Source organism: Theropithecus gelada, chromosome 1 (assembly GCF_003255815.1).
Source record: "Theropithecus gelada isolate Dixy chromosome 1, Tgel_1.0, whole genome shotgun sequence".
NCBI lineage: Eukaryota > Metazoa > Chordata > Mammalia > Primates > Cercopithecidae > Theropithecus > Theropithecus gelada.
Window position 1 is genome coordinate 160,088,943 of NC_037668.1, and position 70,426 is coordinate 160,159,368.

The 70,426-nt window shown below is 52.9% G+C and overlaps 1 protein-coding gene across 2 annotated transcripts; it reads right to left on the reverse strand.

Annotated features, from left to right (window-relative positions):
• Positions 1-3,832: 3,832 nt before the first annotated feature.
• CDK18 (cyclin dependent kinase 18) lies at positions 3,833-32,175 on the reverse strand. Of its 2 annotated transcripts, XM_025360682.1 has the most exons (16): positions 32,157-32,175; positions 13,222-13,372; positions 12,890-13,032; positions 12,158-12,283; positions 11,315-11,371; positions 10,357-10,471; positions 10,075-10,169; positions 9,709-9,771; positions 8,632-8,755; positions 8,381-8,501; positions 7,493-7,590; positions 7,159-7,264; positions 7,023-7,065; positions 6,241-6,331; positions 5,913-5,990; positions 3,833-5,277 (listed from the first exon to the last, which is right to left on the reverse strand). In XM_025360682.1, exons 2-16 carry the CDS (start codon positions 13,349-13,351, stop codon positions 5,243-5,245), a joined length of 1,425 nt encoding a protein of 474 aa, XP_025216467.1. In that variant the 5' UTR covers positions 13,352-13,372; positions 32,157-32,175; the 3' UTR covers positions 3,833-5,242. The 2 variants fall into 2 exon arrangements, with proteins under 2 accessions (XP_025216467.1, XP_025216458.1); XM_025360673.1 differs by lacking the exon at positions 32,157-32,175 and having other exon boundaries at positions 12,800-13,032; positions 13,222-13,956.
• Positions 32,176-70,426: the final 38,251 nt, after the last annotated feature.

Sequence of the window (70,426 nt, forward strand, 5' to 3'; positions counted from 1 at the left end):
CCTACTGGCTGCCTGTCAGACAATGCTTTTAGGTGACCAGAAGGCAAAGATTTCCCAGTCCCTGGAAACCAGATGCCCATCCTCCATGCAAACAACTGAGGTGGGATGTCCGTGCCAGCGCTGACACCTGCCCAGAGGCAGCTGCTCAGGTAGGTGAGCTGGGTTGGAACTGACAGTCCACCTTACTCCCTGTGTGGCCACACAGGTTACCTAACCGTAGAGCCTCTGTGGCCCTCCCTGGGACTAGGATGACAGTCCCTCTCACAGCAACACAGGAGAGCAGGTGCTTCCCTTCTCCCTTCCCACCACACCTGCTGCTGCTCTACTACCACACGGGAGACCCTTCCTCTCCCTGCTCCAGCATCGTCCTCATAGGGACTGACATCTCCTATTAGATCCTCTGAGCCTTTCAAAACACAGGCCAGTGGCTTCCTATCTCAGAATAAAATCCAGAACCCCCACCACAGCCCACAAGCCCCCGCAAGAGTGAGCGGTTCCCAACCCTGGCTACACGTTAGGGTCATCTGAATCAATCTGAGCTGGGGCCGGATGGCAGCGCATCTTAAACACTTCCCAGGTGGATCTAATGGGCAGAGCCACTGCCCCACGTGATCCAGCCCTCCTGCTATGCTGCCTGGCTCACTCTGCCCTGGCCTCACTGCCTCTCACTCATTCTCAAGCATGTTCACCTCAGGGCCTTTGTTGGAATACTCTGTCCCTGACAGTCCACCTGGCCCCCTTACACAACTTAGCTCCCTTTTTTTTTTTTTTGGTACAGGGTCTTACTCTATTGCCCAGGCTGGACGGTAGTGGCATGATCACTGCTCACTGCAGCTCGACCTGGGTTCAGGTGATCCTCCTACCTCAGCCTCCTGAGTAGCTGAGACTACAGGCATAAGCCATCATGCCCAGCTATTTTTTTTTTTTTTAATAGAGATAGGGTCTCGATATGTTGCCCAGGCTGATCTCAAACTCTTGGGCTCAAGCGATCTGCCTGCCTTGGCTTCCCAAAGTGCCAGAATTACAGGTGTGAGCCACCACGCCCAGCCCATAGCTCACTTCTGATGGAGAGGTCCCTCCCTGACCAGGCAGTTCCCCACCCTATGCCATCACATTCTTCCCCCTCAACCCTGCCCCTGCTTTATTTTGTCTTATCACACTTATGACCCCCTTGATATGCCTGTTGATTTGGATAACGTCTTATACCCTCCACTGGAACATAAGCTCTATGAGAACAGGGGTTGTCCATCTTGTTCACAGATGTATGTCAGTGCCTAGCACAGCACTGGATGCACAGCAGGTTCTTGATAAAACCTGTTGTAATCAAGGCCATCTCTGCCGGCAGGTCTGAGCTTCTGGAAGGTGGGGGTGGAATGTCATGTATCTTGATGTCCTGGCATCTAGCACAGGGCCAGGCATGGAGGCGGCTGTGGCCAATTCATGGTGCTGATGGTTTGCTTCTGGAGATAAAGGGGCTCAATGGGGGTGCTGTAGAGTGTCACGGCCAAAAGCAAGGGTCTGAGCAGAGATAGAGGTGGGGAGATGGCCCAAAGGAGGCTGGGATGCTTCAAGGAGGGAGGAAAGGAGCAGGCCTGCAACAGTGCCTGACACTTGGCTGGCCCAGGGGGCCTAGCAGGGTAGAGGAGTGGTAGCCTATTAGACATGAGCCCTGACCACTGGACCCAGACAGTAGGGGAACAGTGAGTGGGAGCCCACAGGAGGGTGAGGCAGGGGAGAGCCAGCTCCAGATCCCACTGGGGTATAGGATGATGCGGGCAGTGCCGAGCATGGGAGCTGATATCACCCCCACCCTGTAGAGTTCAGCAAATAGGACATTTTGTCTGAAGCTGCAGGGCTGCTGCATGCCTCAAATGCCCCTGCCAACTTGCCATGGTGGAGGGGAAGGCATCTGCACCCTGGATATTCCTGACCTGTCCCAGAAGCAGGCAGATGGCAAAAGTGAGGCCAGAGGGGGAAATGACTTGCAAAGGGCTGCTTTGGGCCAGGAATTCCTGCAGAATGGGGCAGGCTCCTGTTTTTGAGAGTCACCAGCATAAGGAAATGATTGCAGGGGTGCCCAGGAAACCGACACTCCAGGACATTGGGTTGTGTTGTAGCTCAGCCTGGTCCCTGGGAACCCAGTGGCAGCTCACGGCCAAAATCACTCAGCCCCTCTTCATGCCCGAACCCAGCTTCCTTCTCCGGAGCCATCACTTTTTGAGCACCAACCATACCCAAGGCCTGGTGTGGGCCTGTCCAGCTGAGTTCCACAACCCCAGGCTGGCCCGCACCCCCAGCCCTGGCAGCTTTCTAGGGCAGAAGCTCAGAGTGCCTGATGTCAGAAGTGTGTGTGCCTCCACCACAGGGCCACAGCTGCAGCAGCAAGAATGGCTGCCCCCAGCGACTCCTAAAGATGCAGCCTCGCCGGGCCACCTCTGCCTGCCACAAGGGTGGCCTTGCAAAGTGCTCCTTAAGGCAGCATCTGCCCATGTCCTTCCTTGTGTGTTTTCCTCCCTCCAGGGCCTCTGCACTGTCTCCACCTAACCCTCCTCACGCCTGCCACTCCTTGAAGACCACAGGGCTGGGGGGCAGACATCTGGGATTCTAATTTGGTATGTGACCCCAGGCTACCCCTGGGAGGCTCATGTCCTCATCTGCAAAGTGGGGAGAAAGGGGGGTTTCCATGAGGATTCAGTGAGATAATGCCTGGGCACAGGGCTGCCTGGCACCCAGCAGGGAGCTTAATAAATGTCTGGTTTCCAATTCCCACCACTGCATTTCCCAGCCCTTCTCCTCCCCTTAAGCACTAATTGTCTGAGTTACAATCCTACTTTGGTGTCTGGCTGCCTACAAGCAAAGTGAGGAGGTCTCGTTGGGTAGAACTGGTGCTGGGCTGAGAATGGAGCCTTGGCCCGCCCCTTATTTCCAGAGCCTTGGGAGACATCATCAGCCTCAGCATGAGCTTCCTCCTCTGGAAAGCAGCCACCCTCTCCAGTAACTGCAAACCATGCCGGCAAACTGCAAAGTGCTTAAGGCCAGGCATGAGGACAGGTCACGAGGCAGGGATTGGGGCCTGGTATTCTCAGAGTGGTCTCGGGAAGAACAAACCTGGACACTGAATTGGACAACAGCAGGATTCTGAGCACTTTGGGAGCTGTGTGTGATGTGGGCAGGGGTTGCGTCCAGATCAAAGATGGGGAGGTGGTCTAGGCAACAGCAGGAGGTGTATTCAAGGTCTGCAGTAATGCTTGCAGGGCCTGAATTACAGCAAGGCTCACACCCTCATCCTGCTGCCCTGGTCTTGGCCATCTCCCATGTCAACCCCATCTTGATCCTGCCTCCTCCCTCCCCAGAAGCCAGGAGGCCATTTGGTGCTGGGAACACAGGCATCAGCTGCACGGCCAGACCCCAGACCCCTGCCCAGGAGTCCCTCTTTGCTCTCCTGGCCAGCCCCACCCCACAGGCACCAACTTGGGCCAATGCCAGGTCACAGGTCAGACTCCCAGGCCTGGGGCTCCTCTGCCTACCCACAACCACCAGTGATGCTCCTCAGCAAAAGCCAACTTCTCGCTCCAAACGCAGCAGCACCCAGGATACAGCAGGGGGAATGCTAGGCACCTGTCCCACAGCCTGGGGTGAGGCGGAGGTCAGAGATACACACAAATCAAACTCTCTCCTCATTTTATATATATATATACAACACACACACACACACACACACATGCACACAAGCACGCCCCACCCACACTCATTAGGCCTGGAGAGGGGCCTTCGGTTCTCCATCTTTGGCATCAATCTATCAAAATCAGCTTTTCTGTATGAGACCGCTCGCTCCTTTCTGTACAACATGAATTAAATATATTATCCGTCTCTGCGCTGAGTCACAGGATGTTCACAGTACCGTGGGGAGGAGTGGAGGGTGGGGGCCTGAGGTGAGCAGGGCAGGGGCCCTGGGTAGAAAGGTGAGGCTAGCCTCCCCTTGGCCTGTGCCATTCAGGATCAGTCCAGTGTTGAGGACACCTGGGGGATACAGAGGGGAGCCTTCTTCAGGGGCCCTGGCCCCCCAGGCTCCCGGCCCCCCGAGGCAAGTGTCTCAGCATCACAGCCTGCTCCTGGTCCACATTCCTCTACCTCAGATGGTGGCATCTATACCTCTCCCTGTCGTGGCTGCCCTCTGGGGTGGCAGGGGCTCGGGAAAGCTGGTATTGGGATCAGATGGACACAAGCCACAAGGGCCGGGAAGGAGGGATGGGGAGGCTGTGCGACCCTCCGGGAGCTGAGGTCAGCCCCGTACCAGCGTCAGGGTGACTCTGCATATCTGGGTGCCGTCCCCAGGACCCTGACCAGGCCTGGCCAATCGGAGCCCCAGGATGATAAGATAAGCAGAAGCCACCTGGGGAAGGGGTGGACAGGCAGGAGCCGGTCACAGCTCCAAGGGCAGTGAGCACGCTACCACCTGCCAATTTAAGGCAACTCCATTCAGACTGGTGAGCTCGGTGGGGGTTGGCTGAGGTGGCAGGCGTGCAACTGGCGGACCCAGGCCACCTCTGGACATAGCTGGGCATCCAAGCATGCCGGCGCTGCTCAGCCACGGTTCAAGCCAGAGGGTGTCGGGGGAATGAGGGTGGGGTAGGGCTGATGGAAAGAAAGGGGACTACTACTCCTTTTGTTGCTGTGGGACACCTGCCAGGTAGGGCAGGCTTTGGCACACATGTGGGTACCTAGGATTCCAGGGTCCCAGAGAGCATGCCATGTCTCTTCTTGCTCTCAGAAGGGAAAAAGATGAAACATCTGTGGGCTCCAAGGGGCCAGAAAAGGAGACTACCAAACTGGCCCTAGGCAGGCCCCTGGGGGAGGAGGGTAAAGCCTGTATCCAGGGCACAGTGCCCATCCTGGCGCCTTAATTCTCTCGCCCATGTGCATCCCACGCAGGTGCCCAAACACTTCAGGGTGGGAGAGGGTACAAGGTCCCCCCTCCTTCTCATGTCTTCTCAGGGAAGCAGCTCATGCCAGCCCCGACGTGGGTAATGGAGGGGTTGGTATGCAGGTGAGGACTACTGGGGAGGCACGTGGGAAGCACAGAGAAGAAACAGCCGTGGCCAGCAGGGCTGCCAAACGGTCTTCTGGGCTGGCTGTCAGCCCTCGTTCTTCAGTCTTCCGAGGGCCACACAGGTTCCATCCTACCCGAATTTGTGGTCCATGTGCTCTCTTGTCCCTTGGGCCACGGCAGGGTGGGCGCGGCTCAGAAGATGCTCTGCCGCCTGTTCTTCCCTCGTCCTGGAGAATGGAGGAGGTGGGGCTGCAGCGAGGAGGCTGGGCCAAGGCATACCCCAGACCAGCAGGGACAGTCACTGTCCCCCAGAGCTGCTCTGACAGAGCAAGCAAGGGCATGCACGCAGGAGCGGGTCTGACCAGGTGTCAAATCCCATCTCTGCTACTTACTAGCTGCATGTCTTGTGATTTAACCTCCCAGAGCCTCAGTTTCATTGACTATGAAATGGGGAACAGTAGTAGTACCACCTTCAAGGGGTGTTTTAAGGATTAAAGGAGAGGATGCATGGGAAGCATTTGTCAATGTCCAAGGCCATTGACTGTTCTAAGAACAAAGGACTGTTCTCCCAGGATGGAATCTGATTAGAGAGCTCAGAGTTTGCAAAGAGAATGCACCAGAGACAGCATGCCTCTTTGCCAGGGCTACTGTCAAACACAATGTCCTGTCTGGGGTGAGGGTTGAAGAGGGAAGAGCTGGACGAGGAAGCCTAGGCAGGAGAAACCAACCCCTTCTCTGCTCCCTGAAGACTCCAAAAGGGAAGAAAGTGGCGGAGGGACCATGGGATTCCCCACTGGGGAGGGGTAGCCTGTCCTGGCTTCCACTAACAAGGGAAGGGCTCCAGGAGAGCACAAGCCCCTACCTGGCTGCTGGAAGGCCAAGCCTCGGTAGCCTGGGTCCTTCTGGAGCTGGATCTCTTTCAGGGAGAAGATGGAGGCAGCTGGGGGAGAGGACATGGTGGAGAGAAAGCTGGGTGGAGCGGGACCAACTGAGCCCTGGAGGCAGCGTCTCATTTCCACTGTTTGCCCCCTCAGTTTGCAGTGAGAACCCCAGCAGGGGAGGCCAGGTGCCCAGGGCTGCTCAGCTGGGCCTGGGGCTTCTGGCCTCTTTGTTCTGGTTCTTCTACCCACACTCACCACCCCCTTTCCTTGGTTCTGGGTGGCCCTGCTCCCTGCCCGGACAACACTCACTGTCTTCAAGCTGGTGCACACGCTCTCCCAAAGATCGGAAGTAGGGGTGACTCAGGGCAGCCTCTGCTGACATGCGACTCTTGGATTCATACTGAAAGGCACAGGGTGGGGCTATTGGGCCCTGGCTGGGGGGCTGCAGGGAACCCTCTGAGCAGCAGGACTCTTGTGCTGGTTAGAGCACCAAGGTGGGTGGGGCTTCAGACTAACAGGAGAAGCCCTAGGTCAGCCTCCAGCCCCTACCACAAATCCAACCTCAAGCCATCTCAAGACTCAGGGGAAGGCTCCTTGGTCTCCAGTCACCAGGAAAAACCAGAAATGAAACTTGAGGACAGTGGCCTTCTCTTGAGATAGAAATACAGATGCAAACCAACCATGATTAGAAGGAGAACATAGCGTTGTGCCGATAACGACCCTTCATCGTGTGCCTTAGAAGACAGGCACCACACTAAGTGTGTCCCCTCATCTCAATGTATCCTCACTGCCAGCTTATAAAATAGGAATTAATCCCACTTTGCAGTGGAGGAAACGGAGACATGGAGGAGCTCTGTAACTTGCCCAGAGCTACACAGCTAGTAACGGTTTGGGCTCGCAGTGCAGAGACTCCAGAGGATGTGTATGGAGGCCAGCGCTCCCCTGAGCCTTGGGGTGGAGAGTACAGGGAAGATGTTTCAAAGACGTGTGAGCACACGAGCCACAGAAGTTGGGGCGTAGGCCTAGCATGGGGCACGGGGACTTCGGCTCTTTGGCTGCCTCTCCCTGGGCCCCGCCGGGAGGTCACTCACCGGGAGCAAGCTGCTTAGGAGGTGGATGCCATCCGTATCCAACCTGCAAGGAGAAGGCGCGGACACAGGCTGTGCCTGAGCGGGGTTGGGAGAGCCAGGGCCACAGCAGGAGGGGCGGTGCGGGCGCCGGGGCTACCTGGGCGCGTGGTTGATGAGCGGCTGCGGGAGGTAGCGGGGGAAGCTGTAGGTGCGGAACTCGGAGAAGGCGGTCACGCCGGGCCACGTCTCTTCTGTGGGGGTCCCTGGGGAGACGAGAGAGGGTGGGGAGGGCCTGAGTGAGGCCCAGGGCCAAGGCCGACTTGAAAGGGATGCAACGTAGCAGGTGGGAGCAAAGATGGCCGAGGCCACAGGGGGTCCCCGCCCGGGAGAGAACTAGGCGAGCCGCTCCTCCCCGTCCCGCTCGACGCCTGGGCTGGACGGAGTTCCGGCGCCCCCTGGTGGTGAGAGGGGCGGAGCAGCGGGAGACTGACCGAGGAGGCGGAAGATGAGGTGCAGCTCCTCCTTGACTGTGGAGCCCGGGAAGAGGGGCCTCCCTGTGGCCATCTCGTAGTGGATGCAGCCCACGCCCCTGCGGGGAGCAAGGGGCAGGGGCGGCATCAGGCAGGGGCGGCCGCCCTTCCTAGGGCTGCTCCACCAGGGCACCAACGACGACCTGCCACAGCTGGCTGCAGGGGTCGTGGCTCTGGCGGCGGAGGGGTGGCCCAGGGCAGTGGAGGCTCCTAGAACTGCCCAGCCCCCACTACAGCCCCTCTCTGGGGGCTTCCCTGGGCTCGGGAAAGCTGCGACCTCTCCCCTTTCGCTCTGTGAGGTTTGGGTCTGTGCAGCCAGCGCCCATGTGGCAATTCTCTCAGCAGTGTTGTCTCACACTCTCTCCACTGTGTGCCCCACTGGAAGAGAGAAGTACATAAATCCGTTCTCCTGGGGAACCTCGGGGCGGAGTCACAGCAGCCATTCATCACCACTGGCGGTTCGGCTTGCAATTTGGGCTGATTTTTCATTTTACACCAAATCATACGCTTGTTCATTTTAACATAAAAATAGTACTTCTCTTTCAAAATTTTCACTGGGACTGATGCTTGGGGAAGATTCATCGTATTTACTATAGGGGCCCTCCTGGACTCTCTGGGTCTCTGGTAACCTCCCACAGGCCCCTGGGGGAGGGTCTATTTAAGCCAGGGAAATCCTAACCGATTATATTTCAGACTTAATTTTTTAACATCTAGTTCAGCAGGATGTCACATGGCTTTTAAGCAAAGGAAGTTAGGAAGTTCTTTCCCGAGGCCCTTGGGGCAGCAAGAGAGTCTGGAGGTGTGGCCAGGACTGTCCTCCCCTCCTCGGTCCCGACAGCGCTCACTCACCACATATCAATGGGGGTGGAGTACTCTGTGGATCCCAGCAGCACATCGGGGGGCCTGTACCACAGGGTCACCACCTCATTGGAGTAGGTCTTTGTGGGCACTGACTTGGCCCTGGCCAGTCCTGGGGGCAGACATGTCACTGGACCTCTGTCCACAGGTGCTGTGGGGTTGACTGCTATGCCCTCCCCCACTGCACCCACACCTCGAGGCACCCCAGTGGCATCAGACCCCCACCCTAGCCCCAGCCTCACCGAAGTCGGCCAGCTTCAGCTCGCCCTTCTCGTTGATGAGCAGGTTCTGGGGCTTCAGGTCCCGGTGCAGGATCTTGCGGTGGTGACAGTAGGCGAGGCCCCGGAGCAGCTGGAACATGAAAATCTGGGAGAGGGGGAAGAGAAATGTGAGGTGGAAGGTGGTCCTAAGCCTCTGCTCCAAGGCTGGGACCGGGATGGGGGCAGAGGTTTGGCAGTGAGGTCAGCACAAGCCCCTCATTCTCCTGCCCACCCTGCAGCCCCCATCCTGGGCCCAACCCACACCAGGGAGTCCCATCCAGAGGGGAGGACACCAGGGATGCAGAAGAGGCAGTGAGTGTGGGGGAGGCCAGAGAAGTCTCAGTCAGGAGCACGGGGGTCAGGATGCCTGCCTATGTGGAGACATATGTGCTTGATCTTTTTTTTTTTTTTTCTTTTTGAGACAGCGTTTTACTCTGTCACCCAGGCTGGAATGCAGTGGCGTGATCATGGCTCACTGTGGCCTCAACCTCCCGGGTTCAAGTGGTCCTCCTGCCTCAGCCTCTCAAGCAGCTGGGACTATGGGTGCACGCTACTGTGCCAGGCTAATTTTTCAATTTTTAGTAGAGATGAGGTCTTGCCATGTTGCCCAGGCTGGTCTCAAACTCCTGGGTTCAAGCCATCTTCCTGCCCTGGCCTCCCAGTGCTGGGATTGCAGGCATGGGCCAACACGCCCAGCCTTGATTCTTTAACAAACACCAGGAGAGGTCATTCATAACCCCCAGTTTCCCCAGAAGCCTCCCTGCATTCTGGCAGGTAGCTCACACTCCCATTTGACAGACGGGGAAACTGATGTTCAGAGTTGGGAGTGGATTTTATACCAACAGCTAGACAGTGGCAGAGAGTGTGTGTCTGTTCCTGGGGTAAAGTGCTCAACCCAGTTCCTAGACTCGTTGATGGCACTGCCCTCTCTCTCTTTCCCAGGTGAGAAGGTCTGAGCCACCCCAGCAGCCGGATCCCTGGCGGTGAGAGTGGGTCCCCGCACTGGGCTTCTGAACAGGTGGCTGCCAAGATGGGGGGACCCTGCCCCCGAGGCCTCACCTTGACGTTGTGCATGCTCATGAGGTTCCCACAGTGATCCAGATACTGCTTCAGGTCACTGTCCTGGAACACAGAGCGTGACTCAGTCCTGCCCCATGGCCAGAAGCCCAGACACAGGCTGAGGAGAGGAAGCCCCTCCCTGGGAAGGGCCCACGCCCACTAGTGGGACAGGTCCCTGGCTTGAGCCACCCCTAAGCCTGAGCTCTTGGCCGACTCCTGCACGGGAACATCTGAGAACCTGATTCCAGAACAAGGCCTGGTTCGCCCTCATCCCACCTCTCCCACTTCCTCAGCTTTCCACTCCCCTACCCACACCCTGTTTCTACCACAAGAGGGAGAGGCTGCCAGCCCCAGCCCGACTCTCACCAGGTACTCAAACACCAGGGTGAGGGACCGATCTGTATGGATGAGGTCATGCAGGGTCACAATATTGGCGTGCTTCAGGTTCTTCAGCAGAGACACTGCGGGGAGACGGGCCTGCCTGGGTCCCCAGGACGCCATGTGTCCCCATACCCTCTTTTCTTGGGGTCAGCTCCAGGAGTCCCACTCCAGCAATGACCCTCCACCCCCAGCTCCTACCAGGGCGCAGGCTGGTGAACCCCTCCTCCTGAAGCCCCAGGGGGAGTGTGGAAGCCTAGGACACTGTACCCTCTCGGATGGCAGTGCAGGGCGCTCCCTCCTCATGCTCCAGCCGGATCTCTTTCAGGGCCACGAGGTTCTCCGTCAGTTTGCTGCGCCCTTTGAAGACTGTGGCATAGGTTCCCTGGGATGGAGGGCCGCAGCGGTCCCAGGCACATTCAGGTGCTGCTGGCCTCTGCCCAGTGTCTCCCCATTTGTGCCTCTGCCTGGGCTATGACTGGGGCCTGAGTGCCCTTCCTCCCTTCACTGACATGCTGTTTCCTCCAAAGCCTACTTCCTCCAGGAAGCATCCCTAATGACACCCAGTTGGAGTGAATCCGTCCTTCCTCTAAGCCCCAGCACGCCATGTGCCCCTCTATGATAACACCAGGTTTTTTCTTCCCTATATGATGCTGATGTTTACACAGAGGTCACCTCTTTGGGCTCCTGGAGGGAAAGGGCTGTGTGTTGCCCTCTCTATAAACCTTCACCCACCCCAGGCCTCTGCACAGTGACAACAGAAATACTTAAGTGATATAGCACTTCCTATGTGCCAGGCATTGTCTGCGTGCTGTACATAACCTGCCCAATCCTCGCAATAACCCTATGTGATAGGACAGTTACTATCTCATTGGACAGAGGAAGAAACTAAGGCACACAGCGAGGTCATGTAACTCACCAAAGGTCACAGAGCTAGTAAATGGTGGAGGTAGGTTTTGAACCCAGGCAAGAAGGACTTGAAGAAAAAAAAAAAAAAGACTGGATTCTGCCCAGGGCCATGGCTACTCTATCCTCACGCCCTCCTTCAGGATCTGAGCCCACTTCAACCCCTGCCAAAGGCTGGGCCAGAGTGCACGGCCAGGACTGTGCACCTCTGTGGGGCAGGGGCCATGAGAGGGCCAACCAGAGAGGGCCGACCAGGGAGGTCTGCCCCTCCTCCAAGCCATCCTGCCTGGCTATTTGGAGAAGACCAAACCCAGCCTCTTACCTCTCCCAGTTTGTCCAGTTTCACGTATGTTTCCAGTTTCCCAAAGCCAATGTCTGACTGAGAGGGAGAGACACAGAATGCCATGAGCTTGAAGCCCTTAGCAGCTCCACAGACATGACACCTCCCCCAACTCCAGCCTCTGGGAGGGAAGGGATGAGACCCCATGGTGGAAGGGGCTCGTTTTCCCTTTATCCCTGTGATAAAGGACAGAGCTCATGGAAGTGTGAGTTTCTTCCTCCCAGGACAGCCAAGAGTGTGGAGCCCAGGGCTGTGGCACCTGGGATTGTTGCACATCTTGGCTACCTGTGTCTCCGACTGAGCCCACAAGCTCCTCCAGAGTGAACGCTGCCTTTTTTCCCATTTTACCTTGAGTGTCCAGTTCAGAACCCACCTACCTGACGGTGTGTCTCATCGGCACACTTCTAGCTCAGGTGTATCCAACCCTTAACAAGACGGATTCCCGGACCCCCTAGCCGGAGAGGCTGATTCTATAGGTGTCTGGAGGGGTCTTAGAGTCTGTGTTTTGTAAGATGTCCCAAACAGCTCTGATAGGCAGCTAGGACTGGAAGGCACATGCCAGCTGGCCTATTGATCTTAACCATGTGGAGATCGTGGGACCTGGTGTGGGCTTAGAGTCCCATTCTAGCCCAAGTGGGACCCATCTAGGAAATGGATGATGATGTAGGAGGACGATCTAGTTGAATGCACTCAAGCCAGCAGGTGGCGCCAGAGGCCCAGGAATCTTCCTAGAAACACCATATAGGCCTCAGCTGGGACTGATATGCCTGTGCTGGGGAGGGCATATCACCCCACGTTGTGTCCTCTGACCCTCTTGGGACTCACCAGGGAGGCCCGGCGGGACATGCGGCTGGGCGGCTTGGGCAGATCTGGGCTCTCCATCTGTAGCTTCTGTAGGAATTCCTGGGGCAGGCGGATATCCATGGGCAGAGAGAGCCTCTTGCTGACGTCCTGTGGTGACAGGGATGAGATGGGGACACCACTGTTGGCTTCAGGGTAGCTAGGGCTGTGGGGCCCCAGACGCTCACTCTGGACCTAGCGTTCCCTGCAGAACAACCATTCAGAGCCCAATCACAGGCTGTGACCCCAAGCTCACAGCTGCTCCCAGTGTGTGCTCAAGACATACACATGAACACCTGGGGCTGCTGTGTGACCTTAGCACAACCAGGTCACTCTCCGCCTCTCTGGGCCACAGTATCACCATCTGTGCAACATCAATCTCATGCCCTTACAGGCACTGATTCTGTAAGTATATTTTTTCATATATTTGGGCCTATGTGTGTGGATCAAATAGTCAAATTGTCTAGCCCTTGCTAAGTTCAGGAATGTTCTAAGCACTTGGCATAGATTAACCCATTTAATCCATGATGACCATTTTAAAGACAAGGAGACCATGGTGCACAGAGGTTGAGTAACTTGCTCAAAGTGACAGAGCTAATGAATGGCAGAGCTGGAATTTGAACTCACAAAGTCTGGCTGTAAGGCAGCTGCCCTCCTGTGCACACCCCTGTGTGTGCATCCTGCCACCTTCCGGGGCAGAGCTCCAGAGGCCCTCACCTCCATGGAGAAGCGGCGCTGGTTCTGCCGCCGCTGGAACTGCACGCCAGGGGACAGCTGCCCCGGCTCCTCCCCGCTGTCCGTTGGGGAGAAGGTGCTGCACTCCTGCGGGGGGTCTCTGCCAAGAGGACCGAGCTGCAAGTCTAAGAGGGACAGGCATCAGCTCCCCTCCCTGCCTCTCTGCCCTGAGGGAGAGGAGGGTAGCCCCCCCTCCCCCAGCCCTGTGCTCCTCTCCTAAGGCCAGTGGGGAAGGGGTGGGCAGGGAGGGGAAGGAGGTGCCTGGGGATTGTCTGGTAAGTGGGAGAGGTGCTGGGTGGACCCAGACCTCTCACCCTCGTTCCGCCGGTTGTGGAGCTGGTTGAATTGCTCTGTGAATTCAGCCAAGGATTCTTCGATGGTCTCAGTGCGGGGCACTGACAGGGAGAAACGGCGCTTAAAGTTCTTCATCTTGTTCATGATCATGAGGGACCGGGCAGCCAGGTCCTGAGATGGGAGGTGTGAGAAGAGCAGGTGAAATGAACAAGGCATCCAGTCTGGGTCTCCACCCACTGGGAATTCAGCTCTCTCTTTCCATCAAGTTCTGTCGACCTGTATGCCACCATCACTGGGAGCCAGGGTTGCGTCTTCTCCAAAGTTTGACCCCCCTGAGGGTGGGTGTTCACCCTCTTCTTCCCAGTTACCCTCTTCCTCCCAGCAACTCTCAGCACTGCCCCCATCTCCCGCCAACAACCCACCCGGCCACATCCCGTGCAGTTCTCTATGGACCACTTAGTCCAGCAAAGTACTGGTCATACTAGCAGGCATGATGTGCAAAGAGGATCCTGAAGGCCCCCCAGACCTGAGCCCTTTAGCTGCTAGAGGTCTAGAGAGTTCTGGGGGAAGGGCTGGGGTGGCAGGGAGGGTGCCAGAACTGGGCAGTCCTTGGGCCAGGAGAAATTTACCAACTTGTGTCCAAGGGCTTGAATGTGTCAACGGCCAGTAAATCTTACTGACCAAGGCCCATAAACTGAATGTCAGCTTGGCCAACACCCTTGGGACATGATTGGGTCCAAACCTCATTTCACCTCTGATACTGACACATGAAGGTCCCTGCTCTGGCACGCCCCAGGAGGCAAGAGGGGAAAAGGAGGAGGGAGGGGAAGAGTGCATCAGAGCTGGCCAGCTGCATCTCCTCTCCAGCTGAAATATGGGAGGTCAAGAACAGTGGAAGGTCTCAGGGCAAACACAGAAGCTTGCCAGAAATACAGTCGAGCCCTAGGGAAGATGAGGCCTGATCTCTGCTGGCCTCTTCCCAGGCCAGAGCCCTCCAGGCAGGCAGGTATCCCCTACTGAGAACACCATGCAGGAGCAGTGTGAGCTTTCTGCCCACCCCCACTGGCCCTGTCCCCAACCATGAAAGCTTTCTTCTTCAGGCTCTCCAGCTCCTCGTGCCCTCTGGTCTTAGGGGAGGAGCACAGGGCTGGGGGAGGGGGGCTACCCTCCTCTCCCTCAGGACAGAGAGGCAGGGAGGGGAGCTGATGCCTGTCCCTCTTAGACTTGCAGCTCGGTCCTCTTGGCAGAGACACCCCCATAGAGGATGCCCTGCTGGCCACCCAATGAGACCCATGCAACTGCTTCTTCCTGCAGACCCTCCTTTTTCCCTCCTGCCCTAAAAACCCAGAGCAGCACTGTCCCACCTCCCCTCCACTTCCCTTCATGGTTTCCTACATGCTCAGTGCAGCCCCCCTGTCATCCTGCTCTGCACACATTGCCCTTGAGGCCTCACAAGGGCTTCTGCCCATGCCAGCAAGAAGGCACCACGGGGTGAGCCCTATGATGGGCTGCGCTGCACCCGCTCCCAGCTGTTACCCATGCACTAGGCACAGCCCACTCCTGGAGGATGCTCTCAGCCCTGCCACTGGCCAGCACCTGGTTGCCAAGGCGACCAGGCCTTTCCCGAATCCTCCTGGTTTAAGGGATTATGGATCAGTAACATGTTGGCTTTGCTTAATGATCACATCCTTCTGTCCTCAGCCAGCCTGGAAAGGGTCTTCTGTCTGGCAGCACATGCTCCTGGCTGCCCCCAAACACAGCTCAGTGGTGGCCCTCCAGCCACCCTGATCCCAGCCAAGATTCATGGCTGGGTATGAACAGGCTCTCCTTCATTCCTTCAGCAGGCTGGCACCTCTCAGAGTAGAGGCCTCGGGTTTGCAGTGCTAGGAAGGTCCATCTCTGTCAGTGGGCCCTGAAGTCTCACTCAGTTCCACTCAACAAACAAACTGGCCGGGCATGGTGGCTCACGCCTATAATCCCAGCACTTTGGGAGGCTGAGGTAGGTGGATCACTTGAGGTCAGGAGTTCGAGACCAGCCTGGCCAAACATGGCGAAATCCTGTCTCTACTAAAAATACAAAAAAAATTACAAAAAAAATTAGTGGGGTGTGGTGGCACATGCCTGTGATCCCAGTTACTTGGGAGACTGAGGCAGGAGAATCGCTTGAACCCTGGAGGTGGAGGTTGCAGTGAGTGGAGATTGAGCCATTGCACTCCAGCCTGGGTGACAGAGCAAGACTCTGTCTCAAAAAACAAACAAACAAAAAAACTGAACACCTAATATGCGCCAGCATTGTGCCAGGCATGAGGGTTTCAGAGGCAAGTAAAGGGTGGTCCCTATTCTCAAGGAACTCAGGGGCTGGTGATGCCTCCTTTGATGAGAAGGTAGCTGAAAGTGCTTCCTCTTTGGCTTCCTTGGCAAAGCCCACCAGCCTTGGACTTTCCTGATTCCCCATCCCTAAACTCCTTCCTGTCAGTCATCTTCAGCTGCTCCTCCATGGCTCTGTGCAATGTCTCAGGTCTGCTGTCTGCAGGACTCTTGCAGACAGGAAGCTTCCAGAGGGCAGCCACCAAGCCTCACACTTGTGTATAGCATCCAGGCCACTGGAGGCTTCGTGATGGTGGCAGGAGGTATGGGTCCCAGTGACAAGAGGACCCAGACACTCCTACCTGGTGACTCCCATTTCCAAGTAAGATAGGAGAGTGGAGATGGCCCCCTTTACAGATCAATTATTTTCTTTTATTCTTTCTTTCTTTTTTTTTTTTTTTTTTTGAGATGGAGTCTCACTGTCACCCAGGCTGGAGTGCAGTGGCAAGCTCTCGGCTCACTGCAACCTCCGCCATCCAAGTTCAATGGGTTCTCCTGCCTCAGCCTCCAGAGTAGCTGGGATTATAGGTACCTGCCACTGCCCCTGGCTAACTTTTTGTATTTTTAGTAGAGGCAGGGTTTCACCATCTTGGTCAGGCTNGAGGACCCAGACACTCCTACCTGGTGACTCCCATTTCCAAGTAAGATAGGAGAGTGGAGATGGCCCCCTTTACAGATCAATTATTTTCTTTTATTCTTTCTTTCTTTCTTTCTTTTTTTTTTTTTTTTTTTTGAGATGGAGTCTCACTGTCACCCAAGCTGGAGTGCAGTGGTGTGATCTTGGCTCACTGCAACCTTCCGGGCTCAAGCAATTCTCATGCCTCAGCCTCCCGAGTAGCTGGGATTACAGGCCTGCACCACCACACCCAGCTAATTTTTGTGTTTTCAGTAGAGACAGGGTTTCACCATGTTGGCTAGGCTGGTCTCGAACTCCTGACCTCAAGTGATCTGCCTGCCTCGACCTCCCAAAATGCTGGGATTACAGGCATGAGCCACTGCACTCAGCCAACTATTTTCAAAGATAGCTGAGCATTAGAATCACTAGGGAGCATCGTAAAAAAATTCAGATTCCTAGGTCTTACCCTGAGATTCTGGAACTGAGGTTCTGAGAATGGTGTCTGGGAAAATGCATTTGAAAAAACATCTCCAATGATGTACACCTGGAGCCGTGACCAGGAAACATCTAAGGTCCAGGTCAGGGACAGTTATCTGCCCAGGCTTCCAGACTACCCTCCTGTGCTGAGGCAGGGGATCCTCAGAGCAGGGGAGGGAAGCAGGAGGCCCCCCACAGGAGAGGAAGTCACTGTCCTGGAAGCCTGCGCATCTGCACGGCACCAACCGATGTCCCCGGGCTTTGTCATGGTTGTTCTCTGGGGGTGGGGAGAGGCGGGCACTTGACTCCCTGGGGTCTGAGCTCTGCCAGGAGGGAGACCAGCCACACCCCTTTCTAAAAACAGGGCTTCCCCATAAAACCGTCCTGCAGTCTGGGATTTATGGGATGGCCTGTTGGATTTGCAGCTCAGGAATCTACAAGTAGCAGCCATAAATCTCACACCCTTGCTCTCGATTGTAGGCTGAGGGGAGGGGAGCTCATTAAAAGCCTCCGGGAAGGAGGCCCCCCATTTCTGCAAGACAAAGGAGATTCAGCCCTGAGTCACACCTGCTGTCCCCAAGGTTCAGTGAGGAGCAAGGAGCCACCAGCCTGTGCCTGGGGTGGGGTGAACGCAGGGAGACGGAGGGAGGGTGAGGCCAGAGGCAGCTGAGTGGAGCAAGAATGTGGGGCCAAGCAGTGCAGGCGATGGAGACCAGCTGTTCTCCACCCGCAGGAGAGGAGCCCGAGAGGAAGTGCCTGTCAGTAGCAGGAGGGATGGGGGTCAGATGTAGGATGGACTTCCTGATGGAGGGATGGAGGTCAGATGTAGGATGGACTTCCTGATGGTGACAGGGGAGCAGGCGGTGGGGGTGGTGACCACAGCAGAGTGGATGTCTCTCTCTGCTGGGGACAATCGGGGCATTGAACCCAGCAGGGTCTTGGGTGTGACAGGGCAGACTGGGCAGTGAATAGTCTGTTGTTCCCTAGGTCAAGACACAAGATGCCTCTGTCATTTTTCCCTTGGGAGAGTCAGCTCCTCAGATTTGGGGGTTGAGGGGGAAGGGAGACAGGAAAAAGGCCTGTCACCTTAGTGCTGTCTGCCCCTCACCCCCAAGTGGGGACAGAAGGACTCAGTATGACCAGCCTGAGGCCAGCCCAGGGCCAGGCACAGCACAGCCTTTGTCCTCAGGCCAAGGAGCCATCTGGGGCTGTCCCCGTGCAACTGGTGCCAGGGGAAGAGGGCAATGGGCATCCAGGGATGCTGGCCTGGCAGTGGGGGGTGGGGGAAGTTGAAGGAGCAGAGTCCCACTGAGGAGCTGCAGGGTGGGCAGGCAGACCCCAGCCAGCCTCCCCTCCCACCTCCCTGCCCAGGTAAGTCATAAAGCTCTCAGCCCGCTCCAGTTGCTTCCTTCCAGGGACACAGCAGCCGGCCCAGAACATCCTGCTGGTGCCAGAGCCATGAGTGGCACAGAAGGAGGAAGGAGGAGCCAGGCTGGGAGGAAAGCCAGCACTTGCCAGAGGCCACTGTGCACCCAGTGAGCAGGGCTGGCCTCCCAGAATGTTAGCAGGGGAAGATGCTCACACACCCTCCATCCCCATCCCTTGCCCAGTGAAGATGCTGAGGCTCCAAGAAGGGAAATGACTTGTTCGAGATCATGCAGCAGTTTCCTGGTTGTTGCGAAGTGCACAGACGTGACCATATTGCTCCTTTCTTCTCCTGCCTGGAGCCCTCCCTGCCCTTGCCCCTTCCCTGTGGCCTAGGCTTGACTGTTTTCTCCCACTCTGAATTGCATGTCAAACAAACCCAAACTCTGGTGCTACCACTAGTGGGCTGTGGAATCGCAATAACGTTATAAAACCCCTCTCACTCCTGGCTCCAATCATTCATTCAACAATCACTGAACACCTGCTGCATGCCAGGCACTGTTGCAGACCCTGAGAATCACAGATGAATGAAACAGATATTAATTCCTTTCCTAATACCTTTCATCAGGGGCAGGGAGGTGCAGACAATACACAGAATGAATACACAGTATGATGGATGGTGACAAGTGCAATGATGGGAATTCATGCAGGAAAGAGGGAAGGTGTGGGAAGTGCAGTTGCAAGTTTAAGCAGGGTGGTCAGGAAGGCCTCCCCGAGAAGCAGGTGACATCTCAGGAGAAATCCAGAGTAGGAGAAATACCAGAGTAGGTATAAGGTGAGGGGGTCAGTCTTGCTGGGAGAAGCAGGTCAGCCAGGGAACAGCAGGGGCAAAGGTCCTGAGGCAGAAGTGAGTCTGGTTCACTGCAGGATGATGATGTGGCTGGAGAGGATGCTGGATGGGAGCGCGGAGCAGCTGTGTTGGGCCTCGAGGGGTAAGGAGGGCTTGATCAGATGACTGACATGATCTCACTGAGGCTTTAACACGCTGCTGTGTTGAGAACAGACAAGGGGAGCAATGGGAGAGCAGGGAGCCCGGGCAGGAGGCTGCTGCTGAGGCCCAGGGGAGAGAGCTTGGTGGTGGCTGGGACCAGTGTGGAGCAGCGGAGGTGGTGAGAAGTGGCTGGATTCAGGCTATGTTTTGAAGGTGGAGCCAAAGAGCTTTGCAGATGGATTGCATGTTGTGGGTGAGAAAAGAGTCAAGCATGACTCTGCAGGGTTTTGGCCAAGCAGCCGGAGTGGAGGGATGGAACAGTCACTGGAGGGGACAAGGCATTCTGGGAGTAGTGGTTTCAGTGGGAAGACCAGGAGTTGGATGTTGAGCAGGTGACATTTTCAATGTCCAGTGGTATCTGAGTGGACATGCTGGGTGAGCCAACACAACACACCGCTGGCACAGGGAAGATGTCCAGCAAAGCTTGGCTCTCGTCTCTCAAGTTCCTGCCCAGACAAAAAGAGTCCTCATATAAACGTCATCAAACATCCACGCAGACTTCCTTCTTGAAAAATGCTTTCGGATTCCAGGATAGAAGAGGGCCAGGAGACAGGGAGCAGGATCATCTCTTGGCAGATGTGAGGGGGAGAAGGGCCAGAGAGGCAGGGTCCCCCCTCCTTAGACAACTGCAGGGCCACTCAGGGTGGGGCCCGTGCAAGGCAGGGAACCCTGGCTCCTGGCAGACAATCTCCATCTTCTATCTTAGGAGGAAAGAAAGCTCCACAGAGCAGGCCCGGCCAGCCCCAGGGCCCCAGTGTCCAGACAGGGCAGATTCCCAGCCCACTGACTGCTGGGACAACCTGTCCCAGGCCCCAGACCTAACACCTGCCCTGGGGCCGGACCCCTGAGAGACCTTGACCTAGAGACCATGGAGGTGGAGAAGGAGGTTGGTGGAGCATCCTGGGAATCTGGGATGCTGTACACTGGAGAGCGGGAAAGCCAGCTTCACTTCTTAAGCTCCTGGGGCCAGGACTGGAGTCTCCTCTCAGCAAACCCCTTCAAGATGCCTCTTTGCCCTCCTCTTGAACAAAGCCCCGATTCCCCAGCCTGCACCTAAAGGCCCTTCAAGATCTGGGGCCCCTTCCTCTCTGGCTTTGCCCCTCCTCGTTGTCCCCTACATGCTGTACAAGTCCCTGGGGCCTTCAGGAGCTTCCCGGAACTCACCCCACACCCCCAGGACCACCAGGTGCCCCTCCTTCAATGGGGCATGACTTTTCACCTGTCTCCCTCACCTGGAGCACATTGGTCTCTATGCCTGGTGCTGGTGGCATACAGCAGGCACATGTCTGCTTTACAGGCACATATGGAGCATCTGCTGTGTTCCAGGCACATGTTAGATGCATCCCCAAGTCCCTCTTTTTGTTTTGTTTGCTTTTCTTTTCAATCTTGGTCTCTGTGGGCCCAGGGGCAGGGGTTGGGGGATGTAACTTGCGGCTGCCCACTATCTGAAGCCCATAGGGTCTGCCCCTCAGTCACGAAGGCTGACCACCAGCCAGGATCCCTATGACACCCTGTCTCCCAGTCCCTGCCCCCGCCTTGGTCACTCAGCCACTTTGGGCTTTGGGTGAATTTCAAAGAACTAGAGGCCATGGCTGACCAAGTTTGCAGTCGTCATGAGCTAGGACCTCAGAGCCATTCCCTCCTCCCAGGGAGAACTGTGCCTGCTGGGAGCCTGCAGATACCATCTCTTCCTTCATCCTCCAGCTGACCCTGTTCTGCACAGCTGGAGGCCTTAGTCTCCAAGAGCCTGGGACAAACCTCAGGGGAAGCCAGTCACCGCTTAGGTGCCTGCAGCTGTGGTGGCATCAGCAGCAGAAGCCTTGGGGCCTCCTCACAACCTTGCCCTGCCCCAGCCTAGATGAGAGAGGCTGCAGGCCTGAAATCTTCAGGGTGGTCAGAAATGAGCATAGCCAGGCCTGCAGTCACCCTGCCAATGAACAGCTGCTCTGGACAGTCCCGGAGCTCCAGGAGGATTCCCACAGCCTCTGTTTGGAATGTAGGAAGTAGGCGGGGAAGGCCTTCCGGGAGCAATTTGGGCAAACCTGTTGGATGTCTGCTCAGGAGGCAAAGTGGGGATCAGGGTCACCTCTGCTCCAGACAAATGCACCGTTGTCTCCTAGAGTCTCACTCCAACCAGAAATGTCCTGCAGTGAGGAACACACGGTGTCTAGCCCTGCTCTCCAAAATTCTCTGCAGTTTGGGGTCATGGAAGAAACCCCACTTAGTAGCTGTGACCTGGGAAGACACCCTATGCCTCAGTTTCCTTGCTGCTAACTGAGAATAATACTTGGCCTCCAATCCAACCGCCATAAGCGTCCTAGACTTAACTTTTTCAACTGCTTTCTGATGGTGTCGTTTGCCCATTTAAAATCCTTCGCCGGGCGCGGTGGCTCAAGCCTGTAATCCCAGCACTTTGGGAGGTCGAGACGGGCGGATCCTGAGGTCAGGAGATCGAGACCATCCTGGCTAACACGGTGAAACCCCGTCTCTACTAAAAAATACAAAAAACTAGCCGGGCGACGTGGCAGGCACCTGTAGTCCCAGCTACTCAGGAAGCTGAGACAGGAGAATGGCATGAACCCGGGAGGCGGAGCTTGCAGTGAGCTGAGATCGTGCCACTGCACTCCAGCCTGGGCGACAGAGTGAGACTCCGTCTCAAAAAAAAAAAATCCTTCAAAGCACCTGGGGTGGTGGCTCATGCCTGTAATCCCAGCACTTTGGGAGGTCGAGGCGAGCAGATCACCTGAGGTAGGGAGTTCAAGACCAACCTGGCCAATATAGTGAAACCCTGTCTCTACTAAAAATACAAAAATCAGCTGGGCATGGAGGTGCACGCCTGTAATCCCAGCTACTTGGGAGGCTGAGGCAGGAGTATTGCTTGAACCCAGGAGGCGGAGTTTGCAGTGAGCTGAGATGGCACTACTGCACTCCAGCCTGGGTGTTGCAGCGAGACTCCATCTCAAAAAAAAAAAAAAAAAAAAATCCTTCAACGCTAACACTGCCTTCAGGAAAAAGTCCAAACTCCAGGGGCTGGCAGACCAGGCCTTTGTATTTGGATCCCTGTCTTCTTGAGTCTCAGCTGTCACCCCTCCCCAAAGGGTCTGGTTTTATCAGATGTACCTGGCATTCCCAGAGCAAACTCCACTCACACCCCACGGCTTTGCAATCATTTGGCCTGGGATGCCCTTCCTCAATTTTCCCCTCGGTAAAACCACTCCCAAACTCAACTCACGGGTCACTTCCCCTGGGAGGCTATGCGTGACCACACCTTCTTCCTCTAGGTAGAGTGAGATCCTTCCTCCTTGTCCCTTCCAGAGCAGCCAGCACACACTCATAACTACACTGTGAGATCCTTCAGGACAAGAACAGGGCCTTAACATTTTTGCTTCCCTGGTGCCTTACACAGAGTAAGGAGCCCACCAGGTACTCAGCATTTGTGGAACGCATGGACAAGTGACTGAATGAGGCCATCGAGCCACTGTTTCATGATGACTTGTTTAAGCCTCTTTCCTCTACAGAGATAGACACATGAGATCCCTCAAGGACAAAGACCGCATCTTAGTCACCTTTAAGATCCAGGACACACTGCCACATGCAATAAATGTTGGTGCCTTTCCTTCCACTTTCAGGCAGGCCAGGGACCTGTTTCTAGATGTATCTTCTCATCAGGCCAGCTCCTGTCCTAGTTGGGACTTGAGCATGAACGGGGTGGGCCTGGCCCTGTCCTCTTTCTGGCCACACTAGAGCAAGCCTAGACTGTCTAATCACCCAGCCCCAGACGCCCCAGGACATGCTTCCTCCTCAGTTCTCTTGGGTCTCAGAGGGAACAGGAATACAGGGATTGGTACCCAAGCAGATGGAGGGGGGACTAGGGACAGACCAACAACGTGCTACTCATCCTGCCACGGGGACCTCTGCATCTCCTCTAGCCTGAAACTCCACTGTCCCCAGCCAGGTGATGGTCCCTATTCCGTGTTCCCACAGCTTTCTGACGTCCCAAGACAGGGCACTTGGCTCCCTGTCCTATAACTGTTTACTTGTCATTTCCCTAGTTTGCCTGTGAGCTTTTTAAGGGCAAGCACTGTGGCGTGACTCCTCACTGCACCCCCAGAGCCTGACCCAAGGCCTAAGACAGAGTGAGCCCTCAAATGACTAGCAAATGATATATGAAAGCTGGACTCTAGGCCTCAGCTGAAACCTGACCCTCCTCCTCTAGCCAGCATGTGGCCTGACAGCAGTGGGAGATGGGCTGGGGCAGTGGGAGCAGTGTCCTGCCCAGCAATTACTCCCCCAGTGAGGTCTGTGGAGGTTTTGGGGCTGGAGGCGCCATCCTACATTGAGGAGTGGACTGGAATGAGAAAAACCCGAATGAGAAGTTCCTCCTGCAACATGCATTGAGCTAGGGCCTCCAGAGCTGTGGGGATGGGGTTTGGAGGGGCCTGTGGCCCTCTTCCTGGCTCTGTCACTCAGGGAAGATTCTCAGAGCCTTGCAGGGCAGGTGCACTACTCAGGCTCAGATGTTGGCCTTGACTCCTACAGATGACCCTTCCTGACCCCACACGACCTCGCATCTAGCCCCTCTGTGTGGCTCCACTTCAGTCCTACTGATGTCCACCCTGCTGCTCTCTGGCTTCCTGAGGCTCAAGGAATAGAGGTATATTGCATCTTCTGGTATTTTCCTTTTGACCCTTTTTGGGGGCCCAGCTAAAGCTGGTCTGCACTCTCTGAGGAGGCTCAGGATGTCCAAGTGATAAGATGGGACAAGGAGCCCTTCTGTCAGTTCTGGTCCTGAGCGTACAGAACATCCCAGATCAGAGACTAGAGAAGGGGCAAGGGGCCAGGATAGGCCTGGCCTCCATCTCCCACATCCTCCTGCCTCCAGAGAAAGCCCGCCTTACTCTCCCAGCCAGAGGAGCCCTCTCTGCTCCTTTTAGCAGCCCTCTTTAAAGACCCTTGAGGAAGGTCCTTCCCCAACTGTCTTGTGTTTTTGAGATCCCAGAGTCTGGAACCTTTCCTTAGGTCTTCCTTAAATCCCAGAGGAAACAGCTTCTGTTTCCTCTCCACTTGCTCTGGCACAGAAACTGACGCCTACCATCTTTTATACAATAAATCGGAGAAGAAATGAAGAGTGTCAAATCCACCCACCCAGTAGCCCTCTCTCAGCCAGACATCCCGCGTCCAGCTCTCCTGCTGGCCTGTCATGGGACCTTCAGTCATGTCTCTGGGTTTCTCTCCATGCCCAACTTTGGCAACAGAGCTGCAGGGGCCTTTGAGCCTGGCATCCCTGGGGACCTCTCCGTCTCATGAGGAGGGAGGGAAGGGGGAGGATTTCCCAGCATCTCTAAACCGTATTCCTATTTATACTCCACCCCCACCAGGCTGGCCCACGCCACCCAGTGCCCACATTCTGACAGGAACCCCTGGCTGGTCATCTCCAACCTTCCTCATTCCAATCTGAGAGACTGGCTTTAAAAAGCAGCTTCATGTCACCGCCAACAACTCCACTGGGCTCCTCTGACCAGCTCCCAGTTTCTGGTCACTTGGATTGCCCCACGTCTCCCTCCCACCAGGCCGGGCCCAGGAGGCCTCCTTGGCCTGCATGGCCTCCCCCGGGCCTCTGAACATCTCATAGTTGTTCAGTTGTTCTCTAAATGTCCTTTATCCGTGTCACTCACTCACCAGGGTTCAGCCCCCTCAAAGTCACTCACTCATTTCACAAGCACCTGCTCAGCGCCAGGCACTGTCCTGGGCCCTGGGCCTTGGATTCCACTCCCTTGGCAGCCTGGGTCTCCTCCTGCTTCTTCCTTCCTCCTGGGTCTGGTGGACTCACTTCCTCTACCTGTCTCTTGAATGTCAACACTCCCACAATTCCCTCTTTGGCCCTTTGCTCTTCCCCTCTGGGCATGCTTCCTGGGTGACCTCATCCCCTCCCGAAGTGGAAACCACCACCCGCGTGCTGATGACTCCAGATCTGTAGCCGTGGCCCCACCAAGCCCCTCAGCTCCAGATGCTTGGGTCCAGCTGCCTGCTGGGCACCCTGCCTGGGTGTCCCCCAAGGGTTCAGTTTGAGGGGTGTGTGTGTGTGTGTGTGTGTGTGTGTGTGTGTGTGTGTGTGTGTTTTCTTTTGGAGATGGAATCACCCAGGCTGGAGTGCAGTGGCGCGATCTTGGCTCACTGTAACCTCTGCCTCCTGGGTTCAAGCAATTCTCCTGCCTCAGCTTCCCGAGTAGCTGGGACTACAGGCAGATGACACCACATTCAGCTAATTTTTTGTATTTTAGTAGAGACGGGGTTTCACCATATTACCCAGGCTGGTCTCGAACTCCTGAGCTCAGGTAATCTGCCCGTCTCGGCATCCCAAAGTGCTAGGATTATAGGTGTGAGCCACCACACCTGGCCGAGATGTGTTTTTAAGTGAAGAGGACAGATGTGTACAGTTTGTAAAAGCTGTATGTATGCAGGTTATACACGTGTCACAGGCATGCACATATAAACACAGCACACTGATAACCCAGAAAGCGGTAAGTCAAAACACCAGCAGTAGTTATTCCTGGGTGGTAGAATTATGGGTGATTTTAATGTCTTCTTTTTGCTTATCTGCATCTTCTAATATTTCCATAATGAACATTTATTGCTTACATAAGAAGAAAAGAGCAACACTTATTTTTAAATGAAAAGAAAGTACTTTTAGATTGAGATCCTGGAGCAGTTTAGTGCAAAGTCTGGAGAGAGCTATGATTATCTTGAGCAGGGGTCAGCAAACCTTTTCTGTAAGAGGCCAGACAGCCACTATTTTAGGCTTTGCGGGCCATAGTCTCTGTTGCAACTCTGCAACTCTGCTTTTGTAGCACAAAAGCACCCATGGGCAAGATGTAAATGAATGAATTTGGCCTCGCACCAGTAAAACTTTACTATGAACACTAACATTTGAATTTTATAAAATTTTTAAGGGTCACAAAACTTTATTTTCTTCTTTTGACTTTTTGTCGACCACTTAAAAATGTAAAAATCATTCTTAGCTCATGGGCCATACACAAACAGGCAGGACTTGGCCAAGAGCTATGGTTTGCCAACCCTTGGCCTTGAGCATCCCATGCCTATGTAGTGTTTGAATCCAGCATCCATTTCTCTGCGAGGTACTTCTTCTCCTCCTAGTTGACAGGGCTGAGGCATTCCAGGATTTCCTTGCCCATCTGAGCACGGCAGGGACCAGGTACCCAGATATCAGCTGGGGGAAGCCCCTGGCTCTACAGTTTGGAGGAACAGGAGGCTGAGCCCCTCTTGGGGCCCCAGCACACAGCTCACCTCATTAGCAGCACTGGCAAAAGTCGGAGACTCAGACCAGCAGCCTCCGAAGGGGCTTTGGAAATCCCCTGGTCTGCGCCCTGTTTCAGGCAAAGAAGGCAAGGCTCAGAAAGGTGAGCGATCTGCCCGAGGCCACTGAGGGTGATGGGGCAGAGCTGGAACCACACCGTGGGCTTCTGACTTTGTACAGGGTTGGAAGGGACTGCATGGGTCTGCGTAGAGATGGCACTCTCTTTACTGGGTACCACAGCCAAGAAAGTCACAGCCTCCCCAAGGGCCACCTTCCTTGGGGAAGGAGCCATGCCAGGTTTGGCATCCACACAGAACACGGCGCCCAGCCCAGCCACAGCAGAGGATGCTGCCAGCCGGGCTCCATGGCAAGATCAGGGAGGGGCTCTGTGACCCCTTTCCTGGGCTCATCCCATGCTGCAGGCAGAGTTGGGAGCCAGCGCTGCTTCTGTCAAGAGTGATGCCCTCTAGCATAACACCTATCGCCCACCTGCTTCTAGGCAGTGGGTCCTGCCAGGATGTGGGAAGGACAGCCCTGTCCCCTCCTGGGCTGGTCACCCCACATCCTGGGGTGCTGGATGGCTGGGGCCAGAGAAGAGAAGAAGGTCTGGTTCCTGAGAAGACTCCCCAGGCAGAAAAGGGCAGGCTTCTTTAGGGAAGCAAGTTGTGAGGGCAGTAATCATTCCAGAGCTCTGTCTGAATTTCCCTCAATAATGATAAGATGGGGAACAGTGCTCAGAGTGAGGGAGGGTAGACTTTTTTTTTTTTGAGACAAAGTCTCGCTCTGTCACCCAGACTGGAACGCAGTGGTGTAATCTTGGCTCACTGCAACCTCTGCCTCCCTTGGTTCAAGCGATTCTCGTGCCTCAGCCTCTGGAGTAGCTGGGATTACAGGTGCCTGCCACCACGCCTGGCTAATTTTTGTATTTTTAGTAGAGATGGGGTTTCACCATGTTGGCCAGGCTGGTCTTGAACTCCTGACCTCAGGTGATCCACCCACTTGGGCCTCCCAAATTTCTGGGATTACAGGCGTGAGCCTCCATACCTGGCCAGAAACATTTTAAGAATAGAGTTCTCTTCCCAATTTGGGGGCCGAGTCCTGATGTTTGCAGGGACCCTGACTTCAGAAAAAATATCAAGTGGGCCAAAGGCACTGAGAACTACCAAATGTAGCCCACTAACTCTGCCACCACTCCTCGATAATGACATCAGGCAAAGCAAAGAGCTACTGGGTGGACATTATCTCACTGGAGTCCTCGTAAGCACATGAGATAATAGTATTATCCTCCCATTTTATAAAAGAGGAAACTGAAACCTGGATGAGCAAATTACTTAACCTAAGGCAACCAGTTACTGAGTGGAGGAGGTAGAATTTGAACTGACCCCAAAGTCCATAAACTGCCTCCACCCATCGTGGACAGGAGACATACACTCAACATATAAATAATCATGAGTGCATCAGCCAGCCATTATTGGGTCATCTTGTCTACCCCGACCCCACCATTTCTAAGGAAGACTTTTATTTAATGGTGGGGGTAGGGAGGCTCAGAGGGTGGGATCATTATCAAGAGTTTCAGGGAAGAGGATCTCATCATAGTCCTTTCAAAAGTTCTGGCCCATGTCTCCCAGAGCAAGCTGTCCAGTCTCTCCAGGTTACTCATGCTGTCAGGGAGCTTTGCTTCAAGACCCGTTTTTTTTTGTTTTTTGTTTTTTTGTTTTTCTGGTTTTTTGGCCCAGGCTGGAGTGCAGTGGTGCAATCTTGGCTCACTGCAACCTCCACCTCCTGGGTTCAAGCAATCCTCCTACTTCAGTCTCCTGAGTAGCTGGGATTACAGGCACATGTCACCATGCCCAGTTAATTGTTGTATTTTTAGGAGAAACAGGGTTTCACCATGTTGGCCAGGCTGGTCTCGAACTCCTGGCCTCAAGTGATCTGCCTGCCTTGACCTCCCAAAGTGCTGGGATTACAGGTGTGAGCCACCACACCCAGCCTAAGACCCTTTTCAAATTTTTTTTTTGTGACAAGTTCTCATTCTGTTGCCCAGGCTGGAATGCAGTGATGCAGTCATGGATCACTGCAGCCTCAATCTCCTAGGCTCAAGCGATTCTCCCCTCTCAGCCTCCCGAGTAGCTGGGACTACAGGCATGTGCCACCACACCTGGCTAATTTTTGTATTTTTTTGTAGGGATGGGGTTTTGCCATGTTGCCCAGTCTGGTTTCGAACTCCTGGGCTCAAGCAATCCACCCACCTCCCTTTTCAGTTTAAAACCAAACCTCACACTTGCCTCACTACCCCTCCTCCTCTGCAGATGTAGCTGTGGAGATTCTAGGAGCAGATGGGCTCTCTTTCAGACAGGAGGTCTGGCGGAGATGCGCCCACGGCTTTTCCTCTTCCGGACTTGCTGCTGATCCACTGGCCAGCTCCAGCCAGGCCCAGCTACCAGCTCTGTAGTGTTCCTGGGTCCCAGACCCTCGGCCTGAGCTATTGTGAGCCCAGCCTGTGTGTGCATGTGCATGCACGTGTGTGTGTATAAGCAGCTGTGGGAGCCAGGACAAGATTAACCTTGGTCTGCTCCCACCCTCTGGATATGGGGAAGTGCCCACTCAGCAGGGAATGCCTGGAGGGCAAAGGTGAAAAGTCCAGGGAAGGGGACGGAAGGGGTTATGGTGGGACACAGGGCTGAGGAAGAGAAATGTGACTTTTTCCCAAAGGTGCCCTAATCAGGTGGACCTGGAACCAGGCTAGCCACTCACTTTGAACAACAGAGCAGAACAGGGACTGCAATTAATTAAGTACCAGGGGAGGGTCCTCCTATCTCAGGGGAAGAAGGCGCTGCCAGAGGCCCCTCAGAGCAGGAGGCTGCTGCCTCTCCAGCTCCCAGTGCCTGTCTCATTCATACCTGCTAGAAGGTAGGGCCCCCACAGCACAGATTCCTGGCCACTCCTGGAAGATTTCCATCCAACCCATTGCCCTACCACCACCACCATTCTTACACAGAGCCCCCCTCCCTAACCTAGAAGAGCAGTAAAGATTCTGTCTAACCAAGGGCTTGGCCTGATGGGGCTGGGAAAATCTACCTTGGTCTCTAGACCAGCCCTGGTACAATCACTAGGAAATTCCCTTGCCAAACAAGCACCACCAACCACTATAGCTACCGGTTGGTTATTTAGTCTCTGCTACATGCCAGGCACTGTGCCTTATTTCATTTAAATCTTATAACAGCCCTCTCTGTTATGATCCTCATTTTACAGATGAGGGAACAGATGCTGGGAGAAGTTCATGAGTGTGCTAGTGAAGGGAAGGTCACATAGCTACTATATGCTGGAGCTGGATTCCACCAAGGCCAGAGGTTTGCCCTCCCCTTTAGGTCTCCAGCTCAGTTAGAGAAGAACAGAAGGAATCAGAGGACAAGTAGATGGAGATGCCGGACAAAAGTCCCAACAGGGTGATCCCAGAAAGTAGAGGCTTGGTTAGGGTAGGAACTGGGAAGAGTCAAGCTGGGCTCTGCCCTACAGTGTGGGACGCATTCCCCTGAGTGCAGGACGGCCCAAGTAGGCAGAGGACAGAGTCCGGGTCTGTAGAGGAAGCAAATGCACCCTGAAAGGCAACTCCATGGCCTCTAGACCCGAGTGGGGGTTTGCAGGGCTGGCAGCCTGATCCCACGAGATCTCAGAACAAGAACCTACTTGCTCCTCAGATCTGGTGCCTTCTCTCCTGTGCCCCATGAAGAAGGCTGGCTCTGCCTAGTGCAGGACAGACAGATGGGAGCCTCAATACTTGGAGCACCACCCCCATTCTTCCTTCTCCCGAGGACTGATGCAGACCAGAGAACCCCAGAGTGGGCCGCAACCTCCCCATAATGGGACAGGGGTTGACAGCAGAGGCTTGGGGTCAGAAGGAAGTGGGCTGGATCCCACCTCTGTGTGACCTTGGAAAAGCTGGTCTCAGAGACTCAGTTTCTTCACCTGTAAAATGGGGATGATAACAATACCTACTTCATAAAGTTGTGACACACTGCTTGGCACACAGTAGATATTCAACAAATGGTGGCCACTAAGGCTTGTCTACTCTGCCTCTGGCACACGATAAGTCTGGGAAGAACTTCTTCTGGCACGCTTGGAGAGCTTCTTCCATTCTCCTGGCAGGGTATGGGGAGAGTCCTGGAGACCCAGTGGGGAGAGTCCTGGGAACCTAATGGTCAGGTATACCCCAGATTAAGGGTGGGGGAGGTCAGCCCCACAGGCTCCTCAGCTGCGCAGGAGGTGGCTGGGACAGGGTAACCCGAGATAGTAGCTTTGCTGTGGCAAGGTGACCCTCTCTCTGGAACGCCTTCAGGATGCAAACTCAGACCTGGAGCCAGTGTCGCCCTGTACTCCACCGACCCTCAGCACCCTCAGCACCATTTTCTCAGGCCCCTCCCAAGGCCAGGCTAAAGGCAGAGGATCTCTGAGGACATGCCAGTCCACCAGGCGCTCCAGGCATCCTCTCAGGACAGTGTCCAGGAATGTGCCACGTGCCCATGCCCGGGTGGGGAATGCCACGCGAACATGCCAAAGCTCACCGGGTGCTGACACAGGAGGGGCAAGCCGGTGGTGTCAGTGAGTCACAGGGCCCAGGCCACAGTTGGGTAACTGCTGAGGGCTGGGCTGGGGTGGAGAGGAAGGGGAGACAGTAGCAGACAGCGCAGAAGAGGTTCCAGGGCCTCCCACTCCCACAGTGTCAATCCTCCCACCCCGACTGCCAGGAGGTGCCCAGAGAGAAGGAAGAGAGGCGGCGCTGGTGCCTAAAAGGGGGCTGACCCTGCAGCACAGAAAACCCCTTACTGTCTCTGTAGCCCAACTCCCACCCAGCACAAGGTCTGCAGACACCTTCAGGGAATCCCCGCCCCCAGCAGGGCGAAAACAGAGGCTTCCAGTCCAGACCCGATTTTGGATTTCAGATTCCTGATGGTCTCCCCCAACTACAGCAGAATGCTCAAGGCACATCTCCTTAGCCCAACAGGTCACCGCCCACTACTCCCCCCCTCTCCCCTGCCCCCGCCTCTTTTCCCACTGGTGCATTAACCCTCTGGCGCCTGCCGATGAGGGGTGGAGGGGGCACTGCCCCTTTGGTCTTCCGGGGTGGAATGAGAGAAGAGGCAGCATTCCCCAGACCCCTGCCTGCCCCAGAACTGGGACCTGCAGGGCTTCACGTGTCCTTCCACGTTCTTCCCAGGGCTCCGGCCTCCCACCCGCTGCCTGCCGCTCTGGAAAGTTCACCAGAGCCCAGGAAGCCCTTCAAGGCGGCGATGTGGCCCCACACTCTCGGGTCCTCTGGTCTCTGGAGACTCCTGCCCCTTGCCCTTCCCAGAATGAAGGGAGCTTAGAAAGCGCCTGGTTCGGGACTGGGTGGAAAACTTTGCTTTGTAGGCTTCAGACAGGAGCCCAGGGGCCAAAGTGATCCCAGATGGAGACTCCCTGAGGGGGCGCAGGGTCTTAGACTGCAAAATAGCCCTCCCTCTCCAGCACCTGGAACTTAGGAGTGGTCTTTCCAGGGTACCCCCCACCCCTCAACACACAACACAGTATCACACAGATCACGCCTCGTGATCCTCTGCTGTCCTCTCGCCGCTCCGGTATTTCCCTCCAACCTCCCGCCCCAGGGCAAAAGCAAAACTGCGCCTTTAAGAGCCGTTCCGCTTACCTTTGCTCCGTACACCCGGCACCGCGGTGCCCCCTCCTCCGACCTCCCCTTCCTCCCCGGCGCACCGCCCGCGGGACTCACCGCGCGTGTCCTGGGGGCTGCGGTGCGCCCGCTCCCTCCCGCGACGGCCGGGGTGCCGCGGGGTTAGGTGCCGTGCCTTGCGCCCTGCTGGGGTCTCCGCCCGGGCACGGGGCAGCTTCCCCTGCTCTGGAAAGGTGAGCAGTTCCCCAGAGAAGCTGCAACCTGAGCTGGCCGAGGAGGAGGTAGAAGGGGAGGGGAAGGGAGGGAGTGGAGGAAGGTGGGGAAGAGGAGGGAGGAGGAGGAGGAGGAGGAGGAAGGAAAATGCCCGGCCCCCGCCAGAGTTTTTCACATGTACAAGTTGACTCCGCCCCCGGCCCTCCCGCCCTGCCCACAGCCGCTACCAATCCCCAGGGCTCCCTCTGCCCGGGTGCCCACCCCTTTCTCCCACTCTGGGAACCAGGGTCCAAGTGCCTCTTCCTGTTTCGTTTCTAAAGCCGGCCCTGAGAGCCTTGGCTAGGGGATGAGGCCTTCTGGACTGGATCACCCCAGGACACCAAGGCACCAGGGGTACACTGACAGTGCCTGCCTATCTCTAAAGCAGTGTTCCTACCTCTTCTAGGTACCTCCCAGTACCTAGTGCCCTAGGAACGAATGTGCATGAACAAATTTTGGTGGTCATTTTCTTGACAATAGTAGCCCTCGGGCTCCCCTTCTACTCTATCCAGTGGGACTTGTCACTTACCTTTCCAGACAAAGTTCCCACCTCTCCAGGACCTGAATGAAGCCCTTGCTACCAGCCATCATTCCCATTTTCCTCCCCGAAGGATAATTCAACGTGTCCTTTTGGAATTAAATTCCACAGGATATTTGAGAATCACCCAAGAAAAGTTACAGAATGGCTGGTTCAGCTAGTGGCACTCTCATTTTACAGAAGGGGAAACAGGCCCAGCAAAGCAATTGAACTGGCCCAAAGTGCCACCAGAATTAATGGCGAGCCATGATTAGAACTCAGACCAATGGCCATTGCACCCACATCATCTGACTTCAAGGATCACAAAAACAAAACAAAAATCTGGGGATGGAGGTGCAGGGCACAGTCCCCACTGCCAGGCCCCTCTCATCTCTGCTTCCTCCTGAGGGCTGTGAGGAGAGGAGATGTGTCTTGGCTCTAGGGCACCTCATCAAGGAGGTCTGTGTCCCCTGCCCTCCCAGCGGGCTTGGCTACTGCAGTCTGGGGTCTCCAACAGGGAAGGTCTCCTTAGGAGGGGGTGCTCCACAGTGTACATGTGCTTCTACCCGAACCCTTTCCCTGGGGACCGTGAGTTGTTGAGAATAGAACAGTTTCCTTCGTTTCCTTCTGGAAGACATGGGCCTGAGGTCCCACTCTCAGCAGGAGACAGGAGAATGAAGGAAGACACTGGGCCCATGCATGAAAGTGACCTGTGGGTAATTGACATCTCACAGGGGGCCTCCCAACTCTTTTTTTTACCTCTGCTTTCTCTGCTAGGGCATGCAGATTTCCTGGGTACAAGCACTTCCTAAAAATGAAACCGCCAAGTGTTATTGGGGTGCATGGATCCAGAGCCTTTAGGTGTGCAGCAACCTGCCTGGCTCCATAGTCCAGTGGGTGGTGGGAAGACTGGGGAGCAGGAGGCCATGAAGAGGTTTGGAAGGGGCAGGGAGGGAAAGGGAGAAGGACTACAGCGAAGGAACTGTTTACTAGCTTTACTAGCAGATTAGAGAGAGTGGGGCCAAAGGGTAGAGTTTCAGGGAACTAGGGGGGTGAAGTCAAGAGGTCTCCACAAACACTTTCTCAACATCTCTTATATGCCAAATGATAGCCAGGACTCTGGGCACATAAGATGAATATAACCCAGTCCCTGCCCACAAGAAGCTCATGGTGTAATGGGGCAGGGAAGCAAACAGTTAGGATGCTATAGGAGGGAACTTAGTGTTATGGATGCCTGGGAGGAGCTGTTCTGCTTGAGGTGAGGGTTACAGGATGAGGGCACAAGAGAGGGGAGGAAGGGTTTTACCTGTTTTTCCAGGAGGGATAATCCCTTGTGCAGAGTGCAGGGGTGAAAGAATATGGACCCACAGTTCTATGAGGTCAGAGCTTAAAGTCTGGGGTGGAGGTGACACTGTAGAGGCAGGCAGGTGCTGGGTCCTGAAGACCCCCAGTTTGGAGGCTGATCCTAGTGGAAAATGAGAATGAGCTTAGACCACACAGCGGCATCAGGGAGGAGAGGAGAGAACTGATTTGAGAGATAGGTAGAGATAGGTCATAGAGCCTTGTGACTATTGGATTCTAGAAGATAAGGGAGCCAAGAGTGTCAAGATTGGAAGCACTGATGTGATAGGCTGAGTGGAACCTTGGAGCTTCTTAAGTGAGCCTTGATTCCCAGCACCTCCTTAGGTTGCTCTCTGAACTTGGGCAAGCGAACTAACCTTTCTGAGGCCATCTGTAGAACAAAGTTGCTAAAATCAATCTTGTATGGTTGTTGTGAATATTAGGGTAATGTATGCTAAGGGCCTAGCATAGGACTTGGCTCATAATGCAGAACTCAATAGATAATAAATATAATTACCATCATTCATCCATTCAACAAACATTTATTGAGCACCTGCTCTGTGACAAGGACTATACTGAATCCTTGCATTGGATAGATGATTTTAAGTCTGAGCTCCTATTCTCACGCAGCTCACTATTCAGGGGGAGAAAGATGTTCAGAGCAACAGTCAACTACCAAAGCAATATGGGCTGAGCAGAGGAAGAAGCCCTTAACTCTGCCCAAGAGAATTTGAGACAGCTCCAGAGAGGAGAGATGGCACTGAAATGATGTAGGGCCAGCCACCTGCTCGGAGCCTGTCACGTCACCCCCTGCCCCCCCCACACACACACCACATGGGATTGCTTCAGAATCTCTGAAAGCTTCAGTTTTGAAGCATCGTCTTGCTTCTCAGGGTTGAAGGAAGAGGATGAACTGCAGGTGGGCATCTATATGAAGCCTGGAGAATGGCACGTCAAGCTTTGGCCACCTCAGGAAAGGGGAAGTGCAGATGGGCAGGTGGGAGGGGGGAACTAGGTAAGAGTGACCCTGGGCAGGGCTTCCTCGCTGGATAGGGAGCCCATGATATGCGGTCATACACATCAGTGGCCTGTGTATGTGTGCTCTTTGGGTCATCCTAATTTTTCTGCTTCTCATCTGTATCATTCCAAAAATTCCCTCTTTGGACACCCTTGGTGTCCCCCGCCCTCCGATGCCAACTTTCTTTCTGTGCATCTCGCAATAAGCCCAAAACAGTCGAAGCAGCACTACCTAGGTCTTCCACTAAGGAGGGACTCCTTCCCTGCTGCCTTACCAAGCAATACTTTGAGCTTTAAAGCCACATAAACTGTGTGACCTTGGGCAGTTACTGACGTATCTGACTTCCTTTCCTGTCCATAACATGGAGATGGTAACAGTCCCTATCTCATGGGGCTGTTGTGAGGTTTTAATAAGATGTAAACTTGGCACCCAATCAATGCTGTTTCTCTTTTCTGCAGCCCATTAACTCCCTCCTTGCAGAGGGACAGACAACAGACTCTCAGCTGGGGGTTTCCCTGGCACCCCAGTCCCTGGGGCCCATCCCCTGTGGGCCCTGCAGCCCCCTTCCCCTCTGCTAGTCTAATGGATCTGTGGCATCCCTGGGAGGCCCTGGTCACCCTAGCCGTGAAGCAGTGTAATGCTGGCAGGCCTGAGCAGCATGACAATGGTGGCCCCAGCGGCAGCTCAGCCCACTCCCCGCTCTGCTCCTGTCTCTCCTCCCCACTGCCAGTGACATGCCACTGCTCTGCAGATAGGACAGGCGTCCCTGGGTGCCTGAGGGCTGAGCAGGGAAACTGGAAACAGCTCTCCCTCACAGACTGTGTGGGCAGTGCATTTGAATAGCTTTTGAAAAACCAAAGTTCACGCCCACCCCACTTTCCCCTGGGAGGCACATCATCCAGACAAGGAGAGTTCAGCCAACAGAGAATCTCCTTTCTGCACATTGTCACGGGCTCCCTTCCCCTCTGGCCCTGCATCCAAGCAGGCACAATCTCTGAAAGCCCTGCAGGGACCTTTAGGAAGCCGGAGACTTGACTCTGCCCCTAAGGTGCAGAAATCACTTTGTTTATCTGGGCTTCTGTTTTCCTCTATAGCAAAATGGGAATAGTGTGAATACCTGCCTTTCAGAATGTGAGAATTAAATGCAAAGGTGACCGTCAAAGTGCTTTGCACACTGTAGAATGATCTGCCTGTGTATGAGATCATTAGTGTTTGGCCAAAGGGCCCTTCTTAGGGTTCCAGGAATCAAGTGAAGACATGAGAAATGAGAAGCCAAGTGAGAACAGAGAAACTCACCTCAACAGCCTGCCTTTGGCAGGCAGGAGGGAGATTGGCAGCAGAGACCTGAAGATGGACTGACCCATTATGGCCTAGCTAGTTAGAGGTCTGTGAGTCATTGGGACAGCAGGACTTGGCTAGACTGAGCCAACTCTTACTCCTCCTCTGGCTAAACCTAGGCCATTGTTTTCCAGTGATTTATGAGAAGTGGGGATGATTAGGAGAAGAATATCATTTACCTCATTGCAGTGTGATTCCAGCAGAGAGCCTGGGACTTTCTGCTTTATCACTGCACCAAGTGTCATATCCTTCCTTCACTATTTGTGGTGAAAGTACAGGCATGTGTGCACTCATGCATGTGTTTACACATATGCACGCATGCGTGCACACACGCAGACACCATTCTAGATTTCAGATGAGGCAACAGCTGCATCCCCAGAGGGTTCTAGGACAGGGTGGACACATAAATAGAGTCAGCCAATCACAGACCAGTTGACCCTAGCAACTATCAAACCAATTAGAACCCCACCACTGCATCCAGTGGTGCCTTCCAAACTTACACACACACACACACACACACACACACACTCCCTTCAGGTTGACGCATTGCCATGACAACAGAATCACTACACAAAGCTGGTGTAAATGGGAAAGTGGTCCTTAGGAACAAGACTGAAAGTCTTTGGGGTGAGGCTGCAGGCCACACTGGCTGGGGTGGGCCACTGAGAGGATCTCTATGCAGGGTGGGGGAGGAGAGACAGCTGGTTTACCTGGGCTTTCTAAGCCCATTGTTTACTCCTAGAGAATGGGGTCAAAGGCTCCTACTTGGATTATAGTGAAATATAATGAAATTATTTCTCAACTGATAAGGATAGGAACCATAGATTTTCTTTTCAGCAAACCTTAAGAATTTTGAGACTTTTGGACACAAGAGAGTTGATTGATCCCCAGGAGGACCTAAAACCAAACCCTAAAACCCAGCTCATGAGTTCATTGGACAGCTGGATCTCAGTTCAGTTCGAAAGCAGTTACTCAATATCTGCCATGGGCCAAGCACAGGTGCTGATTTTAGCCGTAGCCAGGTAGAACTTGAGGAGTCAGTTGAACATATTGGTGAAGGCTTTTAGAAATGCTCCGGAGGCCTGTCAGATGGTGCTCTGGAGGTGCTGACTGGGAAAGACTTTGCTCAGGGCCAAGGAAGAAGGCCGAGGTTCGAACCCTGCCGGCCCCACCGGCCCAGCTGGCCTTTAGCTTCCAGGCTCCACACCTCTCCTTCAGACAGATGCCAGAGAGGCCTTAACCTTAGCCATTAACCAGTCTGCCAGTGGCTCCTCCTCTGCCCAGTTGCTTCCAATAACTCCCCAACAGGGGGCCTTTGGGTCCCCAACCCCTCTTTCAGAATCTGATGAAATCTGAGGAGTCAAAACACATATGCACAATATTTTCCATTCATTTTCAGGAGCTATGGGCCTCCTTGTGCTCATTCACAGACTCCTTTGTGGCATATGGATCTCCTGCAACCCAGCCCTGCCTCCCTCGTCAACTCATCTTGATTTTCTCCCTCTCTTGTTGTGTCCGGCCACATAAAACTATGAGTACTTCTCTTGTACACGCCACTGTGTTTCACTCCTTCCTGCCTTGGTACATGTTCCCACCTACAGGAGAGGTTCTCTCCTTCACCACTTACCTAGTAAACTCCTATTCATTCTTCAAAACCCAGCTCAAGAGTCACCGCCTCCTTGGCACACACAGGCTCAATGTTGTCTACGCAGGCTTGATCACTCCCCAGTCGAAAGCATGTCTGTTCTATATACTTCTCTCACTGTGTGCCTCCCGGTGCATGGGGGCTCCATGTCGTCCTCCTTTACTGGGCTGAGAGCTTCCTGAGACTGTAGACCACATCTTTAGCCTTTGTATGCCCAGGACTAGTATATATGAGGTGCTCACTGGGGTCTAGGACAGAGGTCCCCAACTATTGGCAGCCTGTTAGGAACTGGGCTACACAGCAGGAGGTGAGCAGCAGGCAAGCAAGCAAAGCTTCATCTGTATTTACAGCCGCTCCCAGTTACTCACATTCCCACCTGAGCTCTGCCTCCTATCATATCAGTAGCAACATTAGATTCTCAGAGGAGCACGAAGCCTGTTGTGAACTGCGTATGTGAGGGATCTGGGTTGTGTGCTCCTTATGAGAATCTAATGCCTGATGATCTGTCATTGTCTCCCATCACCCCCAGATGGGACCATCTAGTTGCGGGAAAACAAGCTCAGGGCTCCCACTGATTCTACATGATGGTGAGTTGTATAATTATTTCATTGTATATTACAATGTAATAATCATAGAAATAGAGTGCACACTAAATGTAACGTGCTTTAACCATCCTGAAACCATCTCCCTGCCCGGTCCGTGAAAAAACTGTCTTCCATGAAACTGGTCCCTGGTGCCAAAAAGGTTGGGGACCACTGGTCTAGAGAACCAACATGGCAGAACTGAATTGGCCGAGGAAGCAAAACTGATGAAGGAAGAAGAGAACAAGCAGACCAGAAGTTAGGACAGGAGCAAGGGGAAGAGAGGTGTCAGAAAGGAAAGGGGAGTCAGGAGGTGCCCACAGAGCAAGATTGAAAGACATCATTGAATTTGGCAACTAGGAAGCCATTGGTAGGGTGGCCACAGGCCCAGTTTGCATGGGATTCTCCCAGTTCTAGCATTGAAAGTCCTGGGCAAACAGAGATGGTTGGTAACCCTGGATTGGTGACCTTGACAAGGGCAATTCTGGAGATGGGAGTAGGGCAGAGGCCTGAATGTGGTGGGCTGAGGGGTGAATGGAAGGTAGGAGAGGGAGACTGGGAGAATTGGTGGCTGCTGAGCTGTTTGGCTGAGCTGAAATGAGGCAGGAGCTAAGGACTGTGCCAGTCTCCTGGCCCTTCTCTCCTGCCCACCGCCAACCCCCACCCTGGAGAGAAAGCAAACACAGCTGCTGTCAGGAACACCGTGTACACCCTTAATGAATTCTTCTTGAAAAGCTCCAAGCCCACCACCTGGGTCGCCCAACTAGTCCCCTGCCACCCCAATCCCCGCTAGACCAGCGGTTCTCTGTTGTCTGACTTCCTGTGGTAAGTATTCGGGGGTTTTATCCAGTTGGCGCAATGGATCCTGCTTGGACTGGAGGGATGGCTCTTCTCTTCTTTTGAACTGTTATTTACAAGTCTCATTTGTCTTTGCATATTAATAGACTGTCTGACTAATTCGATTCTGAACGTTTTCTTTTTGAGACCGAGTCTCGCTCTGTTGCTCAGGCTGGAGTACAGTGGCGCCATCTCATCTCGCTGCAACCTCTGCCTCCTGGGTTCAAGCAATTCTCGTGTCTCGGCCTCCCAAGTAGCTGGTATTATAGGCGCCCGCCACCACACCCAGCTAATTTTTGTATTTTTAGTAGAGATGGGGTTTCACCATGTTGCCCAAGCTGGTCTTGAACTTCTGACCTCAGGTGATCCATCCACCTTGGCCTCCCCAAGTGGTAGGATTACAGGCATAAGCACCTTGCGGCCAGACCTCTGAACTTCTTGAAGGCAGGGATCGTGCCCGCCTTCACTGCTTCCCTTTTTCCCTCTCCTTCCCCTTTCCTTCCTTCAGTAAACACTAATTAAGTGGCGTTTGAATTCAGTAGTCCTGGTGATTTCCACAGTTCCTGCCCTCAGGCACCTCATAGTCTGGATTCCAGCCTTCTAAATAGGAGAGTTCTATATACCTATTTATATCCCTATTATATCCCTGAGCAGCAGAAGAGGGTCCTTGCAGGGCTTTAGTGAGTCTGAAAACCCATAACAGTATATGCCAACATTGTGAGTGTAAGTGTGTATGTGTGTGTTATGTGAGATAGAGAAACAGAGACTGTATGTTTATAAAGAGAGAATCTCAGCTGGGTGCAGTGGCTTATGCCTGTAATACCAGCACTTTGGGAGGCAGAGGCAGGTGGATGGCTTGAGATCAGGAGTTCAAGACCAGTCTGGCCAACACAACATGGTGACACCCTATCGCTACAAAAAAAAAAATGCAAAACTTAGCCCAGCATAGCATAGTGGTGCATGCCTGTAGTCCCAGGTACTCGGGAGGCTGAGTTGGGAGAATCACTTGAACCTGAGAGGCGGAGGTTGCAGTGAGCTGAGATTGTACCTCTGCACTCCAGCCTGGGTGACAAAGCGAGACCCTGTCGAGAGGTGGGGAGAGAGAGAGAGAGAATCTCTACAAATTAACATGTTCAAGTGGAATCAATCTGCCATATTCAAGTCCTGTCTATGTGATATGAGGAAATTATTTGGTACTCTGTACCTCCATTTCCTCATCTGTAAAATGGGGGTATAGCACCCTTCTCATAGGGCCATGATGAGGGTTAGATGGGATAAGTACGTACATTTAACATAGATCTTGGAACATACTAAGAGGACAATTAACACTAGTTATTGTTCTTTTTGAGAGAGAGAGGAACTTTTGTGAAATTCTCAAAAGGTTCCAAGAGCCACTGGTCCAGTGAGTGAGCAACCTGAGTGCTGAACGTGGCATCCCACTGGGACAGATGCTAAGGGGAGTTAGTCTGAGGTGCACTTAAGGCACCTTGAACTTCCCCTCTGCATCTCCCAACCCCCAAGTAGCTCAGGACCCTGCCCTAAACAGCTACTCAGGAGGAAAGAGTATTTGAATGGACTGTCCCAGTGCCACTGAATAGCATGTCCAGGTTAAAACACGTTAGGAGAGAAACCAGAACTCTGCTTCCCCCAGGGGAATGGATTTTAAAAGAAAAAGAAAAGAAAAGAAGGCCTTTGCTCTTGATCATATTAAAAGCAATAGCCTCCACAGCAATTAGGCACCCGTAAATTACACAGCCTGCCTCTGTCAGCTGGCTCCACACTATCTCATTAGCCAGGGTGCCGGCAGACACTGCACACCCTGCTGGGAGCCGCCTCATTGCCAAGTTCCTGCTCCATAATTAAACACAAAATCCCAACCTCATGGAGGCACCCGCCGCCCCTCCTGTCGGGGACAGAGGCAGTGAGGGAGGGACAGAGCCAAGGTGAGGTCTTGCTTCTAGGAGTGAGCTGTGAGCAGACAGCCCAGGGCTCTCCCATGACCTTGGGAGGGGATTTGGGACAGGAAGTGAAAGGGCATGGAATGAGAGGAGGGAGTCCCACCTTCTTCCTACCTGAACACCTGGGACCAAGAGAGCAAATGGGCCACGCTGGCTTCTGCAGGATATTCTGAGGTTCAACTTTAGGAAATGAAGTCCTAGAAAGAGGGGGATTGTCTGAGAACATCTACTCACTCCACCACCCACATCTGAGCACACCCACGTAGACTCCATTGGTTTGGAGCCAGACAAAGGCTGATGAGATGCATGCTGGGGCACTGTCAGGTTGCTAGACAAGGTGGACCCCAAAGGGCCTTGTAGCCAGAACTGGAGTAAGGGGTGTCCAGCTGGCAGGTCCACAGAATGCCCTTGGAAAGTATCAAGATATGTGGTTAGAGAAATTGTTTGGGGCCGGGTGCAGTGGCTCATGCCTATAATCCCAGCACTTTGGGAGGCTGAGGCAGGAGGACTGCTTGAGTCTAGGAGTTTGTGATCAGCCTGGGCAACATAGTGAGACATAGTGTCCCTCCCCCACTGCCTCCCTGCCAGCCCCCCAACCCCCTTTCTACCAAAAGTTAAAAAAAAATTAGGCCGGTGCAGTGGCTCACACCTGTAATCCCAGCATTTTGGGAGGCTGAGGCGGGTGGATCGTTTGAGGCCAGGAGTTCGAGACCAGCCTGGCCAACATGGCAGAATCCCATCTCTACTGAAAATACAAAACTTAGCCAGGCTTGGTGGCACAAGCCTGTAATCCTAGCTACTCGGGAGGCTGAGGCAGGAGAATTGCTTGAACCTGGGATGCTGAGGTTGCAGTGAGCTGAGATCACACCACTGCACTCCAGCCTGGGTGACAGAGTGAGACCCTGACTCAAAAAAAAAAAAAAAAATATTAGCCAGGCATGGTGGCGTGTGCCTGTGGTCCCAACTGCTGGGGAGGCGGAGGTGGGAAGATTACGTGAGCCCAGGAGGTCAAGGGTGCAGTGAGCTGTGACCGCACCACTGCACTCCAGTCTGGGTGACAGAATAAGACCCCGTCTCTAAAAAAAGAAAAAGAAAGGAAAAAACAAATTGTTTGACAAGTGTGTAAGCTGTAAGTGAGCCCCTCACTATGGTGACTTCTCTAATGACAAGCTGGTGGGACTGGCTGCACAGCAGGGCTCTTACTTGCTGGGTGAGGAACACAGACCAGATTGGGGAGGAGAGAGGGACAAAGGCTGGCCCCAGCAGTTCTTCGCTGCCCACCCCACAAAGCCCTTGGCATCTCTTCTAAATCTACTTTGAACAAATATTTAAAAGATGTCCCCATGAAGAGGTGGCAAGTGACTAGCCTGTCCTGCTCGCCCACTTGTCTCCTGCCAACCGTGACCACCAGGGGGGATGGAGAAGTTGCTCCAGGCTTCTAAATCCTACCCAACTGCTGCTGCCCAGGGAGAGCCAGGATGGGAGCAAACACAGAGGAGAGAGGGCAGCTGCCTGGAGCCTGGGGAGGGGAGCACTCCCACCTGCATCCCCACCTCTGGGTTCTCTGGTCGCCCCGCCTGGGCAGCTTGGGCCGGGATGACTCCAGGCTCCAGCTCCAGCCACTGGATCTTGATAGGGAAGGACAGAGCCTGAGAGAAAATCGTGCAACACAGGGAAGCAGGCGAGTTTACTGGAGACAGAGATGGGGGACGCAGAGGCCAGAGCCTCTGAAACCAGGGCATGGGTAGAAGATGTGGATGCTATTTGGCAGAGATTTGCATGGCATTTTATGTTAAAACTGAGTCGCTGCATTGGTGCCAGCATTCAGCTAGAGCCCAGGGAACTAACTCTGCTGACAGCATCAGAAAAGTGCACAGAAATTCCCCCAGCCCCTGCTCTTCTGCCCTGGTGGTTCTTCTGGCTCCAATTGGCCCCAGCACAACACGGTGATTTTTGGCCCCAGACCTTGCCTCCTCTGCTCACTCCTTGCCTCCCTCCATCTTAGGGGCAGGGGTGAGGACAGCCTTGTGGTGGTGACTCACAGTGTTGTCCTCTGAGGTTAGCACAGCCCAGAGAAATGCCCGGGCAGGCTGTGCTCCTCTCACTCCTCATGCAGAAGCTCAATTTGAGAAGCAGCCCTTGACCAGGCTTGGGGCCTATGCCCAAGACTGAGGAGAAACAGCTGTCATGCCCCCACCTCAGCCTGGAGGCACCCAGTTCCCTTGCCTGTGGGACCAGTACAGAGTCCTGAGCCCAGTCCTGGGATATTGTTTCCTGGAGTTGCAGCTAATTTCCCTAATTTCCTCCCAGACCAGGTTCCCCTTTCCCTGCAGCCTGGGAGGGGCTGGGGCCCACAGAGCAGCCAGGTGTGGCCCCAGGGATGGGAGTGGGGCCTGGCAGAACAGGGAGGGGTCAGGACCTGGGAACAGTCTGGACAGGCGCAAGGTGGGAACCACATCAGGACCAGCGAGGAAGAGGTCAGGGTTTAAACTCACACTTCCTTTTCCTCTCGGCTGAGCCCCGGGAGGCTCACATTACCAGGGCTTCCCGGGCATGCAAGCGGAGTGATGGGGCAGATATCAAGCCTGTTCAGCTCAGACATCCTGAATGATCAGCGAGACTCAGGGGCCTGCACCCACATGAACAGGTATATCCAACCAAAATGCACCTGAGTGTGTAGGTGACTACCAGGTGCCACTACCTAAGTGGCCAGGCAGTGGTACCTGGTAAGTTTACCTGGTATAATACCTGAATATGTCAAACTGCCTCCAAATCAGACCATTATGCCAAATGTCCTGGCAAGAAAGACCTACGCCAGGGGGCCAGCTCCTCCAGGGCCAGCCTAGCTCTGCAGGTTGGTATCTGGCAGTACCTGGTGTAGCCAGGGAAACAAAGGGATTTGTCAGCCAGAATCTGTACTTTCCCGGGCCTACTGTTTGCTCCAGGAGCTCTCCTGTGGGTCCCCTGGGGCCCTGATATTTCTCAGCATGTCTTCCCTGAGATCCCAGCCATTCATGATCCCACAACTGACTTTGCTCTTAGTCGAACAGCTGGTGACTGAACCTGATCCAATATTTACTCCTGGAAAGAGGGCAAAGGGGCAGGTGTCACTCCAGGCAGCCTGGAGTTGCAGTTGGCTGGGTCTGGGGGAGGGGAAGGGAGGATTTGCTGTTTTCTCTGGTGCCAGAGGCTTTCTCAGACCTTAGGTATTCCCCACCTAACCATCTGCCTCCTCTTCCTGACATGGGCTGGGGAGGGGACTGGAAGGGGAACTTTGTCCCCAGGGGACTGTCCCTGAGAGGAGTGAAGCCAAGTAGATGAGGAACCTCAGCCGGGAGGTGAGAAACCCAGACCACCAGCTTGAGAGGAGAAGGAGCCTCCCCAGTCGGAGGCTTCCAGGGAAAGGAGGCTGTCCTGCAGGAAGCGGCCTTTCCCTTAAACGGGATGGGGAGGAGGAAAGACCAGGGACTGGAGTGAGACCCTCAGTGAGGAATGGAAGTGGGTGGTCCATGAGTACCAGGGCCGGGGCTGCCACCTCAGAAAGCGGTCAGGCCACAGCCACTCCAGAAACCTGGTGAATCCAGAAACTTGGTGATTTCCCCACCCTTGGCCTTGTAATTGAATTCCCCCTGGTGTGATTAGCAATGAATCTTGGAACCCAAAGGGCGATTTCAGGGAGAGGCAGCCAGGAGCTCTCCCTTACCAGTGCGGCCTCGGGGAGAAGCCCTAGGGACAGTGAATTTGGGGTGCTTCAAAAGCAGCAGGAGCAGGTGGGGTGGGGCTTGCTGAGGAGAGAGGGCGGGGGCAGGGAGGGGGCAGTGGGGTGCTGTCCTGGGGAGAACAGGCTTTGCCATGCACCTACTGTGTGTCAGGCACCCTATACACCAGACTACAGTGAATCTTCAGGACAGCACGAAGTCGCTGTGGTTAGCCAATCTTACAGACGAGCAAACTGAGGCTCACAGGGGTTATCTGACTTTCCTAGTCACTCAGTATGAGGCAGAGCACCCAGGTCTGAGTCCCAAGCATGTGTGCCTTTTGTAACAGCTCCAGACCCAGGGAGGGACGCCAGCAGCCCAGCACAGGGCAGGTCAGACTCGGGAGGGCGTCTCTGCCACACCTCAGTGTGCCCATATTCTGGTGCACGCCTGCTTCCTGGCAGCCCCTAAAGACTCTGAATCAGAGGCAGCGCCACTCAAGAGAGGACATAGGCTCTGACCTCGGAAGACTCTGGATTCCGATGCCACTCATGAGCAGATGTGACCTTGGGCGAGCCATTTAACTTCTCTATGTTTCCACATCCACAAAGAGAACCTCGTCATGCCTTTGTCTAAGGTTGTTTGATAATTAAATGAGATAATGCATATAAAACATCTGGCACGGACCACGTGTGGTGGCTCACGCCTATAATCCCAGCACTTTGGGAAGCTAAGCAGGGAAGGATCACTTGAGCCCAGGAATTCAGGACCAGCCTGGGCAATATGATGAGACTCTGTCCCTACAAAAAATTTAAAAATTAGCCAAGCATGGTGGCACGTGTCTGTAGTCCCAGCTACACAGGAGGCTGAGCCTGGGAGGTCAAGGCTGCAGTGAGCTGTGATTGTGCCACTGAACTCCAGCCTGGGTAACAGAATGAGATTCTGTCTCAAAAAATTAATTAATTAATTAATTTAATTAAATAAAAACATGGCACATAGTAGGTGCTTAAGAAATGATAGTTCTCTGCAGGGCTGGCTTCAATGGGCACGCATCATGCAGTCTGTCAGGGCCTGTGCTCAGAAAGGCCCCACACTCAGAGGGCCTCCTGCTTGCTTTAATGCTTTATTGTTCTGTTTAAATTCTTAATACTTTGTGAACAAGGAGGCTTGCATTTTCATTTTGCATCAGATCCTGCAAATTATCTAGCCCATCTGCGTTATTGGTGTGGGTTTAGTTCCTTGAATCCAGAAAGGACTACCTGTGACCCACACTATGAAACAAACCACCATTTCATCATTTCATGATTTTGTCTGCCCAGGAAATGCTTCTCTGCTTATCCTCCGTGCATCTTACTGTTGCTTATAAGAAATCAGAGTGAGCCAGACAGAACCACAACTCTCCTTCGCTCTCTGGCACCTCAGGGAGATGAAAACAGATCATACCCCTGCTTGTTCTGAGGAGAGGGATTTTTGAGGGAGAATCTTGAGCCCTGGTTTCTGGCAACAAAGGGTGGTCTCCCTGATGCCACCAGCCCAACAGCAAGATATTAAATGCCTCGAAAGGTTAGAGGCCCCTAGCTTCCAGGGACTCACGTCTTCCACCGGGGCCCAACACTGTGCTGGGGCCCCTCCCCACCCACTAGGGTGAGGGCTATAGGCCCTGGGCAGACACAGAGCTCTGAGCAGCAAGGTCAGGAAGTGATCACCTGGGCAGGTGTTCCAGGAGCCGGAGCTCAGCCCACCACCTCCCTCCATTGCATCCTGTGTGGAAGCATCTGACCACCACAGTGCCTGCACCTTAGCTGTTCTCAGACTCCTGTTCCCAGGGGCCCAGGCGTTTGCTAAATTGGCAGTCTTGACCCATCTACTGACCCCTGAGAAGCACGGCTGTAGGGGAAATGAAAATCCGGAGGCTGTCTGTCTGCTCTTTCTTTCTCTCTGTCTCTCAAAAGACAATTTAAGCCATTTCTAGATCTAGCAGCCTTTTGCAAGGACACTGGAGTTGTGGGGGTGGTGATGAGGGAGAGGACAATGGAAGAGGAGTCTGAGGTGCAGCTGCAGGACTTGGGGAGGAGAATCATAGGCTGACTCAAAGATTATGAAATATCTCAGCTAGAAGGGAACTTTGAGAAACTGAGGTCAGAGAGGGAAAGTAAGTTGCCCAAAGTCACAGAGCCAGGACTGGAACATGGGTGACCTAATGCCCAGCCCAGGGGTCTTTCTGCTTCACCATTTGACTTCAGGATCAGGGACAAACTGGAGTGGTCAGAGAAGAGGAGAGATTTCACCCCTGTCTACCTGCACCCCCCGCCCACACACACACATTTAGGTTTATTCTAGATCCAGTTCCTCCTGGACATTGGAGAAAGGGAGGTGTTAAACCCTGGTCAAGTAAAAAACAAATCAAGGTAAGGAGGTATGTGGCCTCTGACCCTACCCTTCCACTGGCATGGCCTCTGAAGTCTGAGGCTCCTAGAATGGCATGGTGTGGTACCTGTCTGCTAGGACCCTTCTCCCAATAGCTGATCTTACATGACTGGTACCTTTCTGAGTCCCAGACTTAGATCTTGGGGCCTCTTCATAAGAAAGGGGGACTTGAAGGGTTTCCCATTCAGGGATGATTTTAAAGATAATAACATTAATCACTAATATTTATAAGCACATTTTATGTGCCAAGTGCTGTTCTAAAAACTTTTCATATGTCAACTCATCTAATACACAGCCCTATGGAGATAGATACTATCATTGTCCCTATTTTATAGTCAAAGAAACTGAAACATAGACAGGTTAGATAGATTGCCCAAGGCCACACAGCTAGTAAACAGTAGAACTGGGATTTGAACCTAGATACCCTACCCTTTGGGCTCCTAGTTAAATGCTTCTCGCAATGTAACATCTTGATCCCCATCCAGTGAGGTTTGTGTTTTTGCTTTTGTTTGGAGACAGGAGATCTTGTTCTGTTGCCCAAGCTGGAGTGCAGTGGTGTGAACACGGCTCACTGTAACCTCACCCTTCTGGGCTCAAGCGATCCTCCTGACTCAGCCTCCCAACTGCCAAGTAGCTGGGACCACAAGTGCACACCACCACACCTGGCTAATTTTTAAATATTTTTGTGTAGAGACATGGTCTCACCATGTTGCCCAGGCAGGTCTTGAACTCCTGGAATCAAGTGATCTGCCCATCTCAGCCTCCCAAATTGTTGGGATTACAGGTGTGAGCCGCAGCGCCTAGCCTCCAGTGAGTTTTTAGTTGGAAAAATCTACTTCCCTGATTCATCTCCACCTGCTTCGTCCCCCGCTCACCACACCACCTGGGTGCCAGGCACCACTGCCCAGCTAGCAGGTAAATCTAAAGTTTGGGACACCTGCTTCTCTCTCCTGAGTGCCCCTTTCCTGCCCCTCAGAACACCCCTTAATGGCATATACTGCCACCTCCTGGCCACCGAGGGTTAAGACTGACCCTATGTGCATATTTCAGGACTCTGTCCCTGGTACTCAACTTCTCTCTGGGTGATGACATCCTCGCCACAGCTACGTGACCATCTGTGGCATGCTTATCCAGCCTGCAGCCTGTGGGCTGCACGTGGCCCAGGACGGCCTGGAATGTGGCTCAATATAAATTCGTAAGCTTTCTTAAAACATCATGAGATTTTTAAAACCTCATCAGCTATTGTTAGTGTATTTTATGTGTAGCCCAAGACAGTTCTTCCAATGTGGCCCAGGGAAGTCAAAAGATTGGATAACCCTGATCTATAAGCTGTGGACTCCCAAATATTTATCTCTTTCTTTTTTTAAGAGTCTCGCTCTGTTGCCCAGGTTGGAGAGCAGTGGCACAATCTCAGCTCCTGCAACCTCCACCTCCTGGGTTCAAGTGATTCTCGTGCCTCAGCCTCCTGAGTAGCCAGGATTACAGGTGCACGGCACCACGCCCGGCTAATTTTTGTATTTTTTAGTAGAGACGGGTTTTACCATGTTGGCCAGGCTAGTCTCAAACTCCTGACCTCAAGTGATCCACCTGCCTCGGCCTCCCAATGTGCTGGGATTACAGGTGTGAGCCACGGTGCCTGGCCCCAAATGTTGATCTCTTTTGAGATCCAGGTCTATCCTGATGCAAATGGCTTGAGCCCTCCAGCACCCTGTAACTTCCCTCAAGTCACAGGGCTACAAAATGCAGAACTGGAAGCAGACCCCGGGGCACCTGGCTCCTACTCAGTGCTCACATCACAGCACCACACTGCCTCTCCAACACTAGCATAAAGCATGGACACAGTGAGTGCCCAGAGAGGGAAAGGATAAAGATCGCATGCTGGCTGGTGGGAGAGTCAGGATTTAGATCCAAGTTAGAGTGATGGCAAAACCAGTCTGCTTTCTATAGCATGCCATGTCTCTCCTGAGGATTTGGAGAAGGCAAATGGCTCTTTGTTTTTTTTTTTTTTTTTTGAGACAGAGTGACAGAGTCTTACTCTGTCACCCAGGCTGAATGGCACAATCCCAGCTCACTGCAGCCTCCACCTCCCGGGTTCAAGTGATTCTCATGCCTCAGCCTCCCAAGTAACTGGGATTACAGGCACCCACCACTAGGCCTGGCTAATTTTGTGTGTGTGTGTGTGTGTGTGTTTTTAGTAGAGATGGGGTTTCACCATGTTGGCCAGGCTGGTCTTGAACTCCTGACCTCAAAGTGATCCACCTGCTTTGGCCTCCCAAAGTGTTGGGATTACAGGTGTGAGCCACTGTTTTAAGAGCAAATGGCTCTTAAAACACACAGATGTTGAGGTGAAGTATGAGGCAGGCTGAAGGATGGGTGAGCTGTCGGTGGTCAGAAAAGGCTTTGTGGCTGAGGAGTGAGGGCAAAGGGGCATACGCTGGCACTTCCTGTAGCTGACTGTGACAATGGAATGAAAAGTCCCCTGGAAGGGAGGACAGAGAGTTGAGGGCAGGACCTTGGATTCTGACATCACTGAGGGCACTGGAAGAAGAAATGGAACAAGGGAAAGGGACTTGGAACAGTTACACGAGAGGAGCTGAAGCATCAATACTTTAGAGATGGACTCCTGCATCTTAGGGCAGGGATCGGGAAATCACGGCCTGCCTCTGTTTTTGGACTGCCTGAAAGCTAAGAATGGTTTTTACTTTCTTACATGGCTGGAAAAAAAAGCCAAAATGAAAAAGAGTCTTTCATGACACATGACAATTATATAAAAACTCAAATTCTAGTGTCTATAAATAAAGTTTTATTGGAACACTGCCGTGCTCATTCACTTATGCCTTGCCTATGACTGCTTTCTGCTACAACAGCAGAGTTGAGTAGCTGCAACAGAAACCACAGGGCCCACAAACTTAAAATGTTTATTATCCGGCCCTTTACAGAAAAGCTTGTCAACTCCACCTTAGAGGATGAGGGTCATGGGCCACAGGTTCGGCCCTCGTATTGGAAGGGAAGTCCAAACTGCAGACAGAGACCGGGGGAAGGGAGTGGGCTTTCAGGGGGTCTTTGCCAGAACACCAGCTGTCCAGATTTTCTTTTCTTTCTTTCTTTTTTCTTTTTTTTTGAGATGGGGTCTCACTATGTTGCCCAGGCCAGTCTTGAATTCCTGGGCATGAGCGATTCTCCTGAGTCGGCTTCACCTCTCAAAGTGCTAGGATTATAGGCATCAGCCACCGTGCCTAGCTTTCCTGACAATGAGCCCACATCCTTCCCACTCCCAGCTCCATGAGACCTGGCCTAGAGGGACTCAGACCACCCTCCACACACCCTCTGGTGCGGAGAGGAAACCCAGCCCCACCATTATGGCTTTGAGTGATTCCATACCCTCTGAGCCTTAGGATCTACCTCTGTAAGAGGAGAATAATAATGCGAACCTTGAAAGGCTGTTGAGAATTCCAAAAGATAACAAAGTTCATGCCACAGTTGTTGGTGCCAGATGGCATTCTGCAATCTGTAGATTTTGCTGCTGTTAGGCCAGGCAGCCCGCAGGCCGCTCGGCTTCAGAAGTGGGCGCACCTCCTAACTATGTCCACTAGAGGGCAGGAAGGCCCTGCTGGCGGCCGGGAGGGTGTCAGATGGAGCTGGTCTGCAGGTCCCCCCGCCTGGGGAGAGGTGTCCTCCCCTGCTGTTTACAACCCTGGCCTTTGATCAGCTCCTGTTCTCCCCATGGCCTGCTGAGGGCCAGACGGGCGCAGAGCCTCCCACTGGGGGCAGGACAGGCTTCCTTCTTGCCCTTTCTCCTCTCCCACCGGCAGGCCAGACTGAGGCCAGGCCACTGGGTAAACACTCCTTGGCCAGTCTATTTGCAGAGTTTTGCAAAGCCCTTCCGTGCACATTGCCTTATGTGCTCCTCCAACAGCCCAGGGATATAGGCAGAGCAGGTGACATGATACCCCTTCATCCAGGTGAGGAAACCAAAACTCAGAGAGGCTAAGTGACTTCTCCAAGATCCCACGGCTGGTGAGCAGGGTGGCTAGGATCGTAGCTGGTGTCTTCTTCTTTTTTTTTTTTTTTTGAGACAGAGTTTCACTCTTGTTGCCCAGGCTGGAGTGCAATGGCCTGATCTTGGCTCACTGCAACCTCCGCTCCCGGGTTCAAGCAATTCTCCTGCCTCAGCCTCCTGAGTAGCTGGGATTACAGGCATGCGCCACCACACCTGGCTAATTTTGTATTTTTAATAGAGATGGGGTTTCTCTATGTTGGCCAGGTTGGTCTCGAACTCCAGACCTCAGGTGATCCGCCCGCCTCAGCCTCCCAAAGTGGTGGGATTACAGGCGTGAGGCACCATGCCCATGCACCATGCCGGTCGTAGTTGGTGTCTTCTGAAGCCAGGATGTGGCTCTCTCCTGTAAGCAGGCTGCCCTTAACAACTGCACCCTCCCTGAGGAAACTCTAATATCTGCAGTTTCTTTCAATGGTCCTGCTCCTGACCTCCTCCCTGGTAAAACACCAAACCTCCCTTTCTGCCCTCTCAGAACTCAGAATGGTACAAGGTGCTTCCATGCACAGGAGCTCATTTCTATCAAGAACAGGCTCCCCAGGGCATTTGAGGACAGCACTCTTACCTCAAGGGGCTTTGGATGCAGTTGGGAATACAAAGGCAGACGGTTTAACACACACAAAAATGGGAGGCTGGGCAGTGAGTCTGAGGGCCAGGCAACTGACCCAGACAGTGACAGAGAGATTGTGGGGCTGTGGTGGTCAGGGAAGGATGCCAGCAGCATGGGGGCCTTTGGGAAGCTACAGGGGAGTGAAGAGGCAGGAACGCTCAGGGTCTTTCCAGGTATGTGGTGAACCGGACGGACATCTGTACCAGACGGCAGAGCGAAGTCCATCAAGTTAGAGGAGGCTGGTTCTCAAATAGCTTCAAATGCCAGGCGAAGGGAGGTGAATGTAGTCATGTGGGAGATGGGGAGTCATTGAAGGTGTTTGAGGGAGGCGGGACAGGAAGCAGTGACATGTCAGGAAGGCTGACACCAAGGGAGGAGGAGACTGGGAGCATGTCTGGGACGGAAGGGTAACTTTTGTAGACTAGGGGAGTATGTTTCTATGGCCCAGGCTTAATATAACTAACTGTAGACGCAATGGAGAACTGCCAGGGTATCCTGTAGGATGTGATGTTGGGGGTAAAGGAGAAGGACTAGCCCAACATGGGAATAACTAGAGAGCCAAGCAGTGTGTGTGTGTGTGTGTGTGTGTGTGTTGGGGGTGGGTGTGTGATGTCAGGGAAAGGATCATTAGTTCTTTTCATATGAGCGTGAATTTGAGGACATCAAGTAGAAATGCTTTGTGAACAGATCAAGATACAGGACGGGATGTTGGAAGAGAGTCAGGGCTTCAATGTGGATGAGGAGGAAGTCAGTCACAGGGGCATGGTCGTGCAGCTGGGGAGGGACTCTGGACGCCGGGGGAACCAGTGTGGAGAGGGAGGCTGCGGCCGGGGAACCAGTGTGGAGAGGGAGGCTGCGGCCAGCAGGAAGAGAACTAGAGGCGGGAGGGGTCAGGGCAAGGGTATGTGTTGAGGTCTCCCCGGTGGCCGGTCCCCTTCCCCACCCCAGCAGCTCCTATTTTCATTTGGAAGATCCTGGCAACTCTGGGGACTGAAGGCATCTCTGGCTCTGGAGTGGAGCACATGGTATCATGATTGATTCGAGGGGGACATGTCTTCTAAGTCTTGCCAACCAGAGACTTACAGGGCTTTTGAATGACATCCTGGGACAAGAAGCTCTTTCTGTCACAAGTGTGTGAAGGAAGAGGCAGGTGGCACCAAGAGCACCAGCCTAGGAGGGAGGCTGAGGCTGAGGAAGACAGAGGGGCAGAAAGAAAGAACTGGCCCGATGTGACATCCCTGAGTTGCTCCATCAGTCCTTGCCGGAACCGTTTGTGAATGAATAGATGTCCTTTATTGTTTAGCCTGTTAGGAAGAGAGGTTGTCTGTTTCCTGCAAATAGAAGATTCCTAATTCCTATGGAAGATGGAGGAGAGCCTGAAGAATGTTGCTTTCAATAATTAAGGAAGAACATTTCAAAATGGAAGGAGGGGTGAATAGTATCAAATGCTGTGTCAGATCAGATACTTTTCTGAGGGGGAGCGGTGAGGGAGAACAGAGTCTTGCTCTGTTGCCCAGGCTGGAGTGTAGTGGTGTGATCGCAGCTCACTGCAGCCTTGAACTCCTAGGCTCAAGCGATCCTCCCCACTCAGCCTCCCAAATAGCTGGGACAGACGTGTACCACCATGCCTGACTAACTTTTAAAAAAAAAATTTGTAGAGATGGGGTCTTGCTATGTTGCCCAGGCTAGTCTCAAATTCCTGGGTTTAAGCGATCCTCCTACCTCAGCCTCCCAAAGTGCTAGGATTACAAGTGTGAGCCACCACACCCAGCCCAGAGATGTTTTATAGTTACTCAAAAACTGTGTGACAGAAGAGCAACCTGGGAGTCAGAGAGGCTTATGGAATCTGGCAGCCCCTACAGCCAGGACTCAGAACTCACAGTCTGATCAGTTACCTCAAGGGGGAAGGGGAGCTGTGTCTTGGGAAGCTATTTCCAGAGCTCCTCCTCACCCATGTCTTTGCTGTAGCCCTCCCACCCCCAAACCCAGCCCCACCCAACTCTTTTCCAGGGGCTTAGTGGCCATCTCCCTGCCCCCAGGCCAAATGCACCTGATTGTACCTCAGATAGAAGAATAGCTACTATTTTTAAAACTGTTTGGGGAAAAAGAAGCCACCTTCCTCTTTACTCACCACCCCAACACTGGGACAGTTCTTCCTCGTGTCTAACCTAATTCCCTTCAGCTGGGAGGGACCCATCGGTGCTCCCACTGATCCGCCCTTGTTGGGGGGCCTGTAGGGCATCTGAAGGTGACACACTGGACAAGGGAAAAGAGGCAGGCAGGCAATAGGAGTGGCTGCAGAGGCAGGCGGGCGCTCTGCCCCAAATACGGCCCCCCGGGCTGCTGCGGCGAGGGCCGGGCTCTTCCTGAGCGGATTACCGCTGTGGTCTAAGTGACTGAAGCTGCTGAGAATGCTATTGTAGCAAGAGGCTTACCGAAATGTAGACACCCAGCCCTGGCATGTCTCGACACACAGATGGGAAAATAAGCAGAATAAGCTCCCAGCGCTAAGCCGCTCTATTGTCCTGTTGCTGCTAAAACACCTTGCTGGGTTTTCTGCCAAGTGCCCACCCCTCCAGCGCTGCTCACTGTGGCTCTGTGGGCTTCCTCTCTCCTGATGGCCGAGAGGCCGCCCTGCAGGAGGGTGAGACAGGGAGGTCCAGAGCCCAGGTGTGTGGCTGCCAGGCTATGCTGTTCAGCCTGTGTATGACAGAGGAGATGCATGCGGTTGGGTAACATGCCCAAGGTCACACAGCAGCGCAGTAGCAGGGCCAGGGTTAGCATCTAGATTCCTGACCTCTGGTGAAAGGTCTCCCCCAGGCACACTGGGTCCCATCCCATCCCAAGCTCTGTCTGTCACATGTCCCCCTTCCTGATTCCCCTACCCACCCAGTCCTTTCCCCGCCACAGCGCAGGTGGCTGCCTCTAGGATCCCTGATGAGCAGACTTGCGCTATCAGTGTGCAGATTGGCACGGAATCTTCCTCAGTTCGGTGTTGGTTCACTTAACAGGGATGGAGTCACGGGCTGTGGCCACATGATGTGGAGGGAGATCAAGTCCCTACTGCTGCCAGGGGAAAACAGACTGGAAAAGTCCCATCCCAGCAACTGAGGACATTAAGGGCAGGCAGGAAATGGGTGTAGATCTGCAATGCCCACTCCACAGGAGGCGAACTGTTGCTGCAGGGAGGAGGCCCTGGTGTCACACAGGTGCAGGGTCTTGGAACCCAGACGAAGCACTGGGACTTTCCAGGAATCTGGTGGCCCTAGGGTGGAGGGAGGAGGGGGGTGAGAAAGATGGGGCTGGGGGAGGGGGCAGGGTGGATGGGGAGAAGGTGGGTCCGGTGTAGCAGCAGGGCTGTGAGGTTCTCCTGACTGCTGTGCACCTCCATCTGGGCGTCCCGCAAATACTTCCAAGACAACACACCCCAACCTCAACTCAGCGTCACTCCCACAGCCTTTCTCCTGTGTTCGGTGGCCTGGCCGGTGGTGCACCCTCCCCCAAGCACCCAGCCAGAGATCGGAAAGCCCCTCTTCACACCTCCCTCTTCACAAGCTTTCATTTCCTGTCAGTCACATATTTGGCCAAGTTTACCTTCTTGGTTTTTCTCAAATTCATCCTGTCCTCTCCCACCGCTGCCTTGGCCCTCTTCTCACCTGGCTGCAGCAACAGCCTCCTGGCTGCCCTCACGCCTCACCCCTGAAACCCATCCTCCAGTCTCATCCCTCTTTCCCGTTCAAACTTCCAGGGTCTCCCCATCCCCTGGGAGAGCATTTTAGGCTTCTTAGTATGACCAAAAGGGTGGCTATGGTTTGACTCCTGCTTGCCACAGCGGTGCAGTATGGTGGTTAGAAGAACAGATGCTGGAGCCGGATTTCCTGGGTTCAAATCCTATTTGTGGCTCGGCGCGGTGTCTCACACCTGTAATCCCTGCATTTTGGGAGGCCAAGGCGGGCAGATCACTTGAGGTCAGGAGTTTGAGACCAGCCTGGCCAACTTGGTAAAACTCTACCTCTACTAAAAATACAAAAAATTAGCCCAGTGTGGTGGTGCACGCCTGTAACCCTAGCTACTCAGGAAACTGAGACAGGAGAATAGCTTGAACCTAGGAGGTGGAGGTTGCAGTGAGCTGAGATCACATCACTCCACTCCAGCCTGGGTGACAGAGCAAGACTCTCTCAAAAAGAAAAACAAAAAACAACAACAAAAAACTACCTGTTACTTTCTAGCTGTGTGTCCAAGGGCAAGTTACTGAACCTCTCTGTGCCATGGTTTTCTCACCTATGAAATCGGTATTTTAAGATTACCTGCCTCATAGACTTGTTGTGAAGACTGAATTAGTTTTTCTGTGTAGAAGCAGTTAGAACTGGGATTATTACCCCCCTACTCCTGCCAACCTGGCTTCTTCTCCTGCCCCTCTCTGTCTCACATGTTTGCGTCTGTGGCTCAGCTTTTCTTGTAATTCTCTCTCTAGCAATTGTGCCATTTCTCAGCTCGGTGTCTGGGCCCCTCAAAGGGATAATTTCACCCTGCAGTCTTCAGTCCACCCCCAAGAGTCAGCTACTGGTCTCCCCCGTGCCTTGGCTCTCCCTAGTGTGTGGCTGCCTGCTTTCTTCTTTATCTCCCCTGCTGCACTAGAGCTCCTTGAGGGCAGATCTGGGTTCCTGGTGCCTAAATCCTGCATGGTACACAGTAGGCCCTTGATAAATATGTGTTGAATGAATGGATGCAACATTGTTCCCGGAGAGTTCTGGGAGCTCCCTGAGAGTTTGTAGTGGGGGTGCTTATGTCGATGTAGGAGGATTTTTCCCAGGTGTCACAATGGTCCTGGGGATACATGTTAACATTCATGCCCTGGCCAGGTTTGATGGCTCATGCCTGTACTCCCAGCACTTTGGGAGGTCGAGGTGGGAGGATTGCTTGAGCCCAGGAGCTCCAGACTAGCCTGGGAAACATAGCAAGCCCCCATCTCTACAAAAATAGTCCTGGCTATGCCAGAGGCTGAGGTGAGAGGATCACTTGAGCCTGGGAGGTCGAGGCTGCCGTGAGCCATGATTGCGCCACTGCACTACAGCCTGGACGACAGAGTGAGAACTTGTCTCAAAACAAAAAACAGGGCCAGGTGTAGTGCCTCATGCCTGTAATCCCAGCAGTTTGGGAGGCCCAGGCAGGCGGATCACGAGGTCAGGAGTTCAAGACTAGCCTGGCCAACATGGTGACACCTCGTCTCCACTAAAAATACAAAAAATTAGCAGGGCATGGTGGCAGGCACCTGTAATCCCACCTACTCGGGAGGCTGAGGCAGGAGAATCCCTTGAACCCGGGAGGCAGAGGTTGCAGTGAGCTGAAACCACGCCACTGCACTCCAACCTGGGCAACAGAGTGAAACTCCATCTCTAAAAAACAAAAAACAACCCCACATTTGTGTCCCCCAGGCCATGTGTCTGCTCCACTACTATGGGTTTCAAGCACACAGTGACGGGCCAGGTCAGGGAAAGGGACTACGGCCTCCTGGGGGACCCAGCAGAGGGAGGGGGTGAAAGGGAAGGAAAGTGGGAGCTGTCATAGTGAGAGGTCTCCACCCCCAACTTTGTTTGGGCCTTCACTGGTTCCTATGACCGTAGGGACCTGCCCCCAGAGTGACCCAACAATGTTTCCTGGACTGGAGTCAGAACAGGGATCTGGTCCCACAGCTCTGCCATGCCACTGCCCAGGGCCCATGACATGGGGATAATAATACCTACTCCGCTTCCCAGGATGATTGGAAGGCTCACGTTCATCTACTCGTCCATTCTTCACCCATCCATCCATTCATTCGGCAGCTTCATTAAGTCATTATCTTCTATGCCAAGCATGGTACTAGTTGCAGGGGACACGACCTTGGTTAATACACACACAGCCCCTGCTCCCGGAGAACTTGGAGACTTAGGAGATAGACAGGCAATGAAATAAGTGTGGCGAGTTATGATCAAGAAAGTATAGAGTGTAATGGAATGAATAAAATAAATGAGGGAGAGGCCTCATTAGGACCCCCAGGACTGCCCTCTGCTCATGTGGTGATATTGGTGCCAAAGACAGGGTGTCTTAGCCAGGAGTAGTGGCTCACTCCTGTCATCCCAGCACTTTGGCAGGCTGAGGTGGGAGGATTGCTTGAGCCCGGAGTTCAAGACCAGCCTGGGCAACATAGCAAGACTCCACCTCTGCAAAAAATTAAAAAATTAGACTGGCATGGTGGCACACACCTGTAGTCCCAGCTACTTGGGAGGCTGAGGTGGAAGGACAGCTTAAGTCCAGGAGTTTGAGGCTGCAGTGGGCCCAGCCTGTGCCACTGCATTCCAGCCTGGGCAACAGAGCAAGATCCTGTTTCTAAAAAAAAAATTTTTTTTAAAGACATGATGTCTTATGGTTACAGATTCTTGGCACCATGGCCCTCCTCCTTCCCTGCCCTCCCATGCCAAGGGCCAACTTTGCTGCCCTTTAGTACCTGGAAGGGCTTTACATCATTAAGGGCTTAATACTGTGAGGCCCCAAGGCCCCTGCCAGCTCACTGTGTTTAGAGCCATATTTAAATCAGTTCAATGTCTCTGGGAAGAGAAAGCCAGCTGCCCAGCGACCCCTCATGACCTCTCCAGGCAGCTGAGATGCCCTCTGAGCTTCTTCCTCCTGGGTTCATCTGGAAGCAGTCTAACATTGTTTAAAAGCTAGGCTCAACAGGCAGATCACTTGAGGTCAGGAGTTTGAGACCAGCCTGGCCAACATGGTGAAACCCTACCTTGCGGCTGGGCGCGGTGGCTCAAGCCTGTAATCCCAGCACTTTGGGAGGCCGAGGCGGGTGGATCACGAGGTCAGGAGATCGAGACTATCCTGGCTAACATGGTGAAACCCCGTCTCTACTAAAAATACAAAAAACTAGCCGGGTGTGGTGGCGGGCGCCTGTAGTCCCAGCTACTTGGGAGGCTGAGGCGGGAGAATGGCGTGAACCCGGGAGGCGGAGCTTGCAGTGAGCTGAGATCACGCCACTGCACTCCAGCCTGGGAGACACAGCGAGACTCCGTCTCAAAAAAAAAAAAAAAAAAAAAAAAAGAAACCCTGCCTCTACTGAAAAATACAATAACTAGCCGGGTGTGGTGGTGCATGCCTGTAATCCCAGCTACTCTGGAGGCTGAGGCACAAGAATCACTTGAACCCAGGAGGCAGAGGTTGCAGTGAGTCAAGATAGCGCCACTGCACTCCAGCCTGAGTGATAGAGTGAGACTCAGTCTCAAATAAATAAATAAATAAATAAATGCTAGGCTCGAGCTGGACAGCTGGACAGCCTGGGTTTGAATCTTACCTCAACCCTGTAGTAGCTGGGTGGCCCCGGACAAATGTCCTCACCTCTCCGAGCCTCAGCTTCTGTATTTATAATGAGACTCGCACCATGGAGCTGTGCAACTACATGACCTAATGTACATAAAGTGCTTACAGCAGTGCCTGTGCGTGGTTAGCTCTGTTTTATGAACAATGCCCTTGCTTTTACTACATTGCGTTCTGTGTTACTTGCATTCCTCTCCCGAGTCCTTGTGGGCAGTACCCTCTAGCTTCCTCATTCATCTTGGTATCCCCAGGGCCTGGCACAGTGCCTGGTTCAGAGCAGGGAGGCCAAAAATATTTGTGGAGTGACGTCTGACTTAACCGTCAGAATGAGCACTGGGATGGGCTGGGGCCAAGAGCCAGTGCTGCCCAGAGGTAGGCGGGGGGCACGCTGCCTGGGGAGGGGTCTGAGGGAAGCAGGCCAGGGCCAAGGGAGGCCCAGTCAGGGGACGCTTGGTGCTGCTTTTCCTGCTTGCAGATCCCAAGGCACAGGGGCCATCTGCCAGTGGTGGGAAAGGCAGGCCTGTCCTCCGAAGCAGTTGCCCAGGCAGGTAGAGTCTGGAGCCAGCCTAGAGGATTTACAGTTCTGCCACTGAGCACCTGGACCAGGGACAGCTAGAGGGAGTCCACATGGCCCTGCAGAATGGAGGGGGCAGCTGGCCAGGCCAGGCCTGGCCTGGGGCGTAGGGCACCCCTGGAACTGCCAGGGTTTGAGGAACAGGGGCAGTCCTGATGGCTACCCCCTCACGGGGAAGGGCAGAGGATGTACCCTGTTGGAAGGACTCAGAATGTCAGCAGACGGCCAGCCCTGTGCCTCACCACACTCCGAGGAGACCGGGGCCAAGGTGGGAAGGAGCCTGCTCTGCACCTTACGGGGCCTCTACAGGCCCAGGGCTCACACCCTGCTCACCAGCGCACTCCTGACTCCACATACAGCCTCGTAGGGCACACATGGGGCCACGTGGTCTTCACCCTTGGAGCTCAGCTAGGCCATGGCGGGTAGGGGTAGAGGATGGGGGCAGGGACCTGACAGCCTCACTCTGTTGAGGGGGATGTTGAGTGACAGATGTTGGGAAGCACATTCTAATGGTGACTGGAGTGTTCTAAGTCCCTCAAGGACTGGCTTTCTTGCTAACAGATGAGAAAGGGTCTGGCACGTTGGATCATGGGTGAGGGGTGTCCTCTGCTCTAAACCTGTTCAGAGTCGGGCTCCATTCTCTCTTCTCAGCCTTTGAACCCCGAAAAATGGGACTGGCCAACCAATGGACGACTGAGGATGTCGGCCAAACCCCTGCGGGTGGGGACATCCTGCAGAGTGACAGTGACCTGCTGCAGGGGCCCCATACCACACACATATAAACACACTACACGAATACACACACACACCACACACATATATACATCACACATGCATACATACAGCATCATATATACACACCATACACACTATATATACATACTCTACACATATGTGCACACACACACCACACCGCACACATATATACACACTACACATATACACACACAACATTCACACCACACACACTACACACACATCACACACACACATCCTCAACCCCATATACAGCACACACATCCCTTTCCCTCCCTCAGCATCTCACTAACACACAAACACACCACTCCGCTCCTTTCGCAAGCGAACATAATTCCAAACAGACATGCCTGCAGACTTGATGTTTCCAGTAGGGAATGAGGTGGCAGTCGAGGCCTGGCTTATGGGAATGGAGGTATGGTTCTATTAGCAGTTGTGTGTGTGTGACATATTAAACCTGAGTTTGCCGTTGTTCAATATTCAGTCAGTCATTCAACATGTATTTCCACATAGATTAAACACCTACTATGTCTAAGGCACAATTCTAGGTTCTAGGGAATCCTAGTTTAGGTTTCCCAAGAAGTGAACCTTGAGACAAGGGCTTTAAAAAAATTAAAAAGCCGGCCGGGCACAGTGGCTTATGCCTGTAATCCCAGCACTTTGCGAGGCTGAGGCGGGCAGATCACTTGAGGTCAGGAGTTTGAGACCAGCCTAGCCAACATGGTGAAACCCCATCTCTACTAAAAATACAAAAAATTAGCCGGGTGTGGTGGTGGGCATCTGTAATCCCAGCTACTTAGGAGGCTGCAGCAGGAGAATCACTTGAACCTGGGAGGTGGAGGTGGCAGTGAGCTGAGATCGCGCCATTGCACTCCAGCCTGGGAGACACAGTGAGACTCTGTCTCAAAAAAAAAAAAAAAAAAAATTAAAAAGCTTTATGAGCTATAACTCACATACTATATAATTTACCCCTTCAAAGTGTATAATGTGGTAACTTTTAGTATATTAAGAGTTGTGCAACCATCACCACAATTTTAGAACACTTTCATCACCATATAAAGAAACCTCATACACATTAGCAGCTAGTCCCATTCTCCTCTTCCCCTGACCGCTAGCAATCACAAATATACTTTTCGTCTCTATAGATTTCCCTATTCTGGGCTTTCATATCAATGGAATCATGCAATATGTGCCCTTTGTGACTAGCTTCATTCATCTAGCATAATGTTTTCAAAGTTCATCCATGTTGTAGCACATATCAGCACTTCATTCCTTTTTGTGGCTGAATACTATTCCATTGTATGGATGTACTACATTTAGCTTATTCATTCACCATTTGATGGACATTTGGGTGGTTTCCACTTTTTTGCTATTATGGATTATGCTGCTCTAAATATTTATGTACAGGTTTTTGTGTGGACATATGTTTTCAATTCTTTCAGGTATAGATACCTAGTAGAAATGTTGGGTCATATGGTAGTTCCATATTTAACATTTTGGGAACCTGCCAAACTATTTTTCAAAGCAGCTGCACCATTTTACATTTTCACCAGCAATGTATGAAGCATTCCAATTTGAAATAAAGTTTTAACTGTAGAATTTTACTTAGGAAGTGATCCCAGGAACTACCAGGAGTGGAATAGGGAAGGGAAACTGGGAAGAGAAGGCAGCCAATAAAGGATCATTATCAGGCAAATTACCCCTGGGAGTCATCAAAGCTCAAGGCCACTGAGTAACTCTGGGAGCCAGGTTAGAACTTGCACCACAGAGTCATTTTACCTGGGAAGCAAAGGGGCAGAGGTATGTTATACACCAGCTCCCAGCAATGATTAGTTTCTACCCTAATCATCATCACCCACTGAGGCAACCAACGAGAACACCTCAATCCAAGCTCATACTTCTTATTTTACACACTAGTAGGATCCTTTCCTCTACTTGTAACACTTGTTTGTACTCAAAATACCTCAGGTTCACGAAATATGCTATTAATAATACTTGCTACCCAAGAGCTATTAACCACCATTGGTTGAGAGTTTCTGGGGTGTGTGTCAGTTTCCTGAGAATTAACTTTTGCTGGATGCAAGGTGTATTAGTCCGTTTTCACACCGCTATAAAGAACTGCCTAAGACTGGGTAATTTAAAAAGGAAAGAGATTTAATTGACTCACAGTTCCGCAGGACTTGGGAGACCTCAGGAAACTTACAATCATGGCAGAAAGGGAAACAAACATGTTCTTCTTCACGTGGCGGCAGGAAGGAGAAGAATGAGAGCTGAGCAAGGGAGGAAGCCCCTTATAAAACCATCAGAGCTCTGGTGAGAACTCACTCGCTATCATGAAAACAGTATGGGGGAAACCACCCCCATGATTTGATTATCTCCACCTGGTCCAGCCATTGACACATGCGGATTATTACAAGTCAAGGTGAGATTTCAGTAGGAACACAGAGCCAAACCATATCACAAGGCAAGCAAAGCAGGCACAGCAGGAGAAAGCCATCTGGCAAAGAAATGCAGATGCTGGTGGATGGTTAAGCACAGCTCTGTAGTTAGAGCAAAGGAGGTGAGCAGAGTACCAACAGCACCTACTATCTGGGGTGAACCAAAGTTCCTGCCCTCATGGAGCTTACATTCTAATGAAAGAGCTATAAACAAACATAAGTACTATACAGTCAGGTAGCCCCAGAAGGGAAAAAGCAGGTCAGGGGATGGAGAGGGATGGGGGCTACTGTGTTAGCTCAGGTGGTCAGGACAGGCATCTCTGAGGAGGTGAGATTCTAGCTGAGACCTAAATAGAATGAGGGACAGGCTATCTGAAGCCAGTTGCCTACCTGTATTTTTTTTTTTTTTTGAGACGGAGTGGAGTCTCACTCTGTCGCCCAGGCTAGAGTGCAGTGGCACAATGCCAGCTCACTACAACTTCCACCTCCTGGGTTCCAGCAATTCTCCTGCCTCAGCCTCCCAAGTAGCTGGGATTACAGGCGTGCACCACCATGTCCAGCCAAAACAGGGCTCCCAAACAGGGACTTGAACCCTGGACCTTCAGATTAAAAGCCTGATGCTCTACTGACTGAACTCTCTGGGCTCACCTGCCTGTATTAAAGTCTGGGCTGTGGTGCTAAAACACTGAGTGGGGAATAACCTTGGTAGGTTGGGACAAGGGTTGGAGAAGCTGCAAGAGGTCCACAGTGGCTTCTGCAGAGTGAAAGAGGCAGAGCTTAGTAGGAAATGAGATGAAAAATGCAGCCAGGGGCCTCATCAAGTTGGGCCAGGTTGGGAAATAGTTTGAGTTTTACTCTAAAGGTAACAGAGGCCACTGGATGGGTGAGAATCAGAGGAATTTTTAAATCTGGTTTCTGCTTTTGTTTCTTGGTAATGAAGCCATTGGATCTCAGTACTGAAACTTCCCTACCCCAATCTTTAGTGAGCCTGTTAGGCACCCATAAGGTGCCAACACCTTGCTGCTGGACGTCCAAACCCAACACTGCAACACTCATTCATTCTACTTATGTTCCCAGCACTGTCCTAGGCGTGGGTATGCAGCAGTGAGCACATCTGACATAAGCCCTGCCCTCCCAGAGTATTCTACAAGGAGGAGACGAATAAACAACATAAATACGCATTATAGGTAATACATACAGAGCCCATACTAGAAAATGGGCAAGGGTTTAGACTAGAGAAAAATGAAGTAGATGCAAGGGATAGCAAGTGCTGGGGGGTGCTTCGAAATTTCAAACACAGGGGTCAAGGATGGCTTCCCCATGGGGCTGACACACTGAGACAGCACCTCTCAGCCCAGCTGACTTCCGGGAAACCTTCTTCCCAGCTCCAGGGAATGTGTCCATTTCCTCCCTAGCAGGGACCTTGCAGCCAGGAGGGAGGGTCATGGCTGGATCTGCCGAGGAGAGAGAGGACAGCAGGGACCCTGGAGTGGAGGACTGGGGTGTGCTCATCAGATGGTCCAGGCACATGGCCTGGGAGGACAGTGGGGGGGTTGGGGTGGGGGCAGGGGAGGAAGGGGGCTGGGTCTGACAAGCCACATGGGAATATTGATGAGTTTTCTGGCAAGAAGTGACGGGGCTGGTGGGGATGGTGTAATGAAGACAGATGATCCCAGGCCAGCTCTGCTCATCTTCCTGCGGGAGGAGGAGGGGCACAACCCGGGCAGGGGGTGGGGAATGGGCTTGCCAAGTGCCCACTGTGCCCTCTCCTCTGGCACCTTAGCGCTCCAGCTGCCCCTGCTTCTCCCTGCTGCCCCTCCTTCCTCCTCTCACCTCAGCCCGCCCTCTTCTCTCCTTCCTGCCCTGCTTTCTCTGGAGAGAAGGCCCTTTCCCCTTCCCCACTTTTCTCTCTTCTTTCTTGTGTTTTTCCCTGTTTCTCCCATTTGCCTGTCTCTCCACAGCTCCCTTTTCTCACTTCTTTTTCTCTCTGCCCCTTCCGCCCCCAGCCTCCTGACCGACCTCCAGAGCAACGAACTGTCTTTTCTCTGGGGATTTCCTACAATTCTCTAAAACAGTGGTCACCCCCGATTCTATCAACAATTTATTCAACGCCCCCTGCGTGGTAGGTAATGCTGGGCCAGCCCGCAGACCAGGGCTGCACAGTATCAGGGAGGAGGGAACACGGAATATTCGATTTTCCCTGACTTCCTTCCTTCCTTCCTTTCTTCTCTCCCTCCCTCCCTCCCTCCCTCCTTCCTTCCTTCCTCTTTCTCTCTCTCTTCTTGCTTTCTCCTTCTTTCCCTCCCTCTTTCTTTCCTTCCTTCCTTTCTTTCAATTGTAGTAAAATACACAGAACATACAATTTACCACTAGTGACATTTATTTTTTATTTATTTATTTGAGACGGAGTCTTGCTCTGTCACCCAGGCTAGAGTCCAGTGGTAGAATCTCGGTTCGCTGCAACCTCCACCTCCCAGCTTCAAGCAGTTCTCCTGTCTCAGCCTCCCGAGTAGCTGGAATTACGGACATGCGTCACCACTTCTGGCTAATCTTTGTATTTTTAGTAGAGATGGGATTTCACCATATCAGCCAGGCTGGTCTTAAACTGATCTTGTGATCTGCCCACCTTAGCCTCCCAAAGTGCTGGGATTACAGGCATGAGCCACCGTGCCCGGCCACTAGTGACATTTAGTACATTGGATGTGTGTCATCACCCCCATCTAGTTCCAGCACATTTCATCCCCCCAAAAGGAAACCCCATTCCCCTGAGCAGTCACTCCCTATTGCCCCCTTCCTCTCAGCCCCTGGCGACCACTCATCTGCTTTCTTGTTGGTGGACTTGCCTATTCTAGATATTTCATATAAATAAACATGTGCTTTTTGTGTCTGACTTCTTACACTTAGCAGAATGTTTTCAAGGTTCGCCATGTAGCATGTATCAGTATTTCACTCCTTCTTCTGGCTGAATAATATTCCACCATAGGGTTATGCCATATTTTGTTTATCCATTCACCCATCAGCTGATGGAATTTGAGTTGTTTAGGACACTGAATTTTGAAGCAGAAGCCCTAGTGTTGAGTTCCACGCCACTCCTACCTGTGTGGCCTTGAGCAGCCATGTTTGTCTTGGAGCACTGATAATTTCACCTGTGAAACGGAACCGTAAAATTTTAAGTCTCTATGCTCTTTTAGAGCATAAGAAAAATGACCTATGATCTTCTAGCTTGATAAGTTGGAAACTGCCTCTCATCTCTCTCCTTCTGTACCTCTCCCATTTGCTATTGAATTTGGGATCAATGTTGAGTAAAAGAATTCATGTGCCAGCCAGACGCAGTGGCTCACGCCTGTAATCCCAGCGCTTTGGGAGGCTGAGGCAGGCGGATCACAAGGTCAGGAGACAGAGACCATCCTGGCTCACACAGTGACACCCCGTCTATACTAAAAATACAAAAAAATTAGCCAGGCGTGATGGCAGACGCCTGTAGTCCCAGCTACTTGGGAGGCTGAGGCAGGAGAATGGCGTGAACCCAGGAGGCAGAGCGTGCAATGAGCCGAGATTGTGCCACTGCACTCCAGCCTGGGCAACACAGTGAGACTCCATCTCAAAAAAGAAAATTCATGTGCCAAAGTCAGGTGGACTAATGTTTATTGTTGTGTTCATTGTCACCTAAACCATTTTCCTGATTTATTTATTTATTTTTATTTATTTATTCTTTTTTAGATGAAGTCTTGCTCTGTTGCCCAGCCTGGAGTATGGTGGTGTAATCTTGGCTCACTGCAACCTCCACCTTCCGGGTTCAAGCAATTCTCCTGCCTCAGCCTCCCGAGTAGCTGGGATTACAGGCACCTGCCACCACACCCAGCTAATTTATTTTTAGTAGAGACCGGGCTTCTCCATGTTGGCCATGCTGGTCTTGAATTCCTGACCTGAAGTGATCTGCTTGCCTCGGCCTCCCAAAGTACTGAGATTACAGGCATGAGCCACTGTGCCTGGCCCATTTTCCTGATGTCAACATGCATTATTTTTCAAATTTTAGTATCTTTGAAATTGGCACATAGTTTACAAGCAATGGTTGTATAGTAACTAATAAAGCTCTTTATTTTTCTAGTGGTTTGTAAAATGATTGTGCTTATTCCAATCAGTGGTTCAAGGTTAGTGTAATATGCTAGGAACAGGTCAGTGAACATCACCATGAACAATAAGAGAAATAAAAACTGACTTCCTAATGAAACATTTTTGATGTAAGTTAACTGATATCCTGGTATGTGAACTCCCAGCTAAATGAGTTGGTTGACATGGAAATATTGATTTACTTGAGCTGACATAATGTCAACATCATTTAAAACACCATGCAGGCACACCTTGCTGGCACAAGTGGTTCTAAACCACTTGGCTGCCGTGGTAGGGCCATAGAGTCCATGAGAAAATACATGTGAACAGACTTTGTGAACTGAGACGCTAGATGGTAGTGCAAGGTGCGGTTATTAGTCTCTCATTTTCCCAAAGCACCGCCTCCCCGCCCTGCCCCCTCCAACTGTCTCCAACATGGGAGAAGTCGCATACAAATACTGAATATTTTTGCCTTCATTAAAACAGGCCAGATATTATAATTACATCCCAGAGAGCAGAGGGTTTCATCTGAAGGGAGGAGAGGGAGGTGGATGAAAGTCAGTCAGACATGCAGAATTCATGAACTTGGCTAATTGGGCACCTCCACTAAGAACAGATCTTAGCTGACTGGGGAAGAAAACCATATCCGGTTGTCCTGGCCCTGCTCAAACCTTGTCTCCTCCCGGAGCCTTGAGCTGGGCCAGCCTGCCTCTGAACTCCCATGGCAGCCCCTCGGTCAGGACCTGAGCACTAACTGCTCCTGTGGCTGTCCTCTTTCTCCAGCTAGACTGTGAATTAGTTGAGAGCAGAGGCGTTCTGTGAACTCTTTTCTGTGAGTTTTCTCATGGGTATGTGGCAGGAATGTAGTCGAAATATGGAGAGGAGTCAGGAGTCAGGGCAGTGTTCCTCAAAGTGTCCACCCAGACCACCTGCATGGGCTATCACCTGCTGGAGCTGGTTACAAATGAAATTCCTGGGAATCCACCCAAGAGACTGTATTTCAGTAGGTAGGGCCCTGGAAAATGCAAAAAATTAGCCAGGCGTGGTGGCGGGCACCTGTAGTCCCAACTACTTGGGAGGCTGAGGCAGGAGAATGGCGTGAACCCGGGAGGCGGAGCTTGCAGTGAGCCGAGATCACGCCACTGCACTCCAGCCTGGGCGACTGAGCGAGACTCCGTCTCAACAAAAAACAAAAAACAAAAAAAAAAAAAAGAAAGAAAGAAAAAAAAAGGAATCTGCATTTAAACAATCTACTCCAAATAATTCTATGCTCAGTAAAGTTAGAAAACCACCAAGTCTAACGATTAAACTAGGTGATCCTGTAGGTGCTTTCCAACCCAATAGCCTGTGATGTACTTTGCTGTCTTCTAAGCATTCAGTCCTCCTCCTACCTGTCCTTGAAAGCCTACTGTGTGCCTCGCTTCTGCCAGTGTAGGAAACTGATGCTCAGCCAATGTTCAGGAAGAGTCAAAGGGGAGACTAGCATTGCTGTCCCTGCTCCCAGCAAGAGAGCAAGGAGGGTGGAGGAGGACAAGACGGGGATGTGGGCTGGGGAAGGGAAAGGACCAGGACAGGAGGGGGCTGAATGAGCCAGCAGGAGGTGCCTTGGACCTTGGCAGTCACTGGGGGCCCTGCTGGTCCCATGCCCCCACACTCCCTGCCCACCCAACTAGCCTGCCCAGAAGGAGGGAAAGCTGCTAGCCAGACACCTCTCCGCTTTGATCACCAAGAGAACTTACTGCCACCCAGAAAATGGGCTGCTGAGGTTTAACAGGACTCATGTCAGAGGATGAGGAACAACTTGTGGAGCCTTTGGCTGCACTAAGCTACCACACAGAGCTAGTGGCTCTGGACCAATGCCATGGAGATCCCTGTCCTTGATCCTCCAGCCATGTCCCTGATGCGCCCCTTGCCTGAGGTGAGCATGCTCAGGGTTTAATAACGGCTGGTGCAGCTAACATTTATTATGTCCGGCCCTGAGCTAAGCACTTTACATGCATTACCTCATTTAATCTCTATGCCAACACTACTAATAAGCCCCTTTTGCAGATAGGAAAACTGATGTTGTGATGTATGATGTAACTTGCACAACGTCACCTGGTTCTTTCTCTTTTTTTGGTGACAGATTCTCTCATGGCCCATGCTGGAGTGCAGTGGTGCAATCTTGGCTCACTGTAACCTCCGTCTCCTGGGTTCAAGCAATTCTCCTGCCTCAGCCTTCCAAGTAGCTGGGACCACAGGTGCCCACCATTGCACCTGGCTAATTTTTGTATTTTTAGTAGAGACAGGATTTCACCATGTTGGCCAGGCTGGTCTCGAACTCCTGAGCTCAGGTGATCCACCTGCCTCGACCTCCCAGAGTGTTGGGATTACAGGCATGAGCCACCATGTCTAGCCTGGTTCTTTCAACTGGTGAGTGTTTTACCTCTTCCTCAGATGTCCATCTCTATCCCTGTTGCTCTCCTCTTTATCCTCTCTGGCCTGTCCCTGTCCCTCTTATAGCAAGGGGCCTGGAATTCAACCTAGCGCGAATGCTCTAAGGGTTCTGCCCTGGTGTGGGACACTTCCCTTCTGTTGATGCAGCCCTGTGGTGGGCTTTTCTGGAAGCCTCACAACACTAGTGTTCAACCTGAGCTTGCTGTCAGGTGAAGCCCCTAAACTGATGTTTTTTGATCCTAACTCCCTATTCTATTTTTATATAATGGGGATTCTGTGCCCAGGTACAGGAATTTACATTCATCCCTATTAAGTATTTTCACCTACATGCTTCTTGGCTCTGTCTGTTACCTGTTACATCCCCTATGGACACATACACACACACACACACACACACACACACACACACACACACTCTCC

What these genes read in the sequence shown, in the direction of transcription:
- CDK18 (XM_025360673.1), bottom strand. Translation starts at nt 13,417, where the DNA reads ATGCCTTGTTCATTTCACCTGCTCTTCTCACACCTCCCATCTCAGGAC. An exon ending in TCCACCCCCATTGATATGTG is followed by an intron (nt 7,591 to 8,380) that starts GTGAGTGAGCGC and finishes TGCTCCCCGCAG; the next exon opens with GGGCGTGGGCTGCATCCACT. An exon ending in CCTCATCTTCCGCCTCCTCG is followed by an intron (nt 7,265 to 7,492) that starts GTCAGTCTCCCG and finishes TCGTCTCCCCAG; the next exon opens with GGACCCCCACAGAAGAGACG.